Source organism: Orbicella faveolata, unplaced genomic scaffold (genome assembly GCF_042242905.1).
Source record: "Orbicella faveolata isolate gen_17 unplaced genomic scaffold, um_ofav_v1 contig_1, whole genome shotgun sequence".
NCBI lineage: Eukaryota > Metazoa > Cnidaria > Anthozoa > Scleractinia > Merulinidae > Orbicella > Orbicella faveolata.
Genome location: NW_028301536.1, coordinates 25650746 through 25720000, shown reverse-complemented (window position 1 = coordinate 25720000; position 69255 = coordinate 25650746). Strand labels below are relative to the sequence as shown.

Sequence of the window (69255 nt, the reverse complement as noted above, 5' to 3'; positions counted from 1 at the left end):
TTTTTGCAATAGTTAAAAATGCTCTAAGGTAACTTTGCTAATTGTTCATTTAGTTTGAGTATTGGTTTCCTTCGACAGTTTGAATTTTGTCTCTGACATCAGATGGAGTTTCATGCTCCTTTAAACAACAAACAAGCTTGCTGCCGCCACTTTTTTTCTCGTGTTTCGTGCCTCTCTTTGAATTTTAAATCTCCAAAGATAAATAGATTGTGTGATTTGAAAATGGATAAGAGAACAAAATAACTCTCATTTAGTCACGGGCCTTGAGCTACAGTTGTTACAGCGTATGAATAAAGCCCCCATGCCCCATACTGAGATGAAAGAGGCACGAATTCTGCAGTGCTTTCCCTTTAATGTAAAAGTGACCAGCGCTTCAAATTGACTTGGATGTAAATTTGTACGGGAAGCTTGGCATGTGTGATGGACTTTGAACGATGCGTTAATAACAATTCTGAGTAGCCTGCAAAACAAACAAATACTTTGTTCGGCTCCAGACAAATTCCTTAAATTCTCATTCAGTCATAACATAAATTTGCAAAACACACTACAATATACACGCACTAGGTAGCCAGCAAACACAAACAGACCCGAGGAACATTCCGTGGAGATTTAATCTACAGCTAAAATAGAAATCATATCGTCAGAGATTAATAATCATGTTATCTCCTGTATGTCTTACGTAAAATCTAATATACAAAGCAGGCAGCATTTCGCTACTTCCTAAAAATAGACACAGTGTTTCGACTTGATTGCGTTACACAATACGAACCTTTCTGTCGCGCGTTGTGTTCATATTTACAATAGAATGCGACAACCTTTAAGCACGTAGTTGCAAATCAGTCATTCGGCATCAGTATAAATATCCAGCAAAATCCTTTAATTTCAGGTCAACAAGCACGTTTTGCAATGGTGCTAAATATGTTAATGATTCTCCAACCGAGACGTGACGAAACCTAACTCTTAAACTGGTAGCCAACCGCAGCAAAAATCATCTTGACCTTTCATGCAATCTTTTCCTCCAAGAGGTATCCTTTTCGTCTGTTATCAGTAAATGTTTTACCCCAGTGCGAGTCAATAAGTTTCTTGACAGTCGGAGTAACATGTCACATACAAGCACACTTTAAAACAATTGTTATTTGTTTTGAACAAAAGTCGAATTTACTGTACTTTCCGAACTCAAAATATAAAATCCTAAAGTAAAAAAAAAAAAAAAGCTTTCGTCGATTTTGCCCCGTTTTGCTCTACGTTACCGAAATGTGTGTGTTCCAAATGCAGAATTAGCAACAAAACATAAGTTGAAAGCAAACGACTATTTACACACTTTACTTGGTGGATGTCATGGAATCCGACGAAGAATATCCCGAACCCGAGCCCGACTTACTCGAGCCTCCAGTCTCCAGGAGTAACCGCTCAAACTGATTGACCTTCTCGTTCAAAAAGCCCAGCACGTCCGTTACATCTTCCCACTCGCACGCTATATCATCGCTCGAGTTCGACTGTTTGATGGCTGGCGTGATTTGAGACGGCTGCTTTGGTTTTAAATTTGCATTTTGGTTGCTAGTAGTTGTCATCCCTTGGTCTTTTATAGCTGCAAGGTCCTTGTTTCGTTTGAACGAGTCCGAGCGTTTCGGTGGCTGCGGTCTTCGGATTTCCGTTTCTTTACCAATTTCCTTTGCGTTATTGTTCACGTCTTTGCTGTCGACTCTTTTAAAACTCCTCAACTCAGCTTCTTTAGCTTCTTTCCGCAGCTGTCTGCTCTCCGCTTCTTTCTTTTGAAGCGTTCGCTCGTACTTCTTGTTCAAATTGTGCAAATATCGTACCATTTCCTTTTCCCTCTTTAACTCGGCTTTTAGCTGATTTTGAGTGATTTTAAATCTGTCGTTCTGATATTCAAGCTCCTTCATCTTACGCTGCATGTTTTGATTCTCGGTCTTGAGCAAAATTATTATCTTCTCGAGATTCGCGTTTTCCGCTTTCAACAGCTTGATTGCCATGTGTAAATGCGATCCTTGTTCAACAGGTGAAGGAGTCCGCCTCTCCTTAGTCATGTCTATAGCCAGAGTGGCTCAAGTAAAGCGCACTCAGAAACAGGACAACCGCAAACACTAACAGGATCGCAGCAAGAATCAGTCGAGCAAAACACTGTCATAGTAATCAAATCGGCTGATATTACACGTGGAGGTATGCATATTTCAAATGACTTCCTTTGAAGCACTTGTTTTGTTCCGACCCGAGCTCTGACCCCATTGAAACTTTCACTTAGACGGAATGACGTCACAATAGCACACCCTAAGCTAATTTACGTCTCCAGGGACATGCGGTTGGTTGTAACGTTCCTTGATAACCGGTTAGATGCTCTTAATTAGCGTTTTAACTATTCGATGGGGCGCTACAAAGTTCAACTTTTCTTCTTTAACCAAAGAAACGAAATTAAAACAAAAGCAGAAAGCGTGCGGTTTAATGGTTCACATACATCACGCCTCCAAATTAAACCCTAGCTTAACTGATAGACTTGGTAATATCACTTTCAAAATCCGCGTCACAGAAGTCGCCCGACTACATTTGCCTTGAATGCTTAGACTAAAATTGGCACTGCTTCGGCTAAATATGTCCTTTCGAGCGCCTGTCTTCTTTCAACAGAATTATTTGCACACTCTTTCCGCTGCAGTAGCCGCTTACCCCCGACTGCTCGATATCCTGTGGCGCTCAACCAAATCCTATTATTTTATAAACTGAAACAGCCACTATTTGTACGACTAAGTGAGCCAATATAACACCTGATCATGGTGCTGTGTCAGAAAATTAATGTACATAACTGCACAGTAGATGGTAAACACAAACAGACCGACAGTGCAGTAGTCAAACAACTCAAACCAAGCTATTGACATACTTTTAGGATTATTTATATGTTTGGTATGCTTTTAAGACCACGATCGCGACCCTTAGAGATACCACAGATTTTATGGTCATGTCTACGTGAAAGTAAAAAGCTTAGCAGTGAATTTCTGGAAGTTTTGTCTTGAACAACGTCTCAGCGGAATGAATACAAATGAGTGACAAAAACTAGAGAGAAAAAATCTAACTTAATTAGTAGTGTTTACTCTGAAGTAACAGGCTTCCCATTGAAGGCCTCTGAACGACTGTAATTAGGTAAAAATCATAACAGGATCCCAGGAAAGGGCCATTAAACTACAGTAATAATTTCCCTTCCATGTTAAAACATATGCGAAGAAACAAAAGAAAGATTTTGAAGATCAAACTGGAAACCTGTAGTTGTCCTAGAAGCCAGGCGGCCCAAAACAAAGGCGTCCGGAGACAGCGCGGAGAGTTGAGTGGCTAAGCGGAGCGGCTAAGCCAATGAAAACTGTTGAACTGCATTATTCAATGTTCCAGCTTTTTAATAATCAATAATATCCCCGTAATATCCTATCTGTCTGTGTACAGAAATATCGTTCATTTTTACTGGGCCGCTGCTGATTGAAAAGGAGTTTTGAAACCATTTTTTTTGTTTATTTTGTAAATCGCGCAGTTGAATCAATACTTGTCAGAAGTGCAATATAATCAGTGTTTTTTTGGAACCGCTAAATGGTAAATTTTAATTAGTAATTGGTTAGGCCTGTTTTCGTCGAAGTTCCTTATGACTTTATATCAGCTTCTTACTGAACCAAAACGGGTCAAGTAACTGTCGCTTCTAACAATTCATTTCACTGTAAACATCGGCCACATTGAACGTATTTCACGAATGACACTTTCGCCCATGGGGGAAGGTGTCCGTCTAATAGAGTGTATACTCATGGACCTCATGATTCGTCGCATGATCAATACCTACAGTCCATGGCCGAGCAGCTCATTTGTTCTTTACAGAAGTCTCTTCGATTAAGACCTCAAGTCTGAAAATATCCCTCCGAGAGCAACTTCCACTACTGCTTTCACATTGAATAAAACCAGGTCTTATAACATGTATTTTGAGTTCGTCGTTAAGTTTTTTCATAGACTGTTTTGTCGTCTGTAGCCATACAAAAGTTCCTTTGTTTCATATCTTTAGGGAGCTGTTACTTGAGAGAGGAAAAAAGCGCTGACCAAGCTTTTATGTTTTACGCAGATCTGAGCAGACTAAGAATAACCTAACAAATCAGACGAGCTTGGCACGAGACTAATATTTCCGGCTAATAAGTGGCCGGAAATAAGTTAATACATTCTATTTCACCAGGGCAAGTAAGAATTAGTTCATGAAGTGACTGGATGATTAAAGGTTTTTGGCATCCCACTTTCCAAAGTCCTTTTTAATCTTTTTATCAGATGATGGCATCAGGTTTGTCAAACTTGCTAAAGCGCCATTTCGACATTGCCGTTTCTCTTCGTGGGGCTACTGTCCTGCTTAGCTATTGGGCTTGTCATATGATGGAAAAATAGTAAAGGAGGGGACCCGCTCGATAATGAGCAGCCTGCTTTGCTATCGGCGTAACGAAATCGCTTGCTACACAGTCTCGAACCTGCTGGATTGCCAGTCAATCGAACGATGAGAAGCAAACTTTAAAAGAGTAGATTAGACTCCAGGGCTAGCCTTTGCGGGAGACTGAAGTCCGCACGTGGGTTACATTTTTACAGGCTGACTCCTCTGTCTCTCATTTCCTTGACACTCGCAGATGCCCACTCAAGGATATATTGTTTAGGGTGGTAGTTTCATTTTATTTATTCTAGGATTTTTTTGTATTTCTGCTACCCTCGTCATTTTCACTCATCACTGGTGGCCAGCATTATGCATCTTTTCGGCTTGTGCAGATCCCGCCCCTTTAAAGTAATTAATTGCTGGCGGCACTTGCCGCGCTGCCGCCCGGCGGCCTGCCCATAGAACCGGTCTAATTAGTCGGATGCAAAAGAGATCGGTAGAATCTTGAGAAAAAGTCCAGGCCTGTTCATTCTCCTTCAAAAACCTTTCATTACGAGCTTACTCCGTGACTATGGGATGACTGAGGAAGCCCGCGTTTTCAATGTAATGAACTTGGCATTAAGAAAGGTTCTCTCTATGAGAGGATAGCGCGTGTCTATCTTGTTATCACGATACATCAGAAGAAAATCAAAGGTTTATTCAAATAGTTCTTGTTGTTTCGAACGGTTAATATTTAACATTTAATATGAGTGAACCTAAGAAGGTCCCGGGCGGCGCACCGAGAAAGAGCTCTCGAAAAAAAAAAAAAAGAGGGATTCCATTCGAGCGCTAAAGAAACTGAGAAGACAACATTATATATTTGCTATCTCGAACTGTAGCTATGATCAGTATATAAGGAGACAGTGCTCTTATTCGGATCTATTTTTATCATGTTATAAGTAATTAGAGGTAATTAACATCGTTATATTTATCCAGGCGTATACTGTTTTACATTTTACATTTTGGAAAGTCTGTCCACACACTACGTTGATTGTCACTTTTGATCTATCTCGAATTTTCTTAATTGTGACACGCCGGCCAATAGCTGAACGCGGATACGCTCGTTTCTCTGGATTCTCTTGTTTTCGAAGAGAAATGCACTGTTCGATATGGACTCAATCAAAACCGGTGAAATCACCGCCCGGGAATCACTGCGAGGTCAAGAGAGCATTTGTATTTCTACATTCGCTAGACAAAACACTGCCATTTGTTGTTGTCTGCATTTTTCTCTATTCACCTTGCCTGTAATCACTTCAGGGTCATATGAAACTCGCTCTATCGTAGAAAGGTTTTTGAGACTGATGGAAATCTTATCACTGGAAACGTCAGCCACTGGGCGCTTTCTATTTTTAAGCATATATAAAAGAACAGTTATCAGTTTTGGAAAAAAGGTTAACAATGCTTTCTCAATTTTTGCCCTTTCTGGCGGGGTATTGTTATCTCAGTAAAGGTCCCCCTAATCTGTTTGGCTACCAACATTTTCTTTTTTTCCCTGTAATGATTGCGGCTGTGGCACAATGAATTCTTTTCTTCTCTGTTTTCCAAAAAGCTTCCATAGTGTGACGGAGAAATTTGAAAACGCAGCCTTATTTCTACGGTTGGGCCTGCCGTCCACACTTATCCGTCACGAAAACGGAGCTTTTCGAAAAGGCATTTCAAATCGGAAGAATTTGCAAACGTCGACTTTTCGTTTTCGTGTTCATGCGATTTCCCTGACCCAATTTCCCCCAAACTCAAATCCAAAATGACCGCTGATTGTTTTGTTTTTAAATTCCTTCGGCGTAATGTGGACGCAAAACATCTGATGTGTTTTCAGTGTGAAACCTCCTTTTTCAAATTCCTCCGGCGTAGTGTGGGCGGGGCCTTATTGAGATACATAAAAAAGTGTTTCCAGATATGTAATGGACGTGACTTGGCGTAAGGCCAATCTAATAATGGTACGTGACCTGAAGAATAAATGTGATACCGAGTAAATTTATTCTCTATCTCTTAAATTATCAGCACGTAATGGGTACGTGACCTGTGATAAGGGACCGTTCATTTTTTATAAGGTAGGGGGGGCTGGTGGGATTTGGGGGGGGGGCATGCGAAAAAAAATGGCTTTCGAGGGGGGGCCATCCCAAAAAAATAAGGGAAAAAGGGGGGGTCACGTGAAATATTTTAGTAAAACTTTAAAATGGCATAATGTTTGAATATCAAAAACATTGCTATAGAATAAACATAGAAGGCAGGATACAAATTTATTACAAACTTTGCTTCTACTTTAAAAAAACGTTTGGCGACAAAAAGCATTTGTAGCTACTGAAAAGAAGTATTTAACACTGTTATTTTCGAATGCAACTTTCACTGGCACTCATCTTCATCTTCGCTGTCGTCGAGTTCTTCGTCGCCGCTTGTCCTGCTATGGGAGTCTCTTTCACCAATGCTGCAAGAAGCAGCAATGCTTTCGGTCAGAGTGTACTCTTCAGGGCACATGAAGGTGTAAACATAATCTCTGACTTCCTGCTCAAGGTTGGTGGTGATTCTGCTTCTTGCAGCATTGGTGAAATAATTCCCTTCCAAGAGCTGTGCGATATATGGGCCATCTCTTCTAAATAACGACGCGGAAACATCCTCAACTTTAAAGGGACACAGTCAGCTGGAGCACATGCGCATTAGATGCCATTTCATAGCTAATTTGCATATCACAGAGACGCGATCCATACTGTTTTTAGCCAAATATGATAAAAATAGTATCATAGAACAAGCAAAAGCACACTCAAAACAGGCTATTCAGTAAACGATTGAAAATCAAGCAAAACAATGTGAAGATTAAAGCGGATGTACTTTGATTTCAGGTTGAGGTAAACTTTTTTCAAAGTGAGAAAACTAGTGTCCAGGTTAGCGCGGTCCCAAAGCTGACTGTGTCCCTTTAATACACTCTTCCGGGACGGTCGTTCTAGGAGGGTACACAAGGCATTGTGGAAGATCATTTCCTAGCGGGTTTCCAACACAGATTCCATAAACTCGTTGGACGTTATTTTCAGTCCGCTTCCTCTTTCTTTCATTTGACTTTCTGCGGTTTTCTTTTTTCCTTCTCCTTTTATTGATGTACTGTTTGAGTATGCCCTCGAATATGCTGTTATAATTGCTCTTCTTATTTTCTAGTGCTTCCATGTCCTGCGTGACCTTCGTCAACTTAGCTTCTATACATTTAATCTGTTTTACATTAAAACTGTGGGCAAATTCTTCGCCCTACTTTAAAGCAAGCCCATTGGACTGAAAGAGGGTGGAATCGTGTTCCTTTACATCTTTCAATATGACATTCAACTTTTCCACCATTGCTCTGTGCTCTCACCCAGAGAGCGTTGCTCTATTTGCAGATAAGTTTATTGTCAAATCAAAGTTTGTGGTGGATTATCTTCAGCATCTTGAAGTGCTGGAATTTAAAAGGAAAAAGAGAGCAGAAGAAAAGGCAACGTTAAGTAGGGACGCAAAAGATAAATCATATGAGGATTATCCTTGGACTGAGTTGTGCGAAGATCTAACCAAGCTTAAAAAGCTACGTGTTCCAGAACTAAACAAGTACTTGAACCACCACGGGCTGAAGCAGCATTTGAAAAGCAGCAAGAGTGAGAAAGTAAAGGCAATTGTAAGACATTCATGCTTGCAGCAGAAGAGTCCTCTCAGAGCTGGCCAACCAACACTGAGAAATGCCAGGACATTGACACAAAATGACAACAGAGAAAGTGCCGACGGCAGTGAAACGGATGAAAGTGACAATGATGAGTATGACAGTGATGCCATTGACTCTGGGGGAGAAGATGACTCTGGTGACGTCATTCTTGCATTCATCAATTCAGATGAGGAAGATGCTAATGAGAGGCCAAATGCCACACGCTCAGGGCGAGCCATAACTAGGAGATCCGAAATTGACTTCTCTTTCTTTTGATTTGTTTTTTAAACAACAGCTCTCTGTAGTATAGGGATTGTAAATATTGTCTTCATAGTGAGCACAATAACGTGAAGTAGGGGGATAATAGAGAAATATTAAAAAAGTTGAAATCTAAAAATTGTTTGTTTAATTTTTTTTTTTGGGGGGGGGGTCATCCCAAAAAATGACCGCTATAAGGGGGGGCCATGTGAAAAAATTGGTAAGCTGAGGGGGGGTCATGCGATTTATAAATGGTGCTTCCCAAATCCCACCAGCCCCCCCTCCCTCATAAAAAATGAACGGTCCCTAAGCATATTGAATTGAGTGAGCTTCGTTCATAGTTTGGTCTCAAAACTTGTTTCTTTTGCCATCATTTCTTGTAGTGTACGATGATGATCACTTTTAATTTCCGGTGGCGGGCTCTTTGGGGTGGTCGAAGGGTTTGAAGAAGTTTTCGGATGTCTTTGTGCCTCAAGATTGTGCAGTTTCCTTTTGAACTCTCTTCTGACCTACAACGTTACACACACAAAAAAAACAACAACGCCGATGAAATAAAGACAGAAACGAGCAAACAATCAACTGAACGAATAAAGAAGAGGAAGAAGAAGAAGAAGAAGAAGAAGAAGAAAACAGTACACAGGGAGCTGAAACAAGCAATATAGTAGCAAATGAATTTTAATGATATATTCATTGTATTTGTAAACCCTGATGAACTTTATACCGTGTATAAGGACAGATTAAAGATTAAATGATGAATCAAAGGAGGAATTGTGCTAAAAAGCAACCAAACAACCAACCAACAAAGCAAATAAACAAACAAGCAAACAAACAAACAAACAAACAAACAAAAAACAAGGAAACAAACAAACACGGTCCTTAGGCCTTTGTCGTGTAACTCACCTCTGTATTCTTTAGGCAGTAGAAGAGAAAGATAAGAAAGCCCTAATAAAAAAGGTAAACCAGAGAGAAAACCTGAGCTGGGGAGACAAAAGAAACTGGAAAACTGATCAAAGTAAGTTTTGCTAACTATTTAGGAGGCCCCCTCTCTCCTTAGCTATATTGGAGGCTCATTATGAAAATTTTAGTGAGCAATTTTTTTTTTTACTTTTGTCTTGAATCGTAGCTATAAAGCCTCAGAAAACAACAACAACAAAGTAAACCAATTAGTCTAGTTGAAAATGATGTGGATAAAACCACGTGAAAAAACAAGGGTACTTCAACTCCTGTGTAACGTAAGAAGACAACTTACCTGTAAGGAATTGAATATGGCAAAAAGATACTCAAATACCACAGAACTGTTGTTAACAGCAAGAAGTCCAAATACCCACGTCAGACCCAGAATTGGAAGAAGAGTGACAAAAGCTTTTGCCAAAGACCTTTAAATTACAGAGCAACAACAATAACTCAAATGTGTGTAGAGCGGTTCGCATTTGCTCTAGTTTTCCATTACTAATGTGACACTATTGGGTCTCGCCACATTGTCATCGTATCAGAACACGTTTCCCGAGCTTCGCGTCTGCTACATGTATTCAGTTCGAGTTGTGTTTGGTTAATTAGATCATCTGCGTCCTATGTAACTGGCTCGAGCAATTGGTTTTATGTTATTGCATCAGGAGCCATAATCGGGGACGGAGACCGTAAGCGCGCGCCATTTCTAGTATTGGGGTTGTCCCCATGATATGGGACAATAATTCTATTTTTAGAACAAATTACGCCATCGCCTGCGGCACACGCGCGAACATGCTGCGAGGATTTTTGCGGATGTCGCGCGGGGGAAATGGCGTCCGAAATTCCCGATATTTTTTATGTTTTTGGCCCACAACTCAACGCGTTTACGTCTGTTGGAATTTTGCTTAAGTATTTTCGTCGTAAGCTGCTTCAGTTTGAGTGAAGTAAGACAGTGTCGAATTTGGGTATGTTCCGCTTTAAGCTTAGATATATATCGCTGACCAAGTTGTGTTCTGACGGATGCTTCTTTTACATGAGCTGTACATTACTCCACTTTAAATTTCACATATGTTAAAGATTAACAGCTTTTCCATTACACAACAAAAAACTAGCTCGATATATTTAGATATAGCAGAGCTTCAGGACCTCATAGTTTCCTAGCTCCTCTTGCCACACGCTTCCGAGGAATTTGCCAGTCTATCGCGACCGAAAAGTAAAATAAAATAATTGCTAGTTTGAGTTTCGCCTGAATTGTAAGCAACGCTTGATGTTTCATTCAGGCCCAATAACTTTACGTCCGTAGATACCGCTCAGTTTTATTCGTGTAAAAATCCAGTAAATTCTTTGTTGTCGATGAATGAGAGCGCCCGCCGATGCGTGTTTTGTACAGTCAGTAAACATGACAAATTGTACTTCCGCCGCACTTTCGTGTGAAAGCGTACATCGAACTCAAACAATAACTCTATAGTTTTTAAATATGTTTAAGCTTGATAAATGTTTGAGGACATATTAAAAGCTAAGCTGAAAATATGAGAATAAAGCAGAAATAATCAGCAAAGTTACGATGACGCTTTCTTTCATCAACTTCGAATAACCATTTCGATTTTGTTGATCGAGTTATCAAACTCCTTGTCTATTTCCATTTTCGCAGTGTAAAACTTCACCATGCTTATGTTGAAGAAACACACATGATGTTAGTAGCTTTTTTTGCGTTCGTGAGATTTGTTGCAGCATCTCAGCAGAAAAGATAACGAAAGAAATCTTTGTCAAGATTTGTTGACAATTGAAAACAACGACTCGGACTTGAAAGTGCACGAGCCGCACTATGCAAATGAGCTAATTGTACGCGTCAGACTTTCCTTTCAAAAACTTTTGCAAACTCACTAAACAAGCAGAAACAATAAGAAACCATCAAAACAGGTTTTGGTTATGATTAACCATTGTCCGAGAAACTCACAAATTAACTCGATACCAGAGTAGAGAGTTTTCTTGCTATATTCTTAAGTCAGAACAAACACAAAAACATACGCGTAAGCTTACAACTAGCGCGAGCAGATCTTCTTATTCATTCCCAGCGCGAGATTGAAGTCTTGTTTTCGACCCTGAAAAACCCACCTTTTCCGTTGGCTCAGAACATAAAACTACATATAAGCGCCCTGGTTCTTAGTCCCTGTCTTATTCCCTGCCATCGCTGTGAAAGATACGCAAGAGAATCTCTCAACTCTCACCATTTGATCATGCAACGTGACAACATCCACACGAGAACCCCCGACATGTGCGTGGATCCGCGCGGATATATGACGTCAGGATGGCGCAATTTGTTCTAAAAATAGAAAAATTGTCCCATATCATAGGTGCGCGCGGATCCCAAGACTTACGGTCTCCGTCCCCGATTATGGCTCCTGATTGCATCCAATATTGCAAACTGCTCTATGTTCACATGTAGATCACCGTAAACATGGTAACTGGTTAACTTACGGCGCACGATTCGCAAACATAAACGTCAAATTTTACACAAGCAGCTGAATAAAATGATTGCTACATAAACTGCAACAGAAGGAAAATAGAAAAAAAAAAAAAAAAAAAAAAAACCGGACAAAACAACGATAATAACAACACCAAAAATTCAGACTAAAGAAGACAAGCAATAGACAAAAGACCACTCATTTAAATGGCATTGTCAATAGCAGAGCTCCAGCGCGCTGAAGGCGCATGAGCGGAGCCCCATTGCTTTGGTAACCCATCGAGCTAAAATATTTTGGTTTTCATGTGATTGCTCGTCCGTACTTACGTCCGTACGTCCGTCCGCACGTCCCTAAGTACGCCCCTTCATGTAAATCAATGTGAAATGTCACTCTAAAACAACCTTGTTCCTGGGGATTTTCCCCAAGAGATAGGCAGGTTTACAGCGTACGTCTTTACTTTAAAATTTGGGCATCCACGTTATGTTTAATTGATACTGAATAGTAATACGTGACCCCATCGCGGGCTCATGTTTAGAGCTTATAGATGTTACTTGCTTTTTTTTTTTGGAGTTGATCGCTGCCCAGGTACAGGTTTTGGGTTGGATCGCAGGTTCAAGCCAAATCAGGTGCTCTGCTTTTAGGCTTGGTTAGGTCTATATACCAACCATGGTCACATAGGGCCAAAATAAATCTATTTAAATCTAAGTCTATATATTACTATGTTAAGGAAACAATGGAAATAGTACTGAGTTTTATTTATTTAGTTTTATTATATAGTTTATTAAATATTTACCTAGCATTAGATGGCGATTCTTCATTTAACATTTTGGAGGTTACTCTCATTACCATTGTGAGTATGCCCAAATTAATCTAAAGAATATAATGGAGAAGGTATGCATGAGAATGAAATTGACACATACAGTGGAACAACCTTGGATTGTTTGAACTGTGTAATTATATTAACAAAATTGATTAGGATGTGCAATACCGTCATGACAAAGATGGCTGGACCAACAAAGCTCCAAATAGCTCCTGTCTCCACTGACAACCAGCAACTAAGAAAGAATTTACAGTAGGTTAACAGAAGGTAACGCTTTCACCATGGAGTGCAGTGATACAGATATGCCTCCGACGGTTTTCTTACGTAACTGTTGAAAAATAATTTCAGTTTGAACTTACATTTCCTTTGAAAGAAGCCTCTTTTGAAAAATGGCAACGACGATTACAGTTACGGTGAATGGGAAACCTTGGCAAAAATGAAACTATGTTAATCACCAGAATGAGTTGTAAATGGGCAAAAATCTGCAGAATGTCCAACTTTTGAACAGCACTAACCTCAACAATAGCACACAGATTAGAGCGGTTTTTAATTGAGTGTCGTAAAACCAAAACCAAACCAGTTACTGAATTAGACTGTTCAGCATATCTCAAACCGTATTCTTAGTAAAACAAAAACCAAAGTGATCGTCTGATTATTTATGACACTTGATTGAAAACTGCTCTAAAACTGTACTAAGCTACTACAGGGACCGCAAAATAGTATCTTTACATTAGCTAAGCATAATTGACCACAAATCGGCAAAAATCTAAAACATAGTCAAGAAAATAAAGTTTAAGAAAACGATGCCACCTTACCCCATCCTATACACGTGTAATATAGATTCCTTCCTCTTCCTGACTCAAAGACTCTGACCACCATGAAGTAAATATGGATTCCTTCAGCGAGCATCCACGAAAAAACACATAGGAAAAAGAAAAAGAGTCCAACTGCGACTGCGTAACAAGCAACCTACAAGAGAATAATCCATTGAATGAGTTATCCAATCGCGTACAAAAGAAACGAATGAAACCTGACAATAGTAATATTGAGAAAATACAATTTTGTTCCACTTGATAAAGATTACTACCCTTCCCCCGTTTTAGTGGCTTCTGATCAGAGAAGAAATGTATAGAGTGTTCCACGACTAATGTTGCCAATCATTTACGTAAACAATTTATCATCAGCTTATTTTGAGTTAAAGACTTCAAGCCAAATAACGTACATTATGTTCGTTTGTTATCGACCTGTGGACATTATTTGACTGTGTATGTATGTCGTTTAATTAAATCACATTTAAACTTGATCAAAATCACTCAGTTATTTACCTGTGATGTCTGTGGTTTCACTCCAAAAGCTGCTACAAGGAATAAGACTTGAGCAAGCAAAACAGCAGTCACCAAATTTATATGAATAATAATTCTCTGCGACCGAAGGCTTCTGTAAAGGAAATAAATACGGAAAACATGAGCTTCATTTTCTAATTTAACAAAGGTATCTTTGAACATCCGAACAGAGTATAAATAGATGTTTCAAAGGACCACACTGAGTGTATAACTATTCGAACAAGTTACCTAGCTATATTGGCTTCAAATTCTCTTTATATGCAATTATTTAATTAATCACAATCTCCCTAGCTGATTACAGACCCATTTCTAGTACTGACTAGGGAAAAGAAAGCGAGAAAGGCCAAAACAAAACAACTGGACGAGGTCAGCCGAACAAATACTTCAGCAGATATTGCTAGGATTGAACGTTAAAAGAACTCAAAGTCCAGGATCGAGGCAGGGGAAGGAGAACTTTACTGCGCTACATAGTGGAGCGACGTGGCTAACAGAAACTATGGCAAAGGGGTAAAGGGTGGGTTATAGTAGCTACGCTGCCTTCCTTGGCCTTCTCATATACATACTTGGATCAATTGTATACTGCATAACTTACGGTAAGAATGCGTATGTAATGATTGTCAGAATGCATCCCAAGATGGACAAACCACAGCCTACGTAGGTGATAATGGTTAGAGGTAGTTCGTGTTGTTTGCCGGGCTGAAAAGATAAACAAAAGTATCATGACAGGCAATCAGTCGGTCACTTTGTCAACCAATCGATCGATCAATGGACCAATCAATTATCGCTTCTTAGATCCAAAGCTACTTTGACAATGGTGTAACGAAATTCATGATCAATAACGGGATAGGCGTATGGAAAACTGGTGTCGTCTTGTTAAAATTATAATAAAAAGTTGGACAATATTTCACCTGATTTGGAGTGGCCCTCGTCAGAACAGCAAAACTGGTCAGATGATCGCAGTGACACATGACTGTTGAATAGTTTCTTTGCACAACTGTACAGCCTTCTGTAGACCAAACACCGTGTTCCTTCCTGTAGTTTAAATAAATTACTTTTTTGTCACAAAAGAAATCACTCGACTGGTGATAGAGCAACAAGTGGTGAGTTTTTTGTGGATTCTGTGCAACTTTCTGTCGGTGTTTCAAAAGGTACAAAATTTGCCTGACTCCGAAAGGTGTACAGGTATTTTATACCTTGATTTTTTTTTTAAAGAGATAGGAACATATAATGGAACGAAGCTAGATATATTCTATTTAAAGGAATAAGGAGTCAAGTTGAGTTTTGAAATAATTAAAGATAATGTTGTGCATTTGGAGTTAACAGGAATTCATCACTCCACAAGATTTAAATTGATTTAAACAAATTAATATCATAAAGATCTAACTTACATACTACTTTGATTCCAAAATACGCAGTTCGTGTTGCTGAGAGTTGGCTATGAAAAAACAGCGAAGAAGGATCATTGGGAAAAAAAAGCATTTTAAAGGAAATTTAGCCTGCAGAGCAGGCGAGAATTTATCGAGCGAGCGCTCACATCGTAAAAAGTTTAGCCGCCATCTTGAATTTTTCATGCAGTGGAAGATTGGAGAGAGAAAGAAAGTTTTACCAAGGGGGTGAATGATAGGCAAGAGGAAGGATAGGGGAGGAGTCCCCCACCGTCTAACATGGCGGTCTAACATGACGACCGCAAGGTTGTAATGCTAACTCGCCCCAATAAGACGCCTGCACTGCAGGCTAAAGGAAATTAAAAACAAAGCAAAGCAAAACAAAACAAACACTCAAAAAAGCAATTAACAAAAACATTACGTCGAAAATCAAAGATACTTAATTAGATCTCAGTTTGATCCAGGCAACGTGCTCTGAATGTCCGCTAGACACACGTGCGCATGCTCAAAATGACTTTCCTGATTATAAGTTTGTATTAGTTATTCCACAAGCAGAAAGTTTTACCTTAGAAAGCCAGAATTTCATCCTGACTGGTTTTTCAAACTCACCTTTGCGTTGCGGTCTGGTAATGATATTCATAATGCGAGTTCCTACCTCTTGATTGCTACTGTGGAATTGATCACAATGAACATGTTGGTGTCATTCAAAGGTTCTCTACAGTTATAGGACTTCACAATGTTTTTTCCCAAGGTATAGTCGAACTGTGTCGTGATTTAACTAATTATTAAGATCAACACTCACGTTGCATCTTTCATAGCTGTTAATGAGTCAAACATCATCCACACCACCTTACCAAGTTCTGATGAGAGAAAAGAAGGAAAGAAAAGTAATTGGCGTGTAACAACGAAGAACATTAAAAATTGATAAATACTGTGTAATATTTGCACAAGTAGTAATAACGCGTTTATGATAATCAAAATTGCAGGTAGTATTTCAATATCTCTTAAGTCAATTTCGGATGCTACAAATAAAAATTGATAAAGATCCAACAACTCACTATCCTCGAATCCTTTTTTTCAACTGAGAAAAGACATTCCTACGACTTCCCCACTTTTTATTTTATTAGTATAAATTTACCTGATGCATTTGAAGGGAAGGCTTCTCGAGGAAGCATAACGCTACTCAAGTCGTGGCGTGCATAGTTCTCGAAATCACCGTCAAGAATGTCTGGAAATCGTAGCTCTTTCTTTCGCGTTAGATTCACAGACGCCACCGCCATATCTGTAGATAAAAAATAGACGCATAGATATCATAAGAATATTTCGTTCTACTCAACCGAACTTCATTAGCCACAATTTAAATGCGAATGTTGATTAAGAAGGGTAAAATCGTGTTCATTAGGATCCCAAGGGAACTAAAATGGTGTCATAGAGCTTACCTGAATGAATCTGAGAGAATTGAAAAGTTTGTGAACGAGTATGAGTTTTAAACCTTTATTTTGCTCTGAGAACAGGAATTTTTTGGTGTTTATTGGACAACTGTAACTCTACAAGACCCTTGGATTCCGGAGTTAGCAGTCTAAATCGAAATAACAAATGATTTCCCGGGAGGCACGAGGTGCTGTGACGTTATGGATACGCAGCTCCTTTCGTGATCGAGAGGTTCCCATATCGAGGGCGAAACAAACCTAGGGAAACTTAGTTAAGCACCCAGCCTGATTTTGACCTCAAACTAACATATCAAGAGATCATGTGAACCTCAAGACTAATTGGTATGAAAATTAGAACCCATGCGTTTTTTTCTTTCTTTCTTTTTTTTTTCTAGCTAGATAGCATCCATGGGGCAAGTTTTGAAACAAGAAAAACGTATTGTGGGGATGCCACTTGCAATTGCCATTCCAGTTACCTAGGGAAGCCTGGGCACCAGCTTTCGATATAAGAATGTTTGCGATCGTCAAGGGTAACCAGCCCGAACTGTGAATGATTAGTGTCAATAGTTGACAATTATTCACCGAAGTGGAGGTGAATAGTGGTGGATGTTTAACGAGCCGCGAAGCGGCGAGGTAAATATCCATCACTTTCACCGACACTGAGGTGAATAATTGTTTTAGTATATACCACACAAGCTGAATAATTAGCGGACTGAAACGTTATTTTATGTGTGACAAGCGGTCGGAAATTTTAAAATCTCTCGCGCCGGCTGCTCGGAGGTGAATAGTACTTGCTAATCACCTCCGAGTTAACCAATCAGAGCGCGCGAGAAGCACTATTCACTTGTGTGGTATATACTAATTAGCGATACGAGCGATACGATGTGTAGTGTTTGAAGTTAACATTAGTTACCCAGACGATTCGAGAATTCTCTGAACGCTGGTGGCAAATAAGTGACAAACTTAGCATGGATTCGATATTTAGACGATCCTTTTAAAAAGCTAACAGCATCTTTAACAATTTTCCGGGTTTTTCTGATTGGGTTTGTGCTTTAACTTTATGAAACTGACAATCTCGTTCATAAAGGCTATTTCCAGTGGCGGATCCAGAACTTAAGGCAGTGGGGCCCCAGTTTGTATTGCTTGCCCTGCCGGCTTTTCTTCCTGCGATTTTCTCTTTTTTTCCCCAAAAATAAGGGGGGAGGGGGGCGGGACACCCGGGCCCCTCCCCTAGATCCGCCACTGGTTTCGATTTTTGTAGCCAGTTTGTACGTTTGGTCTTCTTAGGAATTATGTTGTGAGATTTTACAGACAAAGAAACAAAGCTATTTTATGGTAAGGTAAATAACATATTATAGGTAGAACAAAGACAGTATTGAGTGACTCACCTACTTTTCCAGAGGAAAGTGTTATTGTTTTATAACCATCACTTGTAGGTTTCACTTGCTCTGCTACGGTAAATCCAATTTCCTCAACTCTTTTCACTAACATGAACTCAATTCCACGCTGAAGAGGTTGAATCAAAACCAGCTTACTTCCGTTATTAGAATAGAGCATTTCAGATACATTATATTATCATTTAGCAAAAAAGGAAAAGCAACGCGTTTCAGTAATTGAAATTAACTTTTTGAGGACGAAGTATTGCCGGAGCACTTATAAAATTTGTTGATGATTATTTGAAAACAGCAAAATAAAAAGGTCGCCTTAGTTCTTTCAACTCTGTGACTTCTTTGGTTAAATTCCTTACAGTTTTTTGTGAAATCAGACACACGTACCTCTGAGGCGTTTGGAATTCTGTGACTCTCTATCAGGAGATCCCCGGCTAAACTAACAAAGCTCTACAAGTCAAAAAGAAAATCTAAAGTAAAACAATTGACACATTGATATGGCCTGGTAACATCGTATGTGCGAAAAAACATCAATGGAGTCCAACAGAAATATGAAAAAAACAAACGGAGTCCCCTTTCGGGGGAGAGGGTGGGGAGAACGCCGTGCCCTTCCGAACCGAAGCTCCGAAATGTGACCACTAAGCTACAGGGATACTCCTTGAATTAGGTAGCAAATTTAGCGGTACCTATGTTAAATGTAGATTTATTGACAGCCTAAACTTGCTTTGGATTACGTGCTGTGAAAATTATGCAAGACCTTGCTTAAGATTATAGAATTTTTTTAAAACCATTATTAAATCTTTCCCAAATAAAAAAAAATGCCATCCCAAGTAAGATCAGTACTTTTGCAGGTCTTTGCCTATTGGATACAAGCTAATAAAAAGGGGCTTAAAGGAAAAGACATGGCAAGATGGGTATAATTTACTGTCAGCCAGGTTTGATGTCCTTCCCTAAAATACCTTTTCACACCTAATTTGGTTCAAAAGGGAAAAAAAAAAGAAGATTGTACGAAAGAACATCAAAAGCTAATAAAGAGCGGCTTAAATTAAAAAAGACATGGCAAGATGGCTTTAATTTAGGGTCAGGGAGGTTTGATGTCCTTCCTTAAAATGTCTTTTCACACCAAACTTGGTTCAAAGGAAAAAAAAAGAAGATTGTATGAAGGAACATCAGTGGAGTCCAACCGGAGGCTGAACGCCATGCCCTTCCGAACCGAAGCTCGGAAATGTAACCACTGGGCTACAGTTGGCATCGTATTTTCATTGTTGGAGAAATCTACGGAAATTGTGGCTCATTACCGTGGAAGAAGAAGACAGGAGACTACAGAAATCTAGGATGAGTTTTATTTAAGCTCACCTGAATTTTAGCAATGTCCTTTATATCGATAGAAGAGATATTAAAACCGAGGAGATCATCCAGATCTGAAACAGAGAGCCACTACATCGTTAGTTGTTGGTTTGTACATGAGGGGCATAATCACTTGAATTTTACCGTATTAAGTATTCAATTTAGCAAAAATGCTGTAATCCTATTGGCTGAGCTATCTCACACAATTACATATTTGGGTAAAATTATATTAAAATAATTCGGTAATTTGCTCTCAAAGTCTATGAGTTGATCGGTTGATTCGGCGGTCAGCCTCACCAACTACTTTATTCATGTATCACCTAATAGAGGTCTCGATGTGCTGCTGCTATTATCTTCAGTTGTAAACGAATACTTCCTTATTAATTTTAGTAAGTATTAGTAAATAAATAAATTACCTTTTTGAAGTTCCTGTACCGTCCGCTGACTAATTCCGTTTTGAGAGACTGATGACCCGGCTGAAGCAGTCGCACTGGCAGTAACTGTAGGTAAGACTGAACTCTGTCTTATACTATAATCATCTGTTTTACTTGGTACAACTGAGAGAAAAAAAAGCGAAACCAAATCGTATTTGCCTAATATATTCAAGTCTTTTACTATTATTTAAGGGGTGCATATAAGCTTCTACAGCTTGTCGAGGTCAAAGTAAAATATTCTCGTATATGTTTTTAAAGATACATGTTGGAAAATGATTTAATTTTGAAATTTCTTTTTGTTGGAGCAATTCATCACAGCCGTGGAAAAACAAATACATATCAAATTACTTACCAGAAAGTGATGGAGTGAATTCCAGGCCAGTATATTTGATTGGCGCATTAGTACTTTGTGGCATGGCAGATGATGATAACGTTAAGGTTGTGGTCACTATGCCAGGGTCAGTTTCCATTGCTTTTGGTTTCGAATCTGACAAAATAAATCGAAGATGCTTTAAGTAATAAGCTCCGCGTCATTTGTCAGCTTTCATGAAAATGTTAATTAGTCAAAAATCAGTATGGCATGATCATGACGTGTGCGTACCACCTCCACAACTACCATGAAAACAACAACAGTGAAATATAGACAAAATTGAAGGAGCAGATCATGACAGGAGATTATTATGTCGTACTACACCCCTTCCCATTAGGCAAGCGTTCTAAACGAGTCTCAAATCAGCCTGCACCCGAGTATTACACCTTTTAAAGTTGTTACTTGTTTTATTTAACTTTTATTCCTAAGTTTTTAACTTCAGATAGTGCATTTCTACAGCTTTCTCGTTGATTCACTTAAGGAGGCTGGCAGCAGTTTCCAGCACTTTTCTAAGGATAAGGACGAATACTACCACTGTTTAACAAGTGAAGGTGATGCTATAATAATGGTATCACACAATTGCCCAATCATGGGTAAACAAGTTGCAATCATCTATTTTATATAACAGGTTACCATAGCAACAATAAAACCTATTAAAACAGCCTTAATTTAAGCTTTAAGCACTTATAACTCAAAAACGAGCTCGGTGACACTCATTTTGATTATTGAATTGTGTTAAACATGATAACATCCAACTTTTTACCGAGTTTAAAGGCATTCTGTAGAGTGAGTTCAGAGCTACCTTAAATTCTCGACAATTTAATGTTGCTATGGGAACCTATTTTGCCACGAAATTGACACCAAAATGTTAACCAATAATTGGGCGCTCTTCTGATACCACGATTGTGGCATCAACCGATACAGAATAGTTATAATGACCCATCAAAATCGACTTGTTGGAAAATGCTGGAATCTGTTTTGAGCCACCTTAATTCCGGGTTAAACCTTTAACTTTTCTTTAAACTTAAAAGAAACATGTGAGGCAAGTGTCTTTCAGTTTAAAATTTGTTGGCGGTAGGCGGAAGTTCCGTCGAAAGAAAATGACTAAAAAGTAGCAGATTTGGCGAGCTTTCTACCACAGAAATACAAGAAATAATTGGCAACACCACATTGACTCTGGTGAGAAGAGTCTGGTACTCTGAAAAATTTATTCAAAAAGGGTTTTAGGAAACAAAACGGCAAAAAAATCACGGGAAGATCCAAAAGCCGCCTTAATCACGTTCAGAAAGTGAAAAAGAGATTGTCGGAACTGTTTTGCGTAAATTCTTGGCTAATTTGAAATGCACGAAGTATATAATTTTCAGCAACACTATTACTTCGGATCTTTCCATATTTCTCTTAGTTGCAATTTTCCAAAATATAGACGACTTTAGAAGAGTTTTTGCAAGGAATATTTCAGAACAAAAAACTCGTCTTTCTTCTCGCTTCCCACACGTTCATGTCATTCAATGCAAAAAGTTAAATCGCGCCACAGATTTTGGCGCCTTTTCATACCATCACATCGTTAAAACCAAATTGAAATGTCCACACTATCAGTCGGTTGAAGAATATAGTATTTAGACAATTACTCCATAATATTCGTGCCTCGTTTGTTGGGTATCACCTCGTTTGTGTTAATCAAAGCAATAAAATGTACCTTGGCAAATGAAGTCAACAATCCAGGGAACATCTACTCCCTCAGCATCAGCCGCGTCTCCGCTAAACAGGTCATGCTCATGCTCAACAAGACTAACAAGGCCTAATTTGCTGGTGCTGTTTCCCATGGCAACCACCGATACTGAAATTCCTTGGGCCCTAGTATTACTTAAAACGTTTTGCATTAAAGTGCGTTGTGTGATATCCCTGGCAAACGTAAACAAAACTAACGCCTTAGAAGACGATGTACTTTCATGAAAGGCTATTAACGCAGTCACAAATACGTTGGCAAACTGCACTTCTTTGCTCGCGTTTAAATCGTTCTTGATGCTAGCAAGTCCTTGCAGTAGGTTGTTGGAATTAGTGAAGTCGTTGAATCCAAATTTAAAATGGACTTCGCTTCCGTAACTGATCAATGCAATCCGTGTGTGGTCATGAGATATCTGGAAATGCTTGACGATGTCTTTTATGTACAGCAACTGCTGATTAAACTCGCTTGAAGAATCCCTGGATTGGACTGCAAAAATTATGTCCGCTGACTTTAAACAAACTGCGAGACAAAAGACATTTTAAGTAGAATAAACAAGTAAACGAGCAAGCAAAAAAGAAAAAAAAAAGACAACCAAAAAGGAACGTACTAAGCAAGTAGGTTGAGTCTTCGATCGATACAACGCTATATTTTCAAGCGTTTTCACTTTCACCATATGACTCATCCTTTCTAATTTTCAGCTACCAAGAACTTTCTTCATATATTTTCACTGGAGGCCAATACGGACACAGACATTTATCTGGTAATTTAACTGTTAACGTAAAAAGTTATAAAACGCACCTGAATCGACCATTTCCACGTAGATCACCCCGTCAGCACCTCTTCCTCCAGAATAAATCAACGGTCCACTGTTTAAATAAACAGCTCCTCCTGCTCCTCCCCCAGCCCCGTAACCAACTTCTCCTGCTGCAGAAATGTTATCTCCGCCACTCTCCCCGAATGGTCCGGAACCGTTAATGAGAATCCCTCCCTCTCCTCCCTGCACCGTGGAGGTTTGCAGAACAACGTCCATGCCATTAGAACCTGAAAAAGCACAAGATGTCTATATATGTGGATGCAGATAGGAAGATACACAAGTACAGATTAGCAAAAATAAATCACAGCAGCGACTAGGACAACGACGAGGACGACGACAGCAAAATTTTTATTTCTATTGCTCAAATTATTTCTTATTTTTCTTCATTTTCAACGTAGAAAATATTCATATTTTCCAAGTTGTAGTGGTGGGACGATTTCACTCCATCACTCCTTCACTCCTTCACTTACTGTTAGAGATTTGAAGCCCCTGGGTGGGGGAGGGGGGGGGGGGGGGGAAAGGAAATTCCCATATGAGAAGGTCAGGGATGCTCGTCGGAAAATTTGAACTTAACTCCTAAAGAAGACTAATTTGGGCATTGTTTGAACTTTATTAGACCCCGAAAAGATACCACCTAAAACGGAATAGGTTCGATTATAAGCCACAGTTTATTAAGAAAGGATCCTGCGTGCACTTGTAGACCCGACTCGCGTACTCGAGAGATCAGCGGAAAACAAATGAGAGCGTTTCTTTTATCATTATTTCTTCGAGTGTACCTTAAAGGATACTTTGACAGCTAAGAATGGTGGCGTTTCGTTATCAACACCTTAAGTGAGACCAGAATCCTGGAGTTGTACCCGAGACGACGAGCATCCCCGACCTTTCCGTATAGGAGTCCACCCCCTCCCCCCTCTTCCCCGGGTTTCGAATATCGCACTGTCCAAGGCCGTTTTACAGTCGATTGCACCGTGTCAAGTTAGTTATTCTTTGAATTTCTGCGCAAGTACTCAATATCTTACTACAAAAGTGATCTAAATTGAATAGATTTTTGCACGGAAGTTTTCATAAAGAGAAGCTAATTATAGAAATAGCTCATTTCCCGAAGGCGTATGCTTGTACAGGTTTAACCGTACTCGATTGCCGAAAGCAAGGGAGATATTGAAAATCACAAAATTGATGAGCTAATAAATTTTCGAGGTATGATTCAAGCCGTGATTAAACGTTTTGGCCGATCAACAGACAAGAGAATTGAGGAGAATTCGAACGACGCGTTTCGCTATTATTTACACAGTATTGTAAATAAATTCTTCAAAGAAGAATACGGACATGGCGAAATGATTTGTACAAAATAGTTGATAAACAGAAAACAAAAGACATTACACAAGACGGGGAGTTCAGCAGTCACTAATATCGCCTTGGAAAGGAAAGAAAAAAAAAAAAAAAAAAAAAAAAGGAAGAAAAAAAAGTTATTACAACACGGAGTATTCGCATTTGGCAACCCATCCAAGCAGGATCCTCGCCGATCAGGGATTAACTTTGTTGAGTGGACGAGATAGACGCGGCCCTGTCCTTGTGGTATTATTACTCTACGTTATGATTCTAAGATCTCTCAAAAGGCAACAAAGAAAGAAAAAAATCACTGATATCGCCTGGAAAAGTAAAGAACGAAAAAAATTGGAATGAAAATGAGAATACGATTGTGCTTGCTTTGGTGATTGGACAAGAAACGGTACTTTCGTTATAATTGTCTCGGACAAGGATCACCAATAACTTCACGAATATTTTCAACGGCGTGACATCTCCTCGAGTATTCTCTTACCATTGCGTTTTGCCAGTGAGCTTTAACTTTAACTTAACGTACGGATTAAGACCTCAAGTCAGTGGCATCAAAATTGTCACTGTTTACAGACGATCCATTTTCCAAGTTGAGTGGCTCATGGCAACTTTGATTTACATACATATTTTCACCAAGCTTCGTAAGACAGCTTACCAAATACCACGATTTTAAAACCCTATATGAAGTATACATTAGTGGTTCTGTGCTTGGCGATGGATGTTGGGGTCATAATCATATTAAAAGGAAGAAAAAACTGTTCCGAGATTTAAGGGACAAGTTAATAATCGTTATCCATTTGAAATAGATCAAAAAGAACTTCCTTTTATTACGATATTCAAATTCAACGAAATCTTGATGTATTATTTCAAATGTTACCTTCCAATTTGAAAAAAAGTATATGTGTTCGATAATTATGCTTTCCTCCTTTAATCGTCTTAGCTCAGGTAGTTTATTAATTTATTAAGTCGACCGGAAGGACGGTTAAGAGTTTAGAAAAGGAAAGAAAAAGAAGCTTTTGACTGAGAGCTATCCTGGAATCGCCACAACAGTATAGATTTGGTAGATTGTGCGTTGCGCTAACTTTGAAAAATTAATGATTAGAAAACCATGTCTACCCAAAGTTTATTAAGAGGAAATCTGATAGAATATAGAGCAATTTTTATTAGTAATTTTAAGTATATCACAAGCCCTTTTTCCATTTTCTAAAAGCTGAAGATATAAATAATTGCCTGAAGCTGACAACAACGAAAACACTTTCCCATGGGAACTCGACAAAATAAATTTCAAAGTTCAGAGAAGTGTCCAAACACAGGTAGTTTCATTTCAACAGTACTTTCAAGTGTTTCAAATAAACTTGATTTTTTTTTACATTTGGTGTCGTTAGAAATGATTTCTTGCAAAAAGATATTTCAAACAGTCGCAGAGAAGTTTACATTACGATGTAAACAATCTCGGTACAAAGTTTTTGTCCACTTGTTTCTCGAAATTCTGGTGGATTCTTTGTTAATAGTTAGCGAATACGACGGATACTAGGTAATAAATTTACCTTCTGTTATCTTGCTTAATTGCAGATGTCTTACTCCTCTGACCTGCACCAAGGAATAGCCCAAAACTTTTCTAGTGCATCCGCGGCCTCCGGGCGCGGTTACATAGTTGCCAAACTGTGACTGCAGTCCATTAGAAACGGATTCTACACTGTGGCCTTTCTCTCCCAGTCCACCTCGGCCTATTGAGACATTGATAGTCTTTGGACCACTAACATGTATAATGTTTATCGCCAGATTGCCGCTTTCGCCTCTTCCTTGCTTTATTCCTCCGCAACCACCACCCCCACCTCCCACGGCAAGTACTCTCAGACGATATGTACCATCAGGAACGGTAAAGGTTGTCGAGTTAGGAAGCAGATATGCTGCTCGGTTATCTATATAAAATTACGAAGCAAATTAGCATACTATGATTATATTCACACATTCAGATCACAAGAGATTTGAGCTTTACATTATTCAATTATGGAGTCGTTACACACTGATCCGATCGCGCAGACGTTTTATTCTTATAATAATTCAATTGGTAGCTTGTTAGATGAAGTTTATTTTGATCTGGGGAATGGCTAGTAATATGCACTCGAACCGCTAGATTTAGATGCTTGACTGATTACTTAGTGATGCAGGTGTGTAGATCAGTCTTTTGTTCCTGCACTGAAAGACAAAAAAAATGACTATGATATCAATTAACACGATGGTCTTCAACCGACACCAGATGCCCAGCAACCTCTGACAGTCATGAAAATGTTCCTGAGACTAAATAGGGATTTGTTTTAGCTTTTTATTACAATTGTTCAGGAGGATCTTCTCGAGCACTCTTGCAATATGCAGGTAAGATATTACTTTCATGACAGAATGGTTCTACAGATACTGGACTTGGCTTTTTATTTTCCTTTGCAATTCTCAAACTTTTTTTTTCTTATTGAATAATGAATGTTTTTCCTCAAACAATTGTAAATGGTATTTGTATTTTTCGGAAGATGACTCCACGCCAAATTCTGTACATGAATGCCATTAATCATGCAGGAAAAGGAAACAGAGTTTTGTTACTGTTATTTATACTTAAGCCATAAAAATGCGAATGATCTTGTAAGTGTGTAAGTCAACAGTGGAACAGCTAATGCAGTGATTGTCAGTGATTGGTACAAGTAAAACTGATTGAAGTGATGATTTCCTTCGCTTGACCGTGGACACATTAACCATCAGGAAAGAAATATTTGGTATTCCGTCACGAAATGTAAAATCAATCAGCGCGGAGCTCATTGAGTTTGCTTAAGCAGGAAGGTCTCTGATGAGTTCCTAGCACGGGACAAGATACTGCGTTAGATAAGCCGCGATTCACAAGGCCGCTCCTCCAAAGATACTTTGTCCATTCTACAATTCAACAAACAACACATGTAGTTGATCTTACTGATTTTCTTTGTGTATATTGATGGCTCGTTCGTTCGTTCGTTCATTTAGACTCGCACTTTCTTTAATATAAGGCATTTTGAGTATATGAATAGGAATACGGAGATAAAATGCAACGAAGTATCATAAGGGAATACCCGGAACCTGATCGTCTATTCTTAACTTATAATTTACTTTTGCAATGAATTCAACCAATCTCAAATTAGTTTACATGTAGTTAGTTGTTAACACTCAATCCTAGATGAAAATTCTTGGAGACCATTTTCACCGTTAATGACTATTTTGTTTGTATTTGCTTGTATGCATTGCAATATTTGCATGTTGTTTTTAAACGTAATATGAGTGATCATTAACTTCAAATCTTCAGGATCCCAGCTTCCCCTAACGTGCTAGGTGAAACGTTTTAGATCAAGTAATAAACCGCAAATTTCTAAGATGGGTAGCCGCGGAAAATATTTATGATTTAGTCCAAGAAACAGAAGCGAGATAAAGATCCTACGGCCCTAAATTAGTCTGGAAAAAAGTTTTTATAAGGTACTTACTCCATGATGGGTTGGTCCCAAAGAACCGGACATTTAATGCGCAAGGAGAATATTTTATAATGTAATAGTTATGCATATATGTTCCTCTTGTGATAATTTTGTTTTATTGATTGATCGAAATAGACACAGTCATGCCGCGACCCATAATAGACCACAACAATTATAGATTCATTCAAAGTAATGAGATTCTCTGATACTGACTTTTTGAAAAATGAGTTATTTGAAATATATGTTGTGATTCAATATCACCTTTCGTACATTTTGGTATTATCCTTAGTTTCATATGCAGTATGATATATTACCATACAGACAGTACAAGGTAAACACCAAATTGTATCAAGGGTAAAACTGAACCACAAGATATATATCATTATCTAGGAATTCTGGCTAATAATAGTTAGAATATTGCTTTCTTGGTAACCATACATGTACACTTAGCTAGGATATTCCTGCAACGAAATACACTGAGAAATACTGAAATTTTGAAACGAAATTAATGAAATACTTGGCATGGACAATAACAGGTTTGAAAAAAGAGGCCACCTTATACAATAAACCATAAGACAGCATTGATCACAAACAAAAAGCCACAACATTTTATCCGATTCAGCTGAAAAAGCCAGCATACCTAAACCGATACGAACAGAGTTTTACCTGTAGCAAATTTTGTAGTACTTCAATAATGGTTTAGTTTTCTCACCTTTAGCAAATGTCACTTGCGTTGGGGATGTTCTATAAGCGAATAACAGTACAGTAGCGAATATATATACTTCATTTTCCATTGCGACCAGCTGGATACTGTACGGACGGCAAGAGAAATTTCCTGTGGACTTCAATCGTGCAGTCCAATAAATATTTATATCACAAGTCAATTTGGACAGACAGCACTTAAACCCACTACGGAAATAGCCACTCGAGATAATATCAAAATGTTTTGAGATTTAATTTAGAATCTGAAATCTCGTTCGCTGCTCTGAAATGTTGTGGTTACTTCAAACATACATTAAATGCAGTTGCAAGCTCACGGGTCAAATGAAAGTGTTTCTTTTAACAGTTAGGAAAGAAAAAATCAAGAGAATGTCACAATTTTTCAACTAAAAAAATTTAATTTGATTACTTCGCGCACAAATCAAAAGAGGACCATTAAGGCCCATAACTGAACAAAAAAAAAGGCAAAGAAATGCGACAGCTAGGCGGCGGCTTAGATGTCCAAGGCTCTCACTGGATTTAATTCAAATTAGTTCAGTTCAATTCGGTTTCTGTCGGCTCATAAGAAGATTTGTGAAAGCTGATCCAATTTCCAACGTATTTGCTTATGATTTTGTTAATGAGATATGACGAAACTGGTGAAGGTTTCTTAGGTTTTCTTTCATTTAGTTACCCACAATTTCATTATGTTCCGGCAGGCATATGTAAAGCAAGAATTCTCTATTCGGCATGTTCTGAAACTGGGCTCAGGATGAAGAAAATTACAATAAAAAACTCGCCCATGGCAATAACTCATAATGATTTTGTATCTTATGTACATGTCATTAGCCTCTTTCCTCCTCGCCATGTTTATTTTATAACCTACAGAATGCACTTTTTCTCAGCAATCCTAGAGGATATCAACATACACAGGGTGTTTAGAGGGGCAGGAATATTAAACAATATACAAAATCACAGTCATACTCTGTTTTAACCGGATGGCAAAGGTTGCTGGCTGAAAATACAGTGCTCTAACCCGTTATAGTTATGTTTTTTTGTGGTGTTTTTCTTCTTGTCATCGTATTTATTTCGTAGAATTCTCCACATCTTAATTTAAAAAGAGAGTCGCTATAAAATAGAAATGAAATAACTAGGAAACATGTGATGATCGGCAATGCAACAATTATACTGAAAATATAATACAACCGGACATCCGAACATAATACATCCGAACATCTCATTCAGCTTCACGGTGACTGGCGTTCAGACACACCTAATCTTTGTCTGGCTTCGCCTCTCTCTACCCGCTCTCGGGTGGTGGCTTCCGTACCATTTCGGTCGTCTTAACCCTAAGCTTACATGAAGTTTTCATTTACTTCCGGATTAGATACTTTAGGCTTAGGTTATTCGTCGTATTTTTTCCCTCTCTTCTTTATTTTTAGATCGATTATATTATTTTTCTTCTTTGGGTCCATAATTTACGGAGATATCAGTTTAACGATTTCTATTTTCGAAAATTAAATTAGTTTAAAAACGTTCTTTTGGCCCATAGCGGTCTAGTCTTATTTGTAATGGAATTAGAAACGGTAAATATATATATTTATTCTTATATGCGTTAAACATAATCAAGTAGTAAATGTAAAGTAAAAATAAACATGCTTTTCCGACACATAAACGTGACTAGCATGTATTCAGCTGTCTAAATAATGATTACGATTTACCAATTTTTTTCTTATCTGCACGGAGCCATAAAAATCATATTATCCCCTTGATTTTATAAATAAGCAGTAGTCTGTTAGATTAGATCACTTTCATTTTTTTTTAGGTCAGTTATCGGTTTAATCCTCGCGTGGTAGGATGTCTTGTCATGTAATTTAATCAGTGTTGCTTATGGTGAAGAGACAGACCTCTGATCTTGTTTCCTGAGAATACATGAGAATATATTGGCAATAGCTCGCAATCAAAAGCCTTACTTTGTATTAATGACTTTATATTGAAAGGTTTTTTTTAACGAAACTTATTCTTGATAACTTTGCATCATACTGTAAATTCCCTGAATAAGGATGAAGGAATGATAAATAACGAGGAATTAGATTTAAGACTTACAAAGAGGCGAAATTAATTGCTGGCATTGATGTTGGTAACCATCGTGCGTAGAGTCGTGTTGTAATTTAATAAGACGTTTCCAATACTCTCTTTATGGGCGCCAATAAGGCAATGACAGATCTCTCCAGACCTCTTAGTTAGCATGCCTTAGCTTGTTTAATTTTCTACTTCCATCAGAAACGTCAACATTGTCAGGAATTATCATTTATTATTTTTCTGGTAGTGATAAGAGTTACTCTTTTTTGAGCGTTATGATTTCCAGACCGCGCGATTGTGAGAAAGGCATCTCTTTTGGCCTGTGCTCGAGCTTGCATGAACCATGCCGTATCGAAAATCTTGCCAGAGCCTATAACTTGGGTTTTGTGTTGGGATAAATGGGTTTTTTTTCAATTAGGAAACATGTAACGTTATACAGTTTTGTTATGACCTAACAACGCTCCTTCGCTCCAAATGCTAATTAAGTCCCCACAGTGTTTGATCACCTTTAGCTGACGGACTGTGCTTGCATCATCACCTGAAAAGGCAATGCCTAAGAAATGGTTTCCGAGGCAAGTTGTAAGAAATTTTTTTTTGAATGAAGTTTTTTTTGTGTGCGCATGGGTAACACAAGGTTCACATCTCAAAAGTAAATAAATTTGTTGAAAAAGATAAAAATAAACGAAGCGTTTTCTAGAACCTCCTATGAATACCATCTGCGATAAAAACAAAGTGTTTAGCATCTCGATGATGGGTCGTTTAGAATTGAAACGAAATTTCTTCTATAACTTTGACAAGTTTGTGTAAAATGTAGATATATACGACAGCTGAATATTAGCAAATAAACTAGAGAAAACCAACTTAAACGAGGACAGAAAGTATCAATTTTGAAGATTAAGTGTACCTATAATTTTGAATTACAATGCATATATATATTTGAAATGCGCTTTTCGAATTTCATTGCAACACGCAAACATAAGCCAAGGTCGACCTAAAAACTAAATCACTACTATAACAATTTTGGTCTAAAAATCACATGATATCAAGAGGAAAAATCAAGGAAAGACGAAGGAAAGGATACATAAATGCAAATACTTTTTCTCTAACTATAATATCCTGCAGTGCTTACCTTTAGATGAGGTAAATAGAATGTTCAGACAAGCACATAACGAAAAGCGCACCAAGACGTAGAATTTCATTTTTCTAAGACGCAAAAGATACACTTTTTTGAGTTTTCACCAAATTTAAGATGATACACGAAGTATCTCTATGATAGACCTGTCTCATAAACCCAGACGCAATCTAAACGAACATTGTTAAATGCAAAGCAGAGACTTTTAAATTTAAAATATTGAAATCAATCTTTTGTTTAGAAGATTCGGGCGGTCCCAAGACAAACAGATGTGCTTGTTATTTATGAAAGATGCAATTTCTTGACCAATCGCAGTCCACTTACCTGTTTCTTTGATACAAGCCGATGTTAAGAACAAGCGTTATCTTGATAAGTTATTGTTTTAACTTCGCTGAAACCTTCTCTGTCCAAAATTTGTCTGTGCACAGATTTATACATGATACATACACATTATCCTTCGGTTACTGTCGAGTTACATATATTTTATGTTGTAATATTAGATAAATTGTCGGTGCTTTTATCAAGTACAATATCGTAAAAAGTGATAATGAAAGGGCCCGCTAGATCGAGTTCTATCCAGAAGCTCGTGATAACTACGACAATTGCAAGGTGTTTTGGAATATTATAAACACTCTCAAAATACACAATGTGATTCCAGTTCACAAGAAAAGTTTCCGTTCTGAAAGTGAATTAAATAAAAGGCACTCGGTAACTGGCATATTTTCCCGTTAGTTAACATGGCTGCCAAGTGACTTAAGGCCTACTTTGGTTTATTTGTAGTTCGTTGTACATATAGGATCCAAAGAAAGGTTTTTTATTTCATAGATTACTCGATCGATAACCAATTCGACTCAGCCGGCTGATACAATAAATTTGTTTTAGACTACAGTACTATTCAAATGAATTCTGTTAAGTCTTATTACCTTATAAGGGAATTCTAAAATAATCTCAGAGTAGAATTTTTTGGAGAGTTTGAATACATTTCTGTAAATAAGGATTTGAAGAGGCAAGAAGCCAACAAATGGACATGACGTAAATGGCTGTGTATATAATAAATGGGGCCTATTCCAGCTAACAGAACAGGTTCAGAGAGGTCATGGATTGCCGTCTTTTCTGGAAGAACATACAAAATTATGATTCCTCGTAATGGCCCGGAGGAAGTTCTGTATTTGACCTAAAATGTTTTTTATCTAGTTTACGGCCATAAGAAAATTATTCACTTTACCTTTCTGTTCAAAATGTATGACTTAATGTTTTTTTTAAAAGATACTAGTTTGGATTTCTCCTAACAGTATCTCTTAGCAAATGTACGATTTAAAGGTAGTGCTTAAAATTGTAGTCCAGATATAATTGAAACAAACAAACAAACAAACAAACAAACAAAAGAAAGACAAACACAAACAAAAACATCAGTGTCAAAACTTTGCAACTTATTTACGTGGTTATGGAAACGAAATTATCTCATATCATTAATCAAACTCATGCACAGAGAACCTTACTTGTGGTATTGGTAAATCTCAAAGGATAAGTGTAAAAAAAGACAGATTTCACGTGATCAATCCGGTAAATGATATCTGGGAAGATAGACTTGCAAATGTTTCCACTATATTCGTGACAGATAGCGCTTGCCACAGAGAACAACTGATGTATTTTTTGAGATCAGTAATCTGCAGATGTCTTGGATATCAAGATTTAGATTTATCAAAATAATGAATTTATATTGGATTTTATTATATTTTATTATTTTATAAAAAAATATTATATCGGGTTTTGCGACTCTTTCATTTTCGTTGATACAAGGTTCACTTTCCACTGTGTAGACCACGCCACCAGAGTCCTGGTGTTGATTCATTATATTTACGAGTTAGCTAGTTGCTATCTTACTTCCTGTTTACGTCTGCCAACGGATATCCGCGGGTTGTTTTTCGTTCGCTGGCTAAGACTTATTTGAAACGCGGAACTTTACGTGTGCCGAAGGTAATACCACTTTGAGTTGACTCAACAAATTAAGTTCGACTGTTGATTCAGATGTCGAACCTAGTAATATGTCAAACGTTATTGCTAATTCGACACAAAATCCGGCGTCGTATACGTAATGTATGCATTAAATTAGATTCGGCTCATGGAAAGTTCAACGTCTGAATCGAAGCCGAACTTTTGCCGCTCTATTCGACTGACGTAGTCGAATAGAACTGAAAGGTCGATCCAACTACAAACGTGTCGATCGTAACTGATTCAGACTTCGTCGAGAAATCATTAATAAACATGGTTATTCATCATGAGGCCAGTGCGCAACTGAAGCAATACTATACACGCACCGGCGTAAACGCCCAGGTTTGGCAGTTTGATAAGTGAGCCTCCACTGGCGGTCTTCGACATCAAACTTGACCAGGTTTCGCTGAGGAAGATTTTTGATTTAATCGAACTCTATGTGCCTCTTTTTCAAAAATTTTAATGCAATCTTAGTTTATACTTATACAAAACTGATGAGAATCTTGGAGACAAAAAATCTAATGAACGTCGAAAATAGACCATGTTGATTGTTATTTTACAAGCAAACAGTAGCAGCTCCCATGGATCCAATCATTTCAAACCAAATATGTATTCAGTTTACCGCAAAATACAAAACATAAATTCTTGATATATTTTGAACATGAAATTTTAATTTTCACACTGATAATGCAAATAGAATGTACAACATAACGGTAATCTTTGAGGATAACATGTTCGTAAGGAGCGTTCTCTTTGGCAAAGGCATTTCAAACAGTAAGTGCTACCAGATTTTAGTTTTTCAGTTAAAGAAATGCAACCTGTGATGCTTAAAACTGTTAATTTGTTTACAATCTCATTGTCTCAAGTATTATCAAAATCTTACGGAACCAGAATTTAAAACTGGGTTTGGTAAAACTATTTCAAATGCAGTAATAGTCGCCAACAAATGGAAAAGTGTCTGTGAAAAATTCATCTTAACTATTGTCAGTAATTTGATTTTGCCTTTCATTTTCTATCTTCGCTCCTCCAAGAGATACGAAAACACAAATATCGGAGTTAGAAATTTCAAGGAAAACATCGAAATCACCCCAACGTTTCTCTCCATTCAGAAAGTAATTACAAAGCTCTCTATTTAAATTGTCTCGGCAATGATTTCGAGAAACGTTGCTTGGTTTAAATTAAGCGGAATCAAACGCAGTTATAATGAATCATAGGAGGTTTTTCCGGCTACATAGCAAGGTACGTGCTGTGGGAAACCACACAAATATCCGCTCTAACAAGCTGATAAATATGTTCCTACAATTAAACTCTTGAATTAATTAGGTTCTCTATTTAGTTTTACCACGAAGCGCAGGTCTGAAAGTGGCTGGATTTTTGATTGATAACCTGAATCTGAGGGTTACGTACGCAGTATGGGACATAATCCAAATCACTAAGAATGTCAGATCATAATGTAAACAAAGCATAAATATTATTAGTATCATTTTGTCTACTATTACTCACTTTTACGGTCTGTCAAAAAAAAATAAAAATTAGGACATGAATCAGTGCAATCAACAATCGAGCTTCATTTATAGAGCCCGGATGAAGGTGATGGGGTAGTAGTTGTGGGAATGGGTGCCAGTAAGGTGTCGATTTCTACCTCTTTGTAGTGAACAGTACACAATGCCTGGTGAGGCGTTAAACTGTCAAAAAACTCTGGTAGGATTACTACTGATTTTAACGACAGTTACCGAACTGAGTTTAATGCATCGTTTTCACTTTGTGAACATCTCTCTTTGAAACACCGCTTATGTGAGTCCATGAGAGAAATTAGGTGCCTGCGTAAATGGCAACGTTAGCATACCTACGTTATTTACAGATAGTTTCATCCATCGCTGGCGATCATACAAAACTGAGAAGTCTTTCTTTTCAGTTAGCATAACATTGGAAGGTAGAATCTGATTGCAACGTGAATGGTTATGAAGTTGGTTGTTGTGATGTTGGCCACCATTTGCTTGGCATCACGAGCAAACTCTGATAGGTAAGAGAAATGCCGTTGAGGAATTGAGCTATGGTATTCCTTAATCTTCCCTATACTGTAAAACGTACCTAAAATGTAAGTGCTTACAGCTGATATTGTTGAGATTGTTCACCAAAAAGTGTCATAGAACGAGCGCAAAAACACCGTGATCAATCGCGAAGAATAACGACCATGCCAACCCGCTATTAATCTCGACCATATTCAGTGTGTAAGGTCGTATTCACAACTGTAAGAACACACCTATACACCAATGGAGAAGTGTTGTAGATTTGTTGTTTACGATACTCATTTGAAGGCATTGGAGGGTGGTTAGAAAAATATCTGTTTATCCAAATTCTACAAGCACTAATTTCATGTACACGTTTGTTTTTAAAGACGTTATCAAAACACAACCAGAGTGCTCGATTCACTTTCGAAGCCAGGGCAGTATGACAAGAGAATAAGGCCCTATCATGAAGGTAAGATTGGCTTCTGCAGATGGTCTTGAAACTTATAAGCATTAGAAACTGGGTTGGGATTTTGTTCGGAGGTGCGACATTGGTGTCTACTTTTAACATTGCACCATTTGGTGCAAACTATTCTTAAGAGTCCGTCAGCAAGTCGGTCGGTCGCTGAGTCAGTCAGTCGGTCAGTCAGTCAGTTAGACAGTGAGTCGGTCGGTCGATGATCGCTCGCCTGTCAGTCAGTCAGTCGTTCCGTCTGTCTGTCGATCGGTCACTTGGTCGGCCATTTAGTCGGTTGTTAGCTCTGTCTGTCTGTCTGTCTGTATGTCTGTTTGTCTGCCTGTTTGTCAGTTGGAAGATTTCTAGATTTCTTTTGATGCAGGTCCACCGTTGAACATCTCAGTGTACATCACAGTCGTTTCCTTCGGTGCGATAAAGGAAATTAACATGGTATGTACATGTTACCTTTAAATTCGTTGTTATATGAATGAGAATCCGAATTGAGCCTTTGTTTCAAAGCAACTACCGAGTGAGAGTTCACCAAACCCCCTAGCGGTGGAATGTGATCGCGCTATACCCTACATACCAGGGTTTCTAACGATATGTGTACTCCTTATATCCTGGCACCTTTTTCTCCAATTGCTTTGTGGAATTTCGACCCATAAAACTCTAAGATCCTCTCGCACGTCAAGCTGGATGGTTCTGAATATAGAAAGTTACGACATAGAACTTATAAGTACTTCCATCTTTCAGCACTAACAAATTCAAAATACATTTTACCTGTTAGGTATTCTTAGGTATGCCAACAACCTTACATGTATTTTACGCCTACTTTTATGTTTCATTCTCAGGAATATACTCTGGATATATTTTTTAAGCAATCCTGGAACGATCCAAGGTTGACGCATGATCTTAAAAAGCCAATCCTACTTTCCGGCAGCGAAAAGGGCAAATTCTGGCTCCCTGACACCTTCTTTTTAAATGTGAAAACAGCAAAGTTTCACCATGTTCCGGCCGCCAATAGCAGAGTTCTGATTGCCCGGAACGGGGATATAGAACTCAGCGAGAGGTAAATACATTTTTGTATAGAACGTTACAAGGACTTTCCTACATGTAACTATACATTTTCCTTTTTATGAGAAAGAAATGGTGCATGTTCTGGACAGAGCAATGCAGACGTAACATTGTGGTTTGTTTGGAAAACTTAAACTGCTAATATACTTTTGAGTTCTCCATAAGTTATTTCTATGAGTTTCCAGTTATGTTAACGTGTTACAATGACATGGAGTTTAAACAGAAGTGGTCTTTTTAAATAAATAACAGTCACCGTCTTTTATCTTTCTCCTTTCATTTTTAATAGGTTAACAGTCTCTGCGTCCTGCAGAATGAATTTAAGGGATTATCCCCTAGATACGCAGACGTGTGTCCTTGAAATTTTGAGCTGTGAGTGTAACGCTATGTGTTACTTTGAAATAAGGAGTAGCTAATGTACTTACCACCTACCTAGTAGATCTACGTGCCTGCCTACTTACCTACCTACCTACCTATCTACCTACCTACCTGCAACATAACTTTCTTGCTTTCGATAAGGAATGTCCCATTACCAACAGAAAAATTTATTATTGTCTATATCTGACTATATCAGTTTATCAAGCAACGAGAATACGGTTAATTACGAAGAATTAAGAATATCATAATTAACAGTTTGTATTTCCTGTCAAGACTCGTATGACATTAATGACATGGATTACCACTGGGACGCCAAACAGGCGGTCATCATTTTGGATGATGAAATGTCAGAGTTCGAGCTAGCTGATGCCCAAAGTGAGAGGAAGCTAGTGAAATACGTCATAGGTATCATTCGTTACCTGATTATTAATGAAATTCACATTTTTAACATTTATTGATTGCCCAAGAATTAATAAAAAAGTACAAACATAAATGAAAATAAATGGATAAGTTTAATACGTGTACTTGTCCCATAAATGCAGCTTCCAAAATGAACTTTCTTCATTCATGAACATTCATGATCGGTCACAGTCTTTTCCAGGCTGAGAAGATTTGATTTTTAAATTGGTACTTTACCTTAATAATTTGGATTTTAGACCTCCTGCGTGCTTTTGTAGTTTTACTACATTGGCCGTTTTCACACTAGAGACGGATAATCCGTCCAGACGGATTATCCGTCTAAAATGAGCACCGTTCCGTTTTCACACTAAGACGGATTATCCGTGCTGGACGGATAACCCGTCTTAGACGGATCATTCGTCTCTCGTGTGAAAACGGCCATTATCATTAACCAACAGGCAACAATAACCTTTCTAGTAAACCTAAAATAAAATCATAATTCTTGGTATATCCCATCCATAATGGTAAATAAACTTTTTAAGAGCTCAGATGTTTAAATTCTCCTGTGATCTACGTAACTGATATATTCAAATTATCAACTACCGTGCTATATGTAGCTTGCATGTAATTTTTCCAGCATTTATTCCTCTTACACTTCTCCAATACATTTAGTTTCGCAAGTTGATAGAAAAAAAATAAAGCAAGGGTGATCGAGTGATCTCGACGGTCAGTATAGATAAATAATCAAAAGCACTGTTAATTTCTTTCAGTTACTCGCTTCAATTTGGAAATCCTTGTTATAAATACTGATAATGATAATTGATACTTACATCTTACAGGTACCTACTGCCATTTGGTCGCAAAGTTTGTTTTCCGAAGAAGGCTGGCATACTCATTCATTCAAATTTACTCTCCAACCTTTCTCATCGTTGTTCTTTCCTGGTTGTCATTCTGGATTTCTAAAGACGCAGTCCCAGCGAGAGTTGCTCTTGGAATAACTACGGTGCTGACTATCGTCACACTTATGGGCTCACTTAGAAATTCCGTTCCTAAGGTAAAGTAATATCGTAACGTTCGTCACCCCGATGTACATTTGAGTGGCGCAGCCGTTTAGTGGGTTTTAGGATTTGTGGGAAAAATGCGAAGTTGGAAGTATAAATAGCGATGAAAATAAGACATGATTATATTGAAAAACTTCTAAACGTACTGACAAAGACGAAGGAAAGAGTGAAGCCACGTGAATTGGGTTTCATCTGATGTCTGCATCCCCTACCAACATACTGTTTTGGATAAATGTAGCAAGTTCTGTGCACACATTTGTAAGCAGTTGAGAGTTATGGATACCTTTTTGTTTATTCCTATACAGTACACAAAGAAATTCCTAGGAAAGCAGACAGTAGTGTTAGGGGGCTAAAGGTCTGAACCTGATTGGTTTAAATGGATCGAGATGATTTTCTTTCTAGGAAGCCTTGTAGGGGTAAAATAGGGGCGAGCATTTGCCCGATGTTTCACCAGGAAATGGCTCGCCTGGAATGGGATTTAGAAACATGAAAAACGGGAATGGAACTAGGATTTAGATTTTTGGCAACATTTTGGCTGAGGAATGGAATTATACCCCTCCCCCCCTCCTCAGGATCATCTGCATCTGACCACAGAGCAGTATCTCAAGACATTAGGTTGTAAGTTTTATCAATTTTTCACCTTGCTGATAATCAGTGATATAATTTGCTAATATTTCACCACGTTTAGGTTTCCTACATCAAAGCTATCGACTCCTATCTCATTGTCTCCTTCATCTTTGTGTTTGGTGTCCTCCTTGAATACGTAGCAGTTCTCATGCACAGTGAAAAGAAAACAAAGAAGGCTAAAAAGCGTAGTTCACAATCAAGAGATTACTCTTTAGCTGAAATGGAGATAGAAACTTTCAATGCTACAAAATCTTCAGTAGTACCCCGCACAAGATCAACTCACAGTTTACCACCACGACCACAATCAACGCATAGTCTACCACTACGACCATCATCATCATATAGTTTACCACCGAAATCTGTCCTGCGAAATTCTTATCCGAGACAGGTGAGAAGTAATCAGTTGGAATGGTAACATATTCTGCTAAGGGGCAGCATTTATTGACGTAGTACAGTAACTACAGTAAAAACACCTACTGTTCGGTGACTACGTGTAGAGAATGAGTGATTCTCACATAATACAAAAAGATTGGCGTTTTTTTTTACAGTATAATAAAAGCTAAATAATTTTGATGATATGAAGAAAATATGTAAAGTGACGACGTCTGTTGTATTGTTAGGTTCCTAATTCTTAGGTTCTCAGCCACAGAGATGAGCACCTCAATAATTACATTGATCTACTCAAACTTGAGCAAAAGTTTATTTTCTTTTTTACAAAATTCATTTGGAAACCTTACGGCCCAAAGTTAATATTTAAAAGTAAAGTAGCTTACCTTGCCTTATTCTATTCTCATGTCTGTGTTACGTTTGTCAGATTTATAATCCTCACGCAATACATTTTTCTCATTTCATTTCATTTCATTTTAGAGCGTTCCTGGTCCAGCTATTCAACACAGCCCTTACACGACCAATCCGCCGAGAACAACCATCATACAGTGCATTCCCAGTTTCTGCCTTGCACTTGGGTCCAATAGTGAAGTTGACATCTTTGACAGAATTGCCCGAATCCTTTTCCCGTTGAGTTTCTTCATGTTTAACATTGGTTATTATTTCCGATATAAAGACTATTAGTCCTCATCGCCTTGGAATCGCCACCATACTCAGTTTTAACGACGTACATATCTATTCTATGTTGGATGCGCAGAAGAATTGGGTGCCTAATATCAGATTTAACTCTATCGAGTCAGTAAACATTAATTGTGAATCAGTCGAATTAAGAAACAAGATAAATTAAGAAACAAGATAAATTAAGAAACAAGATAAATTTAAAGATTAAATTAAGAAAAAAAAAGAAACCGCCAAGAGGCCACAACCACAATAACAACAGCAGCAAGCAGTAGCGGCAGAAAATGAAGAGAACATGTATAATGTGCTATAATGAGAAAAATATTATCAAGTTAAAAAATAAACAAGCCTGACTTACGAGGTGATTAAGTTTGATTGGAATTTTGCCTTTTCATCATTACATAGATGTAGAGAGAACAAAACGCCGGATTCTTCCTTCGCTTGTTTTCTTTGGAAGCCCTTCTAGTGTGTCCGAAGTTTCTTTCGATTCGAGTTCGGCTTCACTCGCATTGGCTTCATCGCTTTCGCGGTCTAAACTTTGATTTATTTTTCGTAAGCCGATTCAATCTCAGTTAACCATTGGTGTTATAAGAGTAAGAGAACCGGCAGATTCTAAACTGTCCGTTGTTGAATATCATTTGATATAGTATGTCATGGTATCTCGACTCGTCACATTGCCCGTTCGCTATGTTTTGGCGGACTGTTTATTTCAGGATTTCTCTCCAGCCTGTTTACTTGAACGTTTTTCAGCAGGCGTTTTTCCCTTTCGGGACGTTTTAGTAACCTTTCGGGTCTGTGCCACAACCATTTTGCTGTCAGAAGCATCAAGGAGACTTCTGTCTGCGAAATAGAGATGTGATGGAGTTGGCGTTGTCTTCTAACATAGACGGCCAAACTCACCCAAGTCTTCTTTTAACAGTCGAAAGCTATTCGTCCCGAACAACTTGGTCTCCTGAGTCATGGAGTGTTTCTAGTTAACGATGAAACTGGTATTAATCAGATTGAAGTAATATATTAAAAAGCGAAAATATTCCACTTTCTTTTCCGAACGCAACTGTAATGATTTCACACGGGAACTCAAATAGGAAAATGAGGTTGTAGAATCAATGAATTATATCACGAAAGTTATATGAAATTGAACGGTCCTTCAGTATCATAATCATCGTCAGCTCGTCAGCGGATTGTATCATTATTATCATTATTTTAGTCATTATATTATAAGCGGTGTACTATCTAGTGGATGTTCTCTCAATTTCGTGCATTATTAATAATTTCATCAGTTTCAATAATCCCTTCGTGATCATATCAAGAGAGTTCATTTGCCCACCACATGTCCGTCCTGTGGCCAGTTTGCTGGACTTATGCGAATTTTCGGACAGAAAGCGTTAGCTTTGATCGATAAATTTTTGATATTTATGCAAGCATATTGATTGTGTTTACCACACATTTAGACGAATTAGAGTATAGGTGAGCTCATGATTCCTTTCCCTCGGAAACGAGGTATCTTTGCTCTAATACGTTTTCAGGAATGGGAGATTTGTTTTGCTCACTTCAAGGCATAGAGGATTCAGATTTATAATTTTCATTTATTCATCTATTTATTTTTATCTAGTTCTTTATAGACAGATATTCCTTATAATTTAGCTTGGAATTGCTCAGAGTGATTCAGGTTGTCACACATAGTTGGCATAAAACGTTGACATAGTTTTGACGATGCTTCTATTGTCCCGATACTTGACGGGCAACTACATTACAAATCTTAGTACTCAGCGAGCTCTTTCCACTTACATTATCAGTTTTATGATCGAGAATTAGGAAGCGGTTCTTTCTTGAAACAAGTTTATTTTCCCGTCATTAAAACACAGTCCTTACCTAGGCATGCGTATTAACGAAATCACGCCCCTGATGAGCTACAAGCACCAGGCATGCACTCATGGAGTAAAGCTGCCTAAATTTTTGAAGTTACCTGCTTATTCAATACAAATAAAGAAATTTAATTTAATTCCCTAAATATTTTTTTACATCATTTCTACTATTTATATTTATTCAATTCTATCACGTATTTCGAACTTGATAATGATGACATGGAGTCATCGAAACGTCGTTCACTTTTCATATCGCTAATTTTCATTCTAAAGTGCTTTACGAAATCTTTTATTATCAAATAAATATCTAATTTAATTTTTAATTAATCAATTTCAGTCTTTCCGCATGGTAGCTTCTTAACAGGGTTGCCACTTACCGGAAAAAAAAAATAGCCATGAATTTCCACTGACTTTTCGCTGACTGTAAAGCAATTTTCACTGGTCCTGCAGGATGATTATTTTGGCCATGAATCAACAAAAATAAGGATGGCTAAGACAATTTCTAAACTAAAATTGCCTTGTGTATACGAAAACATATAGTTTGTGGCAAACTTAAGATAAAATTTCCTGACTTTTCAATGACTTTGAGAAGGGATTTAGAAATTCCCTGACCTGATACAAAACTCCCTGACTTTTCCCCGACCTTGATGATAAAATCTAATTTTCCCTGACTTTTCCCTGACCGTGGCAACCCTGCTTGACCAACCTTTCTTCTATTCCAACTAAATTTTAACAATTTAACAGCTGAGATGACATGTTGTCTTTGTTGTTGATGCTTGGCATCGTTCGTTTCTTAGTTAACAATTTACTCTTTTATACAGAAAATTAGTTATTCTTTGAATTGCTACAACTGTAAAAAGTTTATACTTTCAACTGTTAAAAGTTCATACTTAAATATTGTTACGAATGTATGTTAAGTTATGTCACTTATCATATGTTTTGATACCAGCTCATTGCACATCAGGCAGGCGAATGATTTCCGAATGACGCCAATTCGTAGTATATCCAGTAAATCAAATTGAAGATGGCGTAACAACAAGGAAAAAGGACACGACTCACTCTATCTATGGAGCTGGCTTCATTTCTGACGAAAGCGTATTGCATGTATTCTTTCGCGGTCCTCGCCGAAACGCTTCGGTGTTTCTTTAAATCTACATTTTCAGAAGCAGGGCTCTCCACTTTAACCTCATGTAACTCTCCCTCTTCTTTATACTCATTTGTCTGCTATTTAAAAAAGCCGGAGAAGAAAACAAACTAGTTAACTTCCGGTAAAACCAGACTGAGACAAAATGATGAACGACATGCAGTGTATACGGTTTAAAATATCAACAAGTAGTCAACGATATTTTCATACTTTTCCCACATCAACGTGGTTCCTGCTTGAGTAAAGCCCACTGTTACTTCTTTGGCGATTTAATCCCGTGTTTAGGAGTACTGAAACATACTCCACGACTGCTGCGAAGACGAATGTAAACGAGGCAATAAAGTAGACATCCACCGCCTTTATGTACGATACCTGGAAGATTAAACACCACAGCATGTGAGTTTAGCGTATGAAATTTTCTTTCAGCGATGAGCATTTTATTTTGTCCAGTTTAAAAGTTGCTCTGGCTTCGGAGTTCTTTCCGAGATTAAATGAAATTGATTTTAAAATCGGCAAGTTTGCTGACCTTCTTTAGGAGTTGAGAAAATAAAAGTTAATATGGCGGACTGTGTTTTGCTTCGCAACCGCACCTTGAGGCACATCAAGACGGTCACGTGAAATAAAAGTCATGGCCAAAATGCGCTGCAAAGATGTATCAAAAAGACTCATTAGGAAAATTACATGACAGCAATACATCGCCGTCACTGTATGAAAAAAAGTTCTTAAAAACACGTCTAGCTGTGTGTAAGACCTATGGTCTAAATTCTTTGTTACTTGAAGCAGTCTGATATATTTTTTTTAATCGAGCTTTTTTCAGGTTTGGTAACTCTGTTTTATACACTACAAATCTTATAGTTTAGTGGACTTTCAGTAGATCTTTGGTTCACTGTAAATGAATGTAAAAAAAAAGAGATTTTTTTTTAAAAAAAAAAAAGAACACAAAAGAAAACAAACAAACAAAAAAGCAAACAGACAAAGAAAAAACGAAATGAATTCTTATGGAATCCCTCACTCGACTATCTTGTAACCTGTATAAAATAGCTGTTTTACGCCATACCTTCGGCAAAGAGCTCCTAAAGGAACCGGTAAATGTTACAACTGATAGCACAGTAGTGCTTCCGAGTGCCACTCGGGCTGGAACAGAGTCTTCAGGGATCCAAAATGACAGCCAAGAAAGGACCACCAGCATTATGGTGGGGATGTATATTTGAAGGAAAGCGTATCCAAGACGGCGCTTGAACCAGAAACGAGCAACAAGTTTTGAGTGGGTACCTGGGATAGGTGAAGGTACAAAGTTTTTAAGGTTACACATAGTAATAATAGCTTCATCCGAATATATAACACTGTTCGACTATACATAACCTGGTTATATGAATGATAGTCAGTTTAAGATTTATTTTGATGGAGGTTAAAACGAAACTTAAGTGAATACTGATAAAGGTGTTAGCGTCTTTTAGCTATAGAGGTACCCGCTAAAAGTACTGGGGTTGTCAATCTAAAATTCCGAGACTTTCACATGATTTCATTTTACGTACCGTCGGCATAATATTCACAGTCTTTGATGGCTTTTGCTTGAGTAAGAGCGAGTTCTGCCAAGTTTTTGTCCTTGACGACTATGTCATCTCCACTGCCCACCGCCCAATTGTAATCGAGCTCATTTTCCGTATATGCGTCTGAGAACAAACGTTAAAAAATTGAGTGAAAAATAAAGCAGCATTATTATTTCAAAGGTTTCAGAATATACATATGATGTAGATCAGAAGGTAACCACACGGGTTTGTCTGTCATGCCTTCATTTTGAACACCAAATAGTAAGTTCCATCAAAAGTAAGACATAAATGTTCGAAAATTCAAATCTTGACATCGCGCTGAGCTATGAAGAGAAGGGATTGGAAAGGAATAATTTGCCTCCAGTTGCAGGCTCATATTGTCCTTTATATCAGCAGCATATATATGGAAAATCATATTTTTCCCCTTTATGCGTCCCGTTGAGCCTAACTGGTACGCTCTCTTCGTTCAGTTAATGTGTACTCTGAAAGCAAATCAGCTTTTCCTTACAATGTCTGAGTTTCCACGCTTGTGATATTTGAGAAACACGTTGATGCAGTTTCTATTTAAGAAACAGAAAACATGTACCGTGGTTCTATCGACTTATAGAAACATGAGAGGAAGTTTGGGAGAACGAGAAATGATGTGGGAACACGAGCCGCAGGTGAGTGTTTCCACAGCTTTTTCGAGTTCTTTCTATAACTCGATAGAAACACGGAGAACATGTTTTCTATTTCTTTTAGAAACACCGCGACGAAAAAAAGGAAAACAACTCGTTAACTTTGATTATCAAAATGTAAACTCTCTTTGCTCGCACCATCATTACGTCAACAGCTCGTGCTAGTTCTGTGTTTCTATCGAGTTATAGAGACATGATTTTCAACCAATCAGCGCGCGTATTTTCTTAGGACTGTTTTGTGATTTAATTTTCAGATGTCTGGAAATATATACAAAAGAACAGCATTGATCGATCAAAGGGTTAGATTCAAAAGTTTTACACGTCACATGAAAAAGATGTACTTGAACTGAAAATGTTTCCGATAATATTCTTGCTCAATACTTAACAGCTCGATAACTCCAAGTCACAGGTTTGCTCATCTATTGGGTAATCAGACAAATCCATCGGACAGCCGGCAGTAATGGTTATCCTGAAAATATAATGTTTTTAAAAGTATTTCATACCGATGTACATGTATAAATTGGTTATAATTTTTAACAGTTTTCAATTCAAATCCTTAAAGTGCTGATGGCAAGGTTGTCCGAATGTAATAATACCGTTGAATTTTGACTCTTAAACTTAATTGCTTTTTACTTCAGACCATGGTGTAAGAAATTCTTAAATTAATTAATGCCAAAGGGGAACAAGTCGCTAAGATTGAGGCAGATTACGAGATCTGATCCATTACCAGTCAGTCGTAAGTTAATTGTCAATAAACTGAAAAAAAAAAAAAACGCCAGATCAGAAGCACGACATTTACCAACGCGTATCAGAGTCGACCGAGAAACCTAATCCATAGAGGTTTATTGGTCTAGGTGTTTGCGTAGTTTGAATGTTGTATTTGCTTTACGTTAGACGTACCTTGCACTATAAGAAACAAGTCCTCCAGGGTTTATAGAAACTTTACCGTTTTCGGAAATGACATCATGGATGGTAGCACTTCTGACGTTGAGAAAAAACGTATCCGGAAGCCATATCAGCTTCTTGGAGTTGGCAGGCAATGTTAATGTATAATTCAAAGAATGGTTTAACCGTGCATCCTTCCATTGTTGCCGGATGACCAGGTCCAATGAAAATTCCTTTTGAAATAAGTCGAAAACACGGTAACTGTTTTATTAAAAACGTCCACCAAATATAGAACACTAAACTAAACTAAAAATTAAAACGCCCCCAAAAATTACTCGTGCACTTACCATATTTTTAGAGCATGGCATATGGCTCATATACCATGATAGCTAAGCCAATGAAAACTCTTAATTTGTATCATCCAATGTTCCAGTTTATAACAACGATACTTCTATTTCCTCAGTTCCTCAATTTGTCTTTTGTGGTATCCTTCCAGCACCAAAAGCGATGTGCTGATGAGTCGAGATGATATGGACCGAAACTGCTAATGATTATCTTCAACGTTTATTTTAAAAGTACTTTGTTTTTTTTCTCTCTTGTTTGTGAGTAGTAGAATTATGCCCGTATTGCCGTAGGGGATTTAGTAGCCTTTTTTGTTTTCCTATTACAAATCGTGCACTACACAGAGTGGTTTTCATTGGACTGTCATGAAAGCTAAACTAAAGTAGTCAGTCTGACCAATAAAAAGGACACAAACAATGCAATAAACCAATCAAAATTACTTGAAATGACGCAAAACGTGGGAGCTAGCAGGCGAGTCACAATTGGTTTTTGTACTGCTTATGATTGTATGAGAAATTGGCGCGAGTTTTTTTAAACCAGTCGTGTAGCTAAAAATACAAAACCAATAATGCTTCGTCACTCAAATAAAAGGCGCCCTATCAGTTTTAATTCTTTGATCTTCACATTTTCAGCTTATCTGCTTCATTTTATGACGTAAAAATTTCAAGAAATTGCGCGCTTTGTTGTTAGTTACTTTTTATAAGAAGCAGAGCAAATGTATCAAATTCACCACGTAAGTCGTTCTTACCTCGCTCATCTCTCTTACCGCTACAAAGTGTATCACGGTCACTCCAACAGTCACATTAACCGGAATGCCTTTAAACACAAAAAATTATATTTTTACGTGGAAACAAAACACTATGTTACATAACCAGCAACACTCGACGTGTCTTTGCACCTTTGTGATAAGGTCGTAAATACTTGTGGTACTTTTCAGGATTTGTTATTTGTTGGAGTTCATCTGCAGTTTCTTTGTATCTGAAAAGAGGAATGCTGTTTACTTATATGATAAGCAATAATACACACTAATATTATATATAGGTTGATTGGGACACAGCTTTCAACGCTTATAAGTCAAGGCACTATTGATGAAAAGTGATAGAAAATGTTTTTGGAAACACGTTAATATGTAAAAGTGGACATTTTGACAGGCCTGACATTTCCTGCTCAATTATTTATTTGTTTTCCGACCTTGGATTTAGGTTAGTTGATTTATTTTTATCGCGTGACTGAGTATTGCTGGAACACTTTTTAAAGGTTTCACAAGTGTGTGAACTTTTTCTTACTCCAGGTTAAAAAAAGTAACGTTGGGATAGTGTTTGTTCACTTTTTGCCCCATCAGTTTGCCGATCTTGCTAGATGCAAATTGACTCTAATCACTTGAAGAGTTTGTAAATGTTAGTAATTAGTGAATTTTTTAGTTTTTGAATGTTATACATCACCTTTCAAAGAATGCAAAATTTCTTGGTGACAAAAGCGCTGATGAGCTATTGAAGTTAATCGTTCAATGCATTCAAATATTTACTGTTGATTTTTTTCTTTAGCTCGATCGGAAAGCTGCAGCCCTGATGCTAATGAAGCAAAGAGTGTAGAAAACGTTCCCCTATTATTGCACCAACAAATTGACCACTTTGCAAGGTTTTACTTTTTTCCTTGTGCGGACCAGGCTCAACCAACAAAATTTTTAGGCAACGTCACAGAAAAAAAAAATATAATCCCGCGATAATGACCAAATTTACATTAGGAGCTGTAAATAAACTTCAAGGACTTTGCTGCAAAAAATGGAAACTTTTCATTGACTATACGTTTGTTCACTAACATTACCGAATCAGATGATTTATTGAGTACCATACTAGAATTCAGATCTGTATTTTATTGCACAAAGCACGCTTATTTGTTTAGCCCGTGTAATCTCTTTGATGCCTTTGAAAAATAAAGAACTACAAGTACTGCCACTCTTCGATAATCTGACAAAACTACGCAGTAGAGCTTAAGGCACCAATACGTTTTACCAAACCGCAGATTGAAAATAATCCATGTGCGGACGCGTTGTTAATTTCCGAAAATTCTTTTTTAAATAGGGATAGAAACGAAAGGAAATGGGTTTTGCTTTAATACATTTGCAAATCGATCGCTATCATTTCGTAATAAATATTCAAGAGCCGCCATTTTGTAGGTTTTAGTTATTAAACCTGGTACGGCAAGTACAAACCAGGATGGTCTTATACATGACGCATATTGATAGATGCCTAGGTCACTATTATTATTTACGCAACAGTTTTAGTTAATCCCTAAGCTACATTAACCCGGATAAAGCATTTCTTTCGTCAACGGATCGGCAGGTGGTATCGATATGACGACAAATTAAAAAACTCACGCAAATTACAATAGAGAAACAGTTTTTAAGAATTACAATAAGATGTTTCCTTGTTTTGTGTTCCTCTTGATTAAGCGGCCTGTGGCCAGTAAATAGGTTAACAGTCTCTGCGTCCTGCAGAATGAATTTAAGGGATTATCCCCTAGATACGCAGACGTGTGTCCTTGAAATTTTGAGCTGTGAGTGTAACGCTATGTGTTACTTTGAAATAAGGAGTAGCTAATCTACTTACCACCTACCTAGTAGATCTACGTGCCTGCCTACTTACCTACCTACCTACCTACCTACCTATCTACCTACCTACCTGCAACATAACTTTCTTGCTTTCGATAAGGAATGTCCCATTACCAACAGAAAAAATTTATTATTGTCTATATCTGACTATATCAGTGTATCAAGCAACGAGAATACGGTTAATTACGAAGAATTAAGAATATCATAATTAACAGTTTGTATTTCCTGTCAAGACTCGTATGACATTAATGACATGGATTACCACTGGGACGCCAAACAGGCGGTCATCATTTTGGATGATGAAATGTCAGAGTTCGAGCTAGCTGATGCCCAAAGTGAGAGGAAGCTAGTGAAATACGTCATAGGTATCATTCGTTACCTGATTATTAATGAAATTCACATTTTTAACATTTATTGATTGCCCAAGAATTAATAAAAAAGTACAAACATAAATGAAAATAAATGGATAAGTTTAATACGTGTACTTGTCCCATAAATGCAGCTTCCAAAATGAACTTTCTTCATTCATGAACATTCATGATCGGTCACAGTCTTTTCCAGGCTGAGAAGATTTGATTTTTAAATTGGTACTTTACCTTAATAATTTGGATTTTAGACCTCCTGCGTGCTTTTGTAGTTTTACTACATTGGCCGTTTTCACACTAGAGACGGATAATCCGTCCAGACGGATTATCCGTCTAAAATGAGCACCGTTCCGTTTTCACACTAAGACGGATTATCCGTGCTGGACGGATAACCCGTCTTAGACGGATCATCCGTCTCTCGTGTGAAAACGGCCATTATCATTAACCAACAGGCAACAATAACCTTTCTAGCAAACCTAAAATAAAATCATAATTCTTGGTATATCCCATCCATAATGGTAAATAAACTTTTTAAGAGCTCAGATGTTTAAATTCTCCTGTGATCTACGTAACTGATATATTCAAATTATCAACTACCGTGCTATATGTAGCTTGCATGTAATTTTTCCAGCATTTACTCCTCTTACACTTCTCCAATACATTTAGTTTCGCAAGTTGATAGAAAAAAAATAAAGCAAGGGTGATCGAGTGATCTCGACGGTCAGTATAGATAAATAATCAAAAGCACTGTTAATTTCTTTCAGTTACTCGCTTCAATTTGGAACTCCTTGTTATAAATACTGATAATGATAATTGATACTTACATCTTACAGGTACCTACTGCCATTTGGTCGCAAAGTTTGTTTTCCGAAGAAGGCTGGCATACTCATTCATTCAAATTTACTCTCCAACCTTTCTCATCGTTGTTCTTTCCTGGTTGTCATTCTGGATTTCTAAAGACGCAGTCCCAGCGAGAGTTGCTCTTGGAATAACTACGGTGCTGACTATCGTCACACTTATGGGGTCACTTAGAAATTCCGTTCCTAAGGTAAAGTAATATCGTAACGTTCGTCATCCCGATGTACATTTGAGTGGCGCAGCCGTTTAGTGGGTTTTAGGATTTCTGGGAAAAATGCGAAGTTGGAAGTATAAATAGCGATGAAAATAAGACATGATTATATTGAAAAACTTCTAAACGTACTGACAAAGACGAAGGAAAGAGTTAAGGCACGTGAATTGGGTTTCATCTGATGTCTGCATCCCCTACCAACATATTGTTTTGGATGAATGTAGTAAGCTCTGTGCACACATTTGTAAGCAGTTGAGAGTTATGGATACCTTTTTGTTTATTCCTATACAGTACACAAAGAAATTCCTAGGAAAGCAGACAGTAGTGTTAGGGGGCTAAAGGTCTGAACCTGATTGGTTTAAATGGATCGAGATGATTTTCTTTCTAGGAAGCCTTGTAGGGGTAAAATAGGGGCGAGCATTTGCCCGATGTTTCACCAGGAAATGGCTTGCCTGGAATGGGATTTAGAAACATGAAAAACGGGAATGGAACTAGGATTTAGATTTTGGCAACATTTTGGCTGAGGAATGGAATTATACCCCTCCCCCCCTCCTCAAGATCATCTGCATCTGACCACAGAGCAGTATCTCAAGACATTAGGTTGTAAGTTTTATCAATTTTTCACCTTGCTGATAATCAGTGATATGATTTGCTAATATTTCACCACGTTTAGGTTTCCTACATCAAAGCTATCGACTCCTATCTCATTGTCTCCTTCATCTTTGTGTTTGGTGTCCTCCTTGAATACGTAGCAGTTCTCATGCACAGTGAAAAGAAGACAAAGAAGGCTAAAAAGCGTAGTTCACAATCAAGAGATTACTCTTTAGCTGAAATGGAGATTGAAACTTTCAATGCTACAAAATCTTCAGTAGTACCCCGCACAAGATCAACTCACAGTTTACCACCACGACCACAATCAACGCATAGTCTACCACCACGACCACCATCATCATATAGTTTACCACCGAAATCTGTCTTGCGAAATTCTTATCCGAGACAGGTGAGAAGTAATCAGTTGGAATGGTAACATATTCTGCTAAGGGGCAGCATTTATTGACGTAGTACAGTAACTACAGTAAAACCACCTACTGTTCGGTGACTACGTGTAGAGAATGAGTGATTCTCACATAATACAAAAAGATTGGCGTTTTTTTTACAGTATAATAAAAGCTAAATAATTTTGATGATATGAAGAAAATATGTAAAGTGACGACGTCTGTTGTATTGTTAGGTTCCTAATTCTTAGGTTCTCAGCCACAGAGATGAGCACCTCAATAATTACATTGATCTACTCAAACTTGAGCAAAAGTTTATTTTCTTTTTTACAAAATTCATTTGGAAACCTTACGGCCCAAAGTTAATATTTAAAAGTAAAGTAGCTGACCTTGCCTTATTCTATTCTCATGTCTGTGTTACGTTTGTCAGATTTATAATCCTCATGCAATACATTTTTCTCATTTCATTTCATTTCATTTCATTTTAGAGCGTTCCTGGTCCAGCTATTCAACACAGCCCTTACACGACCAATCCGCCGAGAACAACCATCATACAGTGCATTTCCAGTTTCTGCCTTGCACTTGGGTCCAATAGTGAAGTTGACATCTTTGACAGAATTGCCCGAATCCTTTTCCCGTTGAGTTTCTTCATGTTTAACATTGGTTATTATTTCCGATATAAAGACTATTAGTCCTCATCGCCTTGGAATCGCCACCACACTCAGTTTTAACGACGTACATATCTATTCTATGTTGGATGCGCAGAAGAATTGGGTGCCTAATATCAGATTTAACTCTATCGAGTCAGTAAACATTAATTGTGAATCAGTCGAATTAAGAAACAAGATAAATTAAGAAACAAGATAAATTAAGAAACAAGATAAATTTAAAGATTAAATTAAGAAAAAAAAAGAAACCGCCAAGAGGCCACAACCACAATAACAACAGCAGCAAGCAGTAGCGGCAGAAAATGAAGAGAACATGTATAATGTGCTATAATGAGAAAAATATTATCAAGTTAAAAAATAAACAAGCCTGACTTACGAGGTGATTAAGTTTGATTGGAATTTTGCCTTTTCATCATTACATAGATGTAGAGAGAACAAAACGCCGGATTCTTCCTTCGCTTGTTTTCTTTGGAAGCCCTTCTAGTGTGTCCGAAGTTTCTTTCGATTCGAGTTCGGCTTCACTCGCATTGGCTTCATCGCTTTCGCGGTCTAAACTTTGATTTATTTTTCGTAAGCCGATTCAATCTCAGTTAACCATTGGTGTTATAAGAGTAAGAGAACCGGCAGATTCTAAACTGTCCGTTGTTGAATATCATTTGATATAGTATGTCATGGTATCTCGACTCGTCACATTGCCCGTTCGCTATGTTTTGGCGGACTGTTTATTTCAGGATTTCTCTCCAGCCTGTTTACTTGAACGTTTTTCAGCAGGCGTTTTTCCCTTTCGGGACGTTTTAGTAACCTTTCGGGTCTGTGCCACAACCATTTTGCTGTCAGAAGCATCAAGGAGACTTCTGTCTGCGAAATAGAGATGTGATGGAGTTGGCGTTGTCTTCTAACATAGACGGCCAAACTCACCCAAGTCTTCTTTTAACAGTCGAAAGCTATTCGTCCCGAACAACTTGGTCTCCTGAGTCATGGAGTGTTTCTAGTTAACGATGAAACTGGTATTAATCAGATTGAAGTAATATATTAAAAAGCGAAAATATTCCACTTTCTTTTCCGAACGCAACTGTAATGATTTCACACGGGAACTCAAATAGGAAAATGAGGTTGTAGAATCAATGAATTATATCACGAAAGTTATATGAAATTGAACGGTCCTTCAGTATCATAATCATCGTCAGCTCGTCAGCGGATTGTATCATTATTATCATTATTTTAGTCATTATATTATAAGCGGTGTACTATCTAGTGGATGTTCTCTCAATTTCGTGCATTATTAATAATTTCATCAGTTTCAATAATCCCTTCGTGATCATATCAAGAGAGTTCATTTGCCCACCACATGTCCGTCCTGTGGCCAGTTTGCTGGACTTATGCGAATTTTCGGACAGAAAGCGTTAGCTTTGATCGATAAATTTTTGATATTTATGCAAGCATATTGATTGTGTTTACCACACATTTAGACGAATTAGAGTATAGGTGAGCTCATGATTCCTTTCCCTCGGAAACGAGGTATCTTTGCTCTAATACGTTTTCAGGAATGGGAGATTTGTTTTGCTCACTTCAAGGCATAGAGGATTCAGATTTATAATTTTCATTTATTCATCTATTTATTTTTATCTAGTTCTTTATAGACAGATATTCCTTATAATTTAGCTTGGAATTGCTCAGAGTGATTCAGGTTGTCACACATAGTTGGCATAAAACGTTGACATAGTTTTGACGATGCTTCTATTGTCCCGATACTTGACGGGCAACTACATTACAAATCTTAGTACTCAGCGAGCTCTTTCCACTTACATTATCAGTTTTATGATCGAGAATTAGGAAGCGGTTCTTTCTTGAAACAAGTTTATTTTCCCGTCATTAAAACACAGTCCTTACCTAGGCATGCGTATTAACGAAATCACGCCCCTGATGAGCTACAAGCACCAGGCATGCACTCATGGAGTAAAGCTGCCTAAATTTTTGAAGTTACCTGCTTATTCAATACAAATAAAGAAATTTAATTTAATTCCCTAAATATTTTTTTACATCATTTCTACTATTTATATTTATTCAATTCTATCACGTATTTCGAACTTGATAATGATGACATGGAGTCATCGAAACGTCGTTCACTTTTCATATCGCTAATTTTCATTCTAAAGTGCTTTACGAAATCTTTTATTATCAAATAAATATCTAATTTAATTTTTAATTAATCAATTTCAGTCTTTCCGCATGGTAGCTTCTTAACAGGGTTGCCACTTACCGGAAAAAAAAAATAGCCATGAATTTCCACTGACTTTTCGCTGACTGTAAAGCAATTTTCACTGGTCCTGCAGGATGATTATTTTGGCCATGAATCAACAAAAATAAGGATGGCTAAGACAATTTCTAAACTAAAATTGCCTTGTGTATACGAAAACATATAGTTTGTGGCAAACTTAAGATAAAATTCCCTGACTTTTCAATGACTTTGAGAAGGGATTTAGAAATTCCCTGACCTGATACAAAACTCCCTGACTTTTCCCCGACCTTGATGATAAAATCTAATTTTCCCTGACTTTTCCCTGACCGTGGCAACCCTGCTTGACCAACCTTTCTTCTATTCCAACTAAATTTTAACAATTTAACAGCTGAGATGACATGTTGTCTTTGTTGTTGATGCTTGGCATCGTTCGTTTCTTAGTTAACAATTTACTCTTTTATACAGAAAATTAGTTATTCTTTGAATTGCTACAACTGTAAAAAGTTTATACTTTCAACTGTTAAAAGTTCATACTTAAATATTGTTACGAATGTATGTTAAGTTATGTCACTTATCATATGTTTTGATACCAGCTCATTGCACATCAGGCAGGCGAATGATTTCCGAATGACGCCAATTCGTAGTATATCCAGTAAATCAAATTGAAGATGGCGTAACAACAAGGAAAAAGGACACGACTCACTCTATCTATGGAGCTGGCTTCATTTCTGACGAAAGCGTATTGCATGTATTCTTTCGCGGTCCTCGCCGAAACGCTTCGGTGTTTCTTTAAATCTACATTTTCAGAAGCAGGGCTCTCCACTTTAACCTCATGTAACTCTCCCTCTTCTTTATACTCATTTGTCTGCTATTTAAAAAAGCCGGAGAAGAAAACAAACTAGTTAACTTCCGGTAAAACCAGACTGAGACAAAATGATGAACGACATGCAGTGTATACGGTTTAAAATATCAACAAGTAGTCAACGATATTTTCATACTTTTCCCACATCAACGTGGTTCCTGCTTGAGTAAAGCCCACTGTTACTTCTTTGGCGATTTAATCCCGTGTTTAGGAGTACTGAAACATACTCCACGACTGCTGCGAAGACGAATGTAAACGAGGCAATAAAGTAGACATCCACCGCCTTTATGTACGATACCTGGAAGATTAAACACCACAGCATGTGAGTTTAGCGTATGAAATTTTCTTTCAGCGATGAGCATTTTATTTTGTCCAGTTTAAAAGTTGCTCTGGCTTCGGAGTTCTTTCCGAGATTAAATGAAATTGATTTTAAAATCGGCAAGTTTGCTGACCTTCTTTAGGAGTTGAGAAAATAAAAGTTAATATGGCGGACTGTGTTTTGCTTCGCAACCGCACCTTGAGGCACATCAAGACGGTCACGTGAAATAAAAGTCATGGCCAAAATGCGCTGCAAAGATGTATCAAAAAGACTCATTAGGAAAATTACATGACAGCAATACATCGCCGTCACTGTATGAAAAAAAGTTCTTAAAAACACGTCTAGCTGTGTGTAAGACCTATGGTCTAAATTCTTTGTTACTTGAAGCAGTCTGATATATTTTTTTTAATCGAGCTTTTTTCAGGTTTGGTAACTCTGTTTTATACACTACAAATCTTATAGTTTAGTGGACTTTCAGTAGATCTTTGGTTCACTGTAAATGAATGTAAAAAAAAAGAGATTTTTTTTAAAAAAAAAAAAGAACACAAAAGAAAACAAACAAACAAAAAAGCAAACAGACAAAGAAAAAACGAAATGAATTCTTATGGAATCCCTCACTCGACTATCTTGTAACCTGTATAAAATAGCTGTTTTACGCCATACCTTCGGCAAAGAGCTCCTAAAGGAACCGGTAAATGTTACAACTGATAGCACAGTAGTGCTTCCGAGTGCCACTCGGGCTGGAACAGAGTCTTCAGGGATCCAAAATGACAGCCAAGAAAGGACCACCAGCATTATGGTGGGGATGTATATTTGAAGGAAAGCGTATCCAAGACGGCGCTTGAACCAGAAACGAGCAACAAGTTTTGAGTGGGTACCTGGGATAGGTGAAGGTACAAAGTTTTTAAGGTTACACATAGTAATAATAGCTTCATCCGAATATATAACACTGTTCGACTATACATAACCTGGTTATATGAATGATAGTCAGTTTAAGATTTATTTTGATGGAGGTTAAAACGAAACTTAAGTGAATACTGATAAAGGTGTTAGCGTCTTTTAGCTATAGAGGTACCCGCTAAAAGTACTGGGGTTGTCAATCTAAAATTCCGAGACTTTCACATGATTTCATTTTACGTACCGTCGGCATAATATTCACAGTCTTTGATGGCTTTTGCTTGAGTAAGAGCGAGTTCTGCCAAGTTTTTGTCCTTGACGACTATGTCATCTCCACTGCCCACCGCCCAATTGTAATCGAGCTCATTTTCCGTATATGCGTCTGAGAACAAACGTTAAAAAATTGAGTGAAAAATAAAGCAGCATTATTATTTCAAAGGTTTCAGAATATACATATGATGTAGATCAGAAGGTAACCACACGGGTTTGTCTGTCATGCCTTCATTTTGAACACCAAATAGTAAGTTCCATCAAAAGTAAGACATAAATGTTCGAAAATTCAAATCTTGACATCGCGCTGAGCTATGAAGAGAAGGGATTGGAAAGGAATAATTTGCCTCCAGTTGCAGGCTCATATTGTCCTTTATATCAGCAGCATATATATGGAAAATCATATTTTTCCCCTTTATGCGTCCCGTTGAGCCTAACTGGTACGCTCTCTTCGTTCAGTTAATGTGTACTCTGAAAGCAAATCAGCTTTTCCTTACAATGTCTGAGTTTCCACGCTTGTGATATTTGAGAAACACGTTGATGCAGTTTCTATTTAAGAAACAGAAAACATGTACCGTGGTTCTATCGACTTATAGAAACATGAGAGGAAGTTTGGGAGAACGAGAAATGATGTGGGAACACGAGCCGCAGGTGAGTGTTTCCACAGCTTTTTCGAGTTCTTTCTATAACTCGATAGAAACACGGAGAACATGTTTTCTATTTCTTTTAGAAACACCGCGACGAAAAAAAGGAAAACAACTCGTTAACTTTGATTATCAAAATGTAAACTCTCTTTGCTCGCACCATCATTACGTCAACAGCTCGTGCTAGTTCTGTGTTTCTATCGAGTTATAGAGACATGATTTTCAACCAATCAGCGCGCGTATTTTCTTAGGACTGTTTTGTGATTTAATTTTCAGATGTCTGGAAATATATACAAAAGAACAGCATTGATCGATCAAAGGGTTAGATTCAAAAGTTTTACACGTCACATGAAAAAGATGTACTTGAACTGAAAATGTTTCCGATAATATTCTTGCTCAATACTTAACAGCTCGATAACTCCAAGTCACAGGTTTGCTCATCTATTGGGTAATCAGACAAATCCATCGGACAGCCGGCAGTAATGGTTATCCTGAAAATATAATGTTTTTAAAAGTATTTCATACCGATGTACATGTATAAATTGGTTATAATTTTTAACAGTTTTCAATTCAAATCCTTAAAGTGCTGATGGCAAGGTTGTCCGAATGTAATAATACCGTTGAATTTTGACTCTTAAACTTAATTGCTTTTTACTTCAGACCATGGTGTAAGAAATTCTTAAATTAATTAATGCCAAAGGGGAACAAGTCGCTAAGATTGAGGCAGATTACGAGATCTGATCCATTACCAGTCAGTCGTAAGTTAATTGTCAATAAACTGAAAAAAAAAAAAAACGCCAGATCAGAAGCACGACATTTACCAACGCGTATCAGAGTCGACCGAGAAACCTAATCCATAGAGGTTTATTGGTCTAGGTGTTTGCGTAGTTTGAATGTTGTATTTGCTTTACGTTAGACGTACCTTGCACTATAAGAAACAAGTCCTCCAGGGTTTATAGAAACTTTACCGTTTTCGGAAATGACATCATGGATGGTAGCACTTCTGACGTTGAGAAAAAACGTATCCGGAAGCCATATCAGCTTCTTGGAGTTGGCAGGCAATGTTAATGTATAATTCAAAGAATGGTTTAACCGTGCATCCTTCCATTGTTGCCGGATGACCAGGTCCAATGAAAATTCCTTTTGAAATAAGTCGAAAACACGGTAACTGTTTTATTAAAAACGTCCACCAAATATAGAACACTAAACTAAACTAAAAATTAAAACGCCCCCAAAAATTACTCGTGCACTTACCATATTTTTAGAGCATGGCATATGGCTCATATACCATGATAGCTAAGCCAATGAAAACTCTTAATTTGTATCATCCAATGTTCCAGTTTATAACAACGATACTTCTATTTCCTCAGTTCCTCAATTTGTCTTTTGTGGTATCCTTCCAGCACCAAAAGCGATGTGCTGATGAGTCGAGATGATATGGACCGAAACTGCTAATGATTATCTTCAACGTTTATTTTAAAAGTACTTTGTTTTTTTTCTCTCTTGTTTGTGAGTAGTAGAATTATGCCCGTATTGCCGTAGGGGATTTAGTAGCCTTTTTTGTTTTCCTATTACAAATCGTGCACTACACAGAGTGGTTTTCATTGGACTGTCATGAAAGCTAAACTAAAGTAGTCAGTCTGACCAATAAAAAGGACACAAACAATGCAATAAACCAATCAAAATTACTTGAAATGACGCAAAACGTGGGAGCTAGCAGGCGAGTCACAATTGGTTTTTGTACTGCTTATGATTGTATGAGAAATTGGCGCGAGTTTTTTTAAACCAGTCGTGTAGCTAAAAATACAAAACCAATAATGCTTCGTCACTCAAATAAAAGGCGCCCTATCAGTTTTAATTCTTTGATCTTCACATTTTCAGCTTATCTGCTTCATTTTATGACGTAAAAATTTCAAGAAATTGCGCGCTTTGTTGTTAGTTACTTTTTATAAGAAGCAGAGCAAATGTATCAAATTCACCACGTAAGTCGTTCTTACCTCGCTCATCTCTCTTACCGCTACAAAGTGTATCACGGTCACTCCAACAGTCACATTAACCGGAATGCCTTTAAACACAAAAAATTATATTTTTACGTGGAAACAAAACACTATGTTACATAACCAGCAACACTCGACGTGTCTTTGCACCTTTGTGATAAGGTCGTAAATACTTGTGGTACTTTTCAGGATTTGTTATTTGTTGGAGTTCATCTGCAGTTTCTTTGTATCTGAAAAGAGGAATGCTGTTTACTTATATGATAAGCAATAATACACACTAATATTATATATAGGTTGATTGGGACACAGCTTTCAACGCTTATAAGTCAAGGCACTATTGATGAAAAGTGATAGAAAATGTTTTTGGAAACACGTTAATATGTAAAAGTGGACATTTTGACAGGCCTGACATTTCCTGCTCAATTATTTATTTGTTTTCCGACCTTGGATTTAGGTTAGTTGATTTATTTTTATCGCGTGACTGAGTATTGCTGGAACACTTTTTAAAGGTTTCACAAGTGTGTGAACTTTTTCTTACTCCAGGTTAAAAAAAGTAACGTTGGGATAGTGTTTGTTCACTTTTTGCCCCATCAGTTTGCCGATCTTGCTAGATGCAAATTGACTCTAATCACTTGAAGAGTTTGTAAATGTTAGTAATTAGTGAATTTTTTAGTTTTTGAATGTTATACATCACCTTTCAAAGAATGCAAAATTTCTTGGTGACAAAAGCGCTGATGAGCTATTGAAGTTAATCGTTCAATGCATTCAAATATTTACTGTTGATTTTTTTCTTTAGCTCGATCGGAAAGCTGCAGCCCTGATGCTAATGAAGCAAAGAGTGTAGAAAACGTTCCCCTATTATTGCACCAACAAATTGACCACTTTGCAAGGTTTTACTTTTTTCCTTGTGCGGACCAGGCTCAACCAACAAAATTTTTAGGCAACGTCACAGAAAAAAAAAATATAATCCCGCGATAATGACCAAATTTACATTAGGAGCTGTAAATAAACTTCAAGGACTTTGCTGCAAAAAATGGAAACTTTTCATTGACTATACGTTTGTTCACTAACATTACCGAATCAGATGATTTATTGAGTACCATACTAGAATTCAGATCTGTATTTTATTGCACAAAGCACGCTTATTTGTTTAGCCCGTGTAATCTCTTTGATGCCTTTGAAAAATAAAGAACTACAAGTACTGCCACTCTTCGATAATCTGACAAAACTACGCAGCAGAGCTTAAGGCACCAATACGTTTTACCAAACCGCAGATTGAAAATAATCCATGTGCGGACGCGTTGTTAATTTCCGAAAATTCTTTTTTAAATAGGGATAGAAACGAAAGGAAATGGGTTTTGCTTTAATACATTTGCAAATCGATCGCTATCATTTCGTAATAAATATTCAAGAGCCGCCATTTTGTAGGTTTTAGTTATTAAACCTGGTACGGCAAGTACAAACCAGGATGGTCTTATACATGACGCATATTGATAGATGCCTAGGTCACTATTATTATTTACGCAACAGTTTTAGTTAATCCCTAAGCTACATTAACCCGGATAAAGCATTTCTTTCGTCAACGGATCGGCAGGTGGTATCGATATGACGACAAATTAAAAAACTCACGCAAATTACAATAGAGAAACAGTTTTTAAGAATTACAATAAGATGTTTCCTTGTTTTGTGTTCCTCTTGATTAAGCGGCCTGTGGCCAGTAAAAAGGTGCTTTCACACCGTTGCACTACGTCTTTGTTGGTAGCCTTGTTTTATCTATTTATCTATCTGAATTTCGTGACAGTGTTTTTAAAATTCATTTTCCAATTCAATGAGGTTGCAGGTGATAGTGAGTAAGTTAGCGTCAACCACTAACACCTTTTCGATTGAGCCACGTAGCCTATTTTTTTCTTTTGGAAGTCTGAAAATTCAACAGGAAACATGAATTTCCTGGGAAGATATTTTGGAGAAACAGAAAACACTGTTATTTCAGTTTGATACACAGCAGAAGTTTCGAAGAAACGATTTTACATTTTCCAAGACCGATGAAGAACTTTGAAGTTTTGCTACATCTGATGTGAATAACCATATGAAACACTTCACAGGTTTCATCAACAGTTTTTGAAAAGATTGATCCAAACGAAAGTAATGAAACCCGCATAAGGATAAATAAATAACAAGTACTTTGACAAACTGTATGCCAATTGTGAAAATTACACGGCGGAAGATGATACCCGGCCTATGTCGGCCACGATATGGACGAAGATCTGTATACTAAATGATCTTATTGTGAGTTCGTGCCCACATTTAATTGCTAAAATTGACCCCGAGATGCAAGCTTCTCGAATACTTCAGCACCTATATAATTTATGTTCTTCGCGTTTCGCAGCAAAACGTATTACTATTGCTAATAACATATCTATTTTAGCAAAATTATCTTATAATTTGTCGACGTATATGTGATGTATTCATCCCTGGAAAACCTTACTCGCAATTGAGACTATAACGGTTTTGAACTCCGCTTTCCATGAATACTTGTATATTTGTTGCTTTAAATGAACTTACCCAGCCACAAGTGTTTTAGGCAGGAGCGCCAAAATGATTAAAGGAAAAGAAAAACTGACATCGACCATTTTTTGACATCAGATACTAGCTCCAAAAGGATCAGCAAAGCATTGATAAATGCAAATTAAAGCAACATTTTCTCTGCGTGTTTCTATGCACTAGGTTGTTTTGACGATTTCTATTGGCTGATTTGCCACCAGTACATTGACAATGTCATTTCTGCTGGTTAATAAAACCACCACACGCGTCCGCAAATATACTGATTTGCATAAAAGCGACCTTCTCCTATCTATACTTATCGACTCGAGTTCTGTGCAATACGAAATTACAGGGCAGTCGTGTCTATGTCTTTAATTTTCTCCTCAGTTTCCTCAAAACATTTGTCATTCGAAAGCAATTATTTTCCTTACCGAACAAATACTGTAACCAAACACAACGATATTGATCTGCAGCGAACGAGAACATAATTCAGCTTCATATTCTTATAAAAAATTCCGTGGCTGTTTGCATTTTTAAGTAAACGTAGTTTATACTTACAACTACAAAATGAACAATAAAAACACAATGGCAACAGAGAAAAACAAAACAAATCAGCAAGCATGAAAATATCCTGCGCCGTATGTTTGTTATATTTCGGCGTAGCACAATGTGTGCCTACGCTTCATTCATCATTGGAAGCAAGTGGAAAAATCTTTTCTCGATTGCCAGCTTCCGTTGGGGAAAGAAACACGGGGATGGAACGCTACCGGACCCGAGAGAGCTGCGGAAATTGAGCCTAACGTAATCCTTTAAAACAAAATTTAAGATTTGGCTGCCTTTATTATTACTTTTTTGTCATCAATCGCGCGCAGTCGTATGACATTTTCAGTGTCGACGCCACAGGATGGGTTAATTTAGATACCTTTTTTTACAAACTGCTAGTCGTACTTTGGCTCGATAAATATCGCGCTTGGGTCGAGATAACAAATCGAATGTGGTTTAGCGTGGTCTGCACTCTTATCGACAACGATACGCGTCATCACAGTGGTCAAAATGTAAACATTTTAGATAAATGGCGCCTAAATTTGAATGACAATGCTTTATACATAATAAGCCTCGTGTTATGTTACCAGCCAAAATCTTTTTCACATAAATTGTTTTTCAAATATAGGCGTCATTTATGTAAAGTGTCTCTACGGGCTAGCTTTGTCACTATAGCCAGGAACTATTTAGAGGTAAAATATGATTCTGTGAAGAGCGCAATTTGGAGGGCAACTTTTCGGTGGCTCTCGTTGGTTGAATTAAGCATGTGCTATAGTGAAATGAAAAATGACTAGCTGACAATTGGCTTTAATAAAAGATATGCTCCGCGTCAGCATCAATGCTGTGACAGTGCTGTGACAAATATCACAAGCAAAGCAATCATTGACCTGAGTGAGGCTTAACGTGGCGCATCTGCCTCCTGTATTAATGCGAGAAAAATTGTTATTTTGCACAAAAGGTAGTAATCACAGAAATAATCGTTATATACGGGGGAATTTATTTTCACTTTATCAAGGTTCAACGCTTCTACTAAGTCCCCGTGGAAAAGCTTCCACGTGTAAAATCATAAATACAAATTACTTGCAGTCTATGTTTGTTTAAGTCAAGAATTTTAGTATCTTCTAGCGCCTTTCGATTTCTCTGGCGTTTTTCAAAAGGATTTTTCAAGGGGCTGGAATTCACTTTTGTATACCAGTCTCTCCGATGGTTCTGTTCAAAGCATGATTCGCTGAAGAATTTGGACTTTGCGCCCTTGGGCGCAAAACCGCAATGGCGGGTCTAAAACACAGGTCACGGGTCATTGTTTTACCAATACTGGAACAACCTTAAACCTTTTCTTAGGGTAGTATTTAGGCCTAAAAGATTGTCTTAGTGTAATACTTAGGCCTAAGGTTAGCATTAGGAAGGGGTTAGAGCTGTTCCAGTATTGGTAAAACAATGACCCGTGACCTGTGTTTTAGACCCGCCGAAATCGCAACCCACGGCTTGGGAGTATTTCATTCGACCAAGTTAAATGCTTGCTTAGGTAAAGTCAAGTAATAAAAGACCGCTTCACTAAAAAGCAGATTTTATGCTTCAGCTTACCTTTGGTAGGAGTGTTGCATTAACAAGGCATTGTCAAGCTGTGGTCCCAAGATCAGTATTTTATAGCCGGCTGTAGCTATTTCATCCTAAATCCGACTAGAAGAAGTAAACCTCGTTTAAAGCACTAGTGACAACATAAACAGCGTCTTTGTCGTAGCTTTGGTGTCAAGATATGTTGATATAAATCCGCTCAAAAGAGAGTGCTTCCACCATATTGGATTCTCATTCGTTACCAGTTTCTTTCGGTCACGGAAACAAACGCATGGTAAAACATCGCTGGAAAAACGCTACAGTTTTACTAGGCGGGAACTGGGTTCTTGACCATCTCGCGTCAGATGGCGTGTTCTACTTTTCTCTTACTTCAAGAACAAACAGTAAGAACAAACAAACAACCAAACAAATAAACAAACAGGTACATGTAAACCCTTGTTTTATTTGTGGCCTTTACTAACGCTTTCAGTGATTCTCAATTTTGAGTTGATATCGAAAAAACCTTGTTTTTATTTTTGTTTTTATTTTTTTAGTTTGCTGTTTGTGTTCTTTTTCTCCTTCCGTCAAGCAAATAAGACGGAGTGCTCGTGAAACAACTCACTTGAGATAACGTTTTGCCACATAATAGACTCCCTAGTTTCATCACAACTAACAGAAACTTGAATATATTTCGTCGAGCCGACAAAAATGTAAAATTTTTTCACTTAGCTCAGGAGCCATGGTTTTCGTTGTAGTTGCTAAATGATAAAAAAAACAAAACAAAACAAAAAAAACCGTCATTTCCATTCGCACATATAGACCAGTTACTGGTAAATCAGGAGTGGTAAAGTACAAGACCACTGTTGTGGGTCACCCTTTCATTCGGTCTATAATTAAGGGTTAACTCTTTCCCGAAGAACCTTCTCACTTGGTGTTTACTCGTCGGGAGGGTGTTTTCCAAATGATGCCAACTCGAAATAGGTCCAGTAAATCAAGTTGAAAATGACGTAGCAACACGGAAAAAGGAAGCGGCACACTTTATCGATAAAACTGGCTTCATTATTGATTAAGACGTACTGCAAGTATGTTTTAGCTGTTTGCATCGAACTGCTTCGGCCTTTATTTGGCTTGTTTCCAGTCTCCTCTCCAACCTCTTTTACTTCTTCAGTTGGGCGATGCTCTTTTTCCTGGGATTAAAACAATCAAAACAATACGAGAAACAAATTTTGGAAGGACTTTATAGCTTGCAAACTGAACTGAACTGAATGAACTCAATGCTATAAACATTTGCGAGAGAAAGACTGATGTATTCATGGGGTTCAGAGCCACCTTAAATTTTCGAAAATTTCAGGTAGCTCTATCTGAACCCAATCTTCAGAATTTTTTAAACTTTGCCAAAAGTTGTATCTCATCCTGCCTATCAAATTTCGATTATATATGAAAAAAGAGTTTCACCGTGCCGTTTTTGAAATATAAGTAAAAGGATGGGTTTTTTGTTTTTGTTTTGCGGGTCATATCGTTACAATGATAACCTATTGTGCCAGGAAAATTATGACGACGTGCTCACTACTGATTGGGTAGTTTTTTGATACCATGACTGCAGCAACAACTGATAAAGAGTGATATTGATCCATCAAAATCTGCGTCTTGAAAAGTGCTCGAAACTGTTTTGAGCCACCTTAAACCTATTACCATACACTTTAGTTAATACGTGGACGATGTAAACATATTTAAATATTTTATATTTTAACAGTAATTAAAAGTAACACCACCTATCACGAAGTTGGAAATATTGTCTCACAGCGGCAAATGTAAAGCATTTTATGTTAATCAAAATGAGCAAGAAATTTTCACCTTTTCGTTGTGTCTTACGTCTTCGTTACTGCTTGACAAATGACGCTTTAGCCCAGTGTTAAGCAAGACCAGGACATACTCAATGGTCGCAGCAAAAATGAAAGCAAAGGATACAATAAAATAGATATCCACTGCTTTTACATAGGAAACCTGTAAGATCAAAAGTACCAACAGATTAAGTCAGTTCTACATGTACTTTTGCGCCATACAGTGCCATAGATAGCTTGGACTAGGTTTTGCACAACGGCATTCGTCATAGCCATTGAAAGTTAAACTAGAGCTTCGTCGATGACAATTTTGTATAGAAGTATTTCTTACCAAACTTCTGGTCTTATTCAGTGGAATTAAAAACTTTGCCAAATGTACATGTAATTCACATGTTGAATATGGTTGTAGATTTATGTAAACGATGTTAATGAAAGATGAATTACTTTAAACCAAGTGAGCTACACACTTTGGTTTCAAAACTCTTTAAGTCCTAAAAATCACTTTAAGCGATTGAAAAAAAGTAGCCGAGCACAAAAAAGGAAGACTAGAGGGTAAGGATAAATACTGACATTCCTTTGAATTTTTTTGCCGGTTACTTTGGCAAAAAACCCAACGTTTTAGCAGAGTGAAATTTTCATCAACATGCACCGTTTTCATCAATCCAAAAGTAAAAGTACAAAATCTCCAAGATAAAATAGGTTTATTTAGTCCTATATTTGTGTCACTGGGAGAATTATGATTATAGTACGAGAAAAAAGCATGGTTTTCAGTTTGTTCTACCAGGGAATGAATAATGTTATGAAGGATCGACAAGTTAGAAGAAGGTAGCTTCTGCAGGTGTATAAACAACGCCATTCCTTGTTATATTTTACCCGCTGAGCTTTTCTGCATGCAGCATAAATTCCTATTTTTCTACAAAAAGGAAGCTGAAGTTGAAGAGTTCATGGCCCATGCTTACTGCATATCATAAAATGTAGTTCTCAGTGTCAGTATTGCATCATAAATGACATTATTCTACGGAAATTTGCATCCTAAGAGACTGTTTTGCACGAGTACATAAGTACGCACATGTAAGTCTCACATTCGTTGCTCGTAAAGTAGCTCTTTGATTTAGAACAGACCTTTGGCAGAGAGCTCCTGAACGAGCCAGTGAATGTTACAATTGATAGCACAGTAGTGCTTCCGAGTGACACTCGGGCTGGAACAGAGTCTTTGGGGATCCAGAAAGACAGCCAAGAAAGGACCACCAGCATGATGGTGGGGATGTATATTTGAAGGAAAGCATATCCAAGACGGCGCTTGAACCAGAAGCGAGCGACAAGTTTAGAGTGGGTACCTAAGACAGTAAGAACAATAACCAATTATATGCTGATTGTAGTTTGGTTTTTGCTTTTTTAGATCAAAGGTATATACATTTATGAAGTCTTCCTAAATCTTTTTACGGTAGCTTTGATGAGAGTTAAAAGTTTCAGATATTTTTACACCTTTAGTTGACAAAAAACAAATCAAATATTTATGACCCACCGTCTGCATAAGTCTCAACATCTTTAATGGCTTCCGTGTTTGTGAGAGTAAGCTCTGCCAAATGTTCATCCTTGACATCTATGTGGTGATTACTTTCGAACCATTTGTAGTCCAGCTCGTCAGCAGTATATGCGTCTGAGGAAGAATGTGTGTTCGAAATCACAACACAGTAACTTCGAATTCAGGATAGAAATGTATGAGGATAGTAAAGAAGAGGAGAGAGAAGTGCCCTAAAAATTTGAATTCAATACTTAACAGGTTGATAACTCCAAGTCACAGGTTTGTTCATCTAGTGGGTAGTCAGCCAAATCCATTGCACATCCGGCAGTAATGGTTAGTCTGTAAAAGTTAGTTTTGGGAAAATCGGAATCCTCAGATCCTTAGCGCCTTCGTTTATTTACTTGATTTAGAAATAGCTGAGCTGAAGATACCGCGGGGAATACAGAACAACATCGAATCTCTTCTTGCAGACTTCAAATTGAAATCAAGGTTTCTTCCGTTAGGTTCATAGTTTCTAGTGCTCAATTTAAGGGAAATCTAGTTGTCCTACTGCAGACTGCGTGAGCGAGAATTTGTTACAAGGAGAGCTGGCATGTTGAGGGAATAAATAAACAAGAAACAAATAAATGCACAAGAGGGAAAGTTCATTTTCAAAAGAGTTTACGAATTTCCAATTTCCACTTACCACAACTTTGTCTTTGTAGTTACATCTACTTTTAGACCATCGTGTCTCGATCTGATCCAATATTCCGCTCGACTTCAGAGCCATCGTTAAGTGGGTAACTAAGTCTCTAATGGCCCTTTGAGCTAGGGACTATCATGGAAAAGGTTTCCCTATTTATAGTCGATTGCCGATGAAATGAAATGAAATCAAACGAAATAAAAGGAACGGAGGGAAATTTTTAGTGTTTTAGAAAACGTATCTTACCTTGTGCTGTAGGCGACAATTCCATCCGAATTTATGACAATTTTACTGTTTTCTGCGATTACATCATGGATAGTAGCACTCCTGACGTTAAGAAAAAACGTATCAGGAAGCCATATCAGCTTCTTTGCGTCACCAGGTAATGTGATTGGATAATTTAAAGAATGGTTCAGCCGCGGATCCTTCCAGAGTTGCCAGATGACTAGGTCCAATGAGAACTCCTAAAAGTTATGATGAATAGACGTCTAGAATACTTGTCATACTTGTATTAGAAAAGACATGAAATCCTGTACAAGTTAGAATATCACAAAAAAGAAAACAAG

General features: G+C 37.6%; 8 protein-coding genes across 9 annotated transcripts in view; 2 read left to right on the top strand and 6 right to left on the bottom strand.

The window, feature by feature from the left end:
* Nucleotides 1–592: 592 nt before the first annotated feature.
* Nucleotides 593–2244, bottom strand: LOC110043729 (uncharacterized). The gene has a single exon (XM_020749228.2). It carries the CDS (start codon nt 2046–2048, stop codon nt 1323–1325), a length of 726 nt encoding a protein of 241 aa, XP_020604887.1. The 5' UTR covers nt 2049–2244; the 3' UTR covers nt 593–1322.
* A 6411-nt stretch (nt 2245–8655) lies between these two features.
* On the bottom strand, nt 8656–22152 carry LOC110043748 (adhesion G protein-coupled receptor D1-like). Its single transcript, XM_089297443.1, has 20 exons — nt 21969–22152; nt 20255–20389; nt 19885–20025; nt 19478–19542; nt 18509–18571; nt 18122–18239; nt 16442–16585; nt 16106–16163; nt 15869–15971; nt 15307–15353; nt 14827–14950; nt 14511–14614; nt 13901–14012; nt 13391–13544; nt 12935–13001; nt 12744–12810; nt 12549–12625; nt 9592–9718; nt 9243–9284; nt 8656–8851 (listed from the first exon to the last, which is right to left on the bottom strand). Exons 1-20 carry the CDS (start codon nt 22150–22152, stop codon nt 8678–8680), a joined length of 2106 nt encoding a protein of 701 aa, XP_089153569.1. The 3' UTR covers nt 8656–8677.
* A 614-nt stretch (nt 22153–22766) lies between these two features.
* LOC149118534 (uncharacterized) lies at nt 22767–31736 on the bottom strand. Of its 2 annotated transcripts, none has more exons than XM_089297429.1 (3): nt 31543–31736; nt 25695–26069; nt 22767–23039 (listed from the first exon to the last, which is right to left on the bottom strand). In XM_089297429.1, exons 1-3 carry the CDS (start codon nt 31610–31612, stop codon nt 22771–22773), a joined length of 714 nt encoding a protein of 237 aa, XP_089153555.1. In that variant the 5' UTR covers nt 31613–31736; the 3' UTR covers nt 22767–22770. The 2 variants fall into 2 exon arrangements, with proteins under 2 accessions (XP_089153555.1, XP_089153552.1); XM_089297426.1 differs by lacking the exon at nt 31543–31736 and adding an exon at nt 28345–28593.
* Nucleotides 31737–35492: 3756 nt separating this feature from the next.
* LOC110043650 (glycine receptor subunit alphaZ1-like) lies at nt 35493–40969 on the top strand. Its single transcript, XM_089288010.1, has 9 exons — nt 35493–35560; nt 35936–36018; nt 36386–36453; nt 36855–37072; nt 37364–37446; nt 37726–37857; nt 38691–38905; nt 39601–39927; nt 40407–40969. The coding sequence occupies exons 1-9, from the start codon at nt 35493–35495 to the stop codon at nt 40608–40610; spliced, it is 1398 nt and encodes a 465-aa protein (XP_089144136.1). The 3' UTR covers nt 40611–40969.
* A 2065-nt stretch (nt 40970–43034) lies between these two features.
* Nucleotides 43035–49040, bottom strand: LOC149118533 (glycine receptor subunit alpha-2-like). The gene is made up of 8 exons (XM_089297421.1): nt 47966–49040; nt 47816–47883; nt 46741–46958; nt 46227–46309; nt 45149–45286; nt 44671–44885; nt 43824–43985; nt 43035–43693 (listed from the first exon to the last, which is right to left on the bottom strand). Exons 2-8 carry the CDS (start codon nt 47822–47824, stop codon nt 43430–43432), a joined length of 1089 nt encoding a protein of 362 aa, XP_089153547.1. The 5' UTR covers nt 47825–47883; nt 47966–49040; the 3' UTR covers nt 43035–43429.
* Nucleotides 48793–53158, top strand: LOC149118532 (gamma-aminobutyric acid receptor subunit beta-like). Its single transcript, XM_089287935.1, has 6 exons — nt 48793–48872; nt 49520–49623; nt 49912–50043; nt 50877–51091; nt 51786–52112; nt 52596–53158. Exons 1-6 carry the CDS (start codon nt 48793–48795, stop codon nt 52797–52799), a joined length of 1062 nt encoding a protein of 353 aa, XP_089144061.1. The 3' UTR covers nt 52800–53158.
* A 1201-nt stretch (nt 53159–54359) lies between these two features.
* On the bottom strand, nt 54360–62672 carry LOC110043714 (glycine receptor subunit alpha-2-like). Its single transcript, XM_089297410.1, has 9 exons — nt 62566–62672; nt 60154–60233; nt 60004–60071; nt 58929–59146; nt 58415–58497; nt 57337–57474; nt 56859–57073; nt 56013–56174; nt 54360–55882 (listed from the first exon to the last, which is right to left on the bottom strand). Exons 1-9 carry the CDS (start codon nt 62631–62633, stop codon nt 55619–55621), a joined length of 1296 nt encoding a protein of 431 aa, XP_089153536.1. The 5' UTR covers nt 62634–62672; the 3' UTR covers nt 54360–55618.
* A 2412-nt stretch (nt 62673–65084) lies between these two features.
* Nucleotides 65085–69255, bottom strand: part of LOC110043651 (gamma-aminobutyric acid receptor subunit delta-like) — a 5807-nt gene continuing 1636 nt past the window's right edge. Inside the window, exons 4-9 of the mRNA XM_089287857.1 lie at nt 68936–69153; nt 68264–68346; nt 68008–68142; nt 67605–67819; nt 66496–66645; nt 65085–65828 (exon numbers count right to left, since the gene is read on the bottom strand). Coding sequence (XP_089143983.1) covers nt 65577–65828; nt 66496–66645; nt 67605–67819; nt 68008–68142; nt 68264–68346; nt 68936–69153 — 1053 coding nt within the window. The 3' untranslated portion in view covers nt 65085–65576. The remainder of the gene's footprint in view (nt 65829–66495; nt 66646–67604; nt 67820–68007; nt 68143–68263; nt 68347–68935; nt 69154–69255) is intronic.

Excerpts from the sequence above, each read along its gene's own strand:
- LOC149118534 (XM_089297426.1), bottom strand. The coding sequence starts at position 28,426 with ATGGAAAATGAAGTATATATATTCGCTACTGTACTGTTATTCGCTTAT. Across the intron at positions 26,070-28,344 it reads GCAAGTGACATTTGCTAAAG|ATAACCGAGCAGCATATCTG; the intron begins GTGAGAAAACTA and ends AATTTTATATAG. Across the intron at positions 23,040-25,694 it reads ATTAAGCAAGATAACAGAAG|GTTCTAATGGCATGGACGTT; the intron begins GTAAATTTATTA and ends GTGCTTTTTCAG.
- LOC110043714 (XM_089297410.1), bottom strand. The coding sequence starts at position 62,633 with ATGGTCGATGTCAGTTTTTCTTTTCCTTTAATCATTTTGGCGCTCCTG. Across the intron at positions 57,475-58,414 it reads TGACTTGGAGTTATCGAGCT|ACGCATATACGGAAAATGAG; the intron begins GTTAAGTATTGA and ends GTTTGTTCTCAG. Across the intron at positions 55,883-56,012 it reads ACCACGTTGATGTGGGAAAA|CAGACAAATGAGTATAAAGA; the intron begins GTATGAAAATAT and ends TTTTTTAAATAG.
- LOC110043729 (XM_020749228.2), bottom strand. The coding sequence starts at position 2,048 with ATGACTAAGGAGAGGCGGACTCCTTCACCTGTTGAACAAGGATCGCAT.
- LOC110043748 (XM_089297443.1), bottom strand. The coding sequence starts at position 22,152 with ATGCAAAACGTTTTAAGTAATACTAGGGCCCAAGGAATTTCAGTATCG. Across the intron at positions 18,240-18,508 it reads GAATTCCAAACGCCTCAGAG|CGTGGAATTGAGTTCATGTT; the intron begins GTACGTGTGTCT and ends CAACCTCTTCAG. Across the intron at positions 15,354-15,868 it reads TGAAATTCTGGCTTTCTAAG|CCAACTCTCAGCAACACGAA; the intron begins GTAAAACTTTCT and ends GTTTTTTCATAG.
- LOC110043650 (XM_089288010.1), top strand. The coding sequence starts at position 35,493 with ATGGTTATGAAGTTGGTTGTTGTGATGTTGGCCACCATTTGCTTGGCA. Across the intron at positions 35,561-35,935 it reads TCACGAGCAAACTCTGATAG|ACGTTATCAAAACACAACCA; the intron begins GTAAGAGAAATG and ends TTGTTTTTAAAG. Across the intron at positions 39,928-40,406 it reads GAAATTCTTATCCGAGACAG|AGCGTTCCTGGTCCAGCTAT; the intron begins GTGAGAAGTAAT and ends ATTTCATTTTAG.
- LOC149118532 (XM_089287935.1), top strand. The coding sequence starts at position 48,793 with ATGACCAAATTTACATTAGGAGCTGTAAATAAACTTCAAGGACTTTGC. Across the intron at positions 48,873-49,519 it reads AAACTTTTCATTGACTATAC|CGGCCTGTGGCCAGTAAATA; the intron begins GTTTGTTCACTA and ends CTCTTGATTAAG. Across the intron at positions 49,624-49,911 it reads TGTCCTTGAAATTTTGAGCT|ACTCGTATGACATTAATGAC; the intron begins GTGAGTGTAACG and ends TTTCCTGTCAAG.
- LOC149118533 (XM_089297421.1), bottom strand. Across the intron at positions 46,310-46,740 it reads CTTGTTTCTTATAGTGCAAG|GATAACCATTACTGCCGGCT; the intron begins GTACGTCTAACG and ends TTATATTTTCAG. Across the intron at positions 43,694-43,823 it reads ACCACGTTGATGTGGGAAAA|CAGACAAATGAGTATAAAGA; the intron begins GTATGAAAATAT and ends TTTTTTAAATAG.